This window comes from Arachis ipaensis, chromosome B1 (genome assembly GCF_059453495.1).
Source record: "Arachis ipaensis isolate K30076 ecotype BB chromosome B1, ASM5945349v1, whole genome shotgun sequence".
Lineage (NCBI taxonomy): Eukaryota > Viridiplantae > Streptophyta > Magnoliopsida > Fabales > Fabaceae > Arachis > Arachis ipaensis.
Window position 1 is genome coordinate 131,307,985 of NC_142436.1, and position 72,089 is coordinate 131,380,073.

General features: G+C 36.9%; 4 protein-coding genes and 1 long non-coding RNA gene across 7 annotated transcripts; 1 reads left to right on the forward strand and 4 right to left on the reverse strand.

Annotated features, from left to right (window-relative positions):
* Positions 1–10,003: 10,003 nt before the first annotated feature.
* On the reverse strand, positions 10,004–11,008 carry LOC107611534 (uncharacterized). The gene has a single exon (XM_016313450.2). It carries the CDS (start codon positions 11,006–11,008, stop codon positions 10,004–10,006), a length of 1,005 nt encoding a protein of 334 aa, XP_016168936.2.
* Positions 11,009–11,014: 6 nt separating this feature from the next.
* LOC148578389 (uncharacterized) lies at positions 11,015–12,310 on the reverse strand. Its single transcript, XM_088503033.1, has one exon. The coding sequence runs from the start codon at positions 12,308–12,310 to the stop codon at positions 11,015–11,017; it is 1,296 nt and encodes a 431-aa protein (XP_088359159.1).
* Positions 12,311–30,592: 18,282 nt separating this feature from the next.
* On the forward strand, positions 30,593–60,098 carry HDA05 (histone deacetylase 5). 3 transcript variants are annotated; one of them, XM_016337959.3, is made up of 14 exons: positions 30,597–30,912; positions 32,434–32,632; positions 33,799–33,945; positions 34,061–34,173; positions 34,818–35,029; positions 35,260–35,324; positions 35,657–35,827; positions 36,039–36,122; positions 36,654–36,774; positions 58,375–58,496; positions 58,753–58,946; positions 59,121–59,247; positions 59,367–59,431; positions 59,626–60,098. In XM_016337959.3, the coding sequence occupies exons 1-14, from the start codon at positions 30,737–30,739 to the stop codon at positions 59,795–59,797; spliced, it is 1,968 nt and encodes a 655-aa protein (XP_016193445.1). In that variant the 5' UTR covers positions 30,597–30,736; the 3' UTR covers positions 59,798–60,098. The 3 variants fall into 3 exon arrangements, with proteins under 3 accessions (XP_016193443.1, XP_016193445.1, XP_088357887.1); XM_016337957.3 differs by lacking the exons at positions 58,375–58,496; positions 58,753–58,946; positions 59,121–59,247; positions 59,367–59,431; positions 59,626–60,098 and adding an exon at positions 39,448–46,523 and having other exon boundaries at positions 30,593–30,912; XM_088501761.1 differs by lacking the exons at positions 58,375–58,496; positions 58,753–58,946; positions 59,121–59,247; positions 59,367–59,431; positions 59,626–60,098 and adding an exon at positions 39,448–46,529 and having other exon boundaries at positions 30,612–30,912; positions 34,029–34,173.
* Positions 53,879–56,386, reverse strand: LOC148578390 (uncharacterized). Its single transcript, XR_015902457.1, has 2 exons — positions 56,151–56,386; positions 53,879–54,207 (listed from the first exon to the last, which is right to left on the reverse strand). It is a non-coding gene; the product is annotated as an uncharacterized LOC148578390 (long non-coding RNA).
* A 3,740-nt stretch (positions 60,099–63,838) lies between the features above and the next one.
* Positions 63,839–67,742, reverse strand: LOC107634493 (DNAJ heat shock N-terminal domain-containing protein). Its single transcript, XM_016337967.3, has 3 exons — positions 65,911–67,742; positions 64,328–64,386; positions 63,839–64,183 (listed from the first exon to the last, which is right to left on the reverse strand). Exons 1-3 carry the CDS (start codon positions 67,639–67,641, stop codon positions 64,126–64,128), a joined length of 1,848 nt encoding a protein of 615 aa, XP_016193453.1. The 5' UTR covers positions 67,642–67,742; the 3' UTR covers positions 63,839–64,125.
* Positions 67,743–72,089: the final 4,347 nt, after the last annotated feature.

Here is a 72,089-nt window from a genome sequence, read left to right on the forward strand (position 1 = left end):
AAATTTTAATACATAAATTTAAGTTTTTTTTTTAAAAAAGTCTAAAGGTGTTAAAAATATAATTTTGCATAATATAAATTTATGTGTTTTTAAATTTAAGTTTTTATAAAATTTTTAGTATTTGTTATTCATGTAATTTTTTTAATAATTTTTATTGATGCATATTTTTTATAGATTGCTCATGTAATTTTTTTTAATAATTTTTATCGATGCATATTTTTTATAATTTATATATTAAAAATGATGGAAAATTTTATAAAAAATATACATCGATAAAAATTATTAAAAAATTACATGAATAACAAATACTAAAAATTTTATAAAAATTTTATAAAACTTAAATTTATGTTACTCAAAAACACATAAATTTACAGGGCACACCGGGTTATAGGTAACGCATAAATCATCCCACCCTATAAAGATTCACATGATTTTAAGCTAAAACACAAAGACTTGGCACGATTAATGTGTTAAAGCAAACCCTCTCAAGCTTGGCACGATTCATATATAATAGGGTACTTTTACTTATAATATTTTAATTTAAATTATATCTATTTAAATTTTAATTTAAAAAATAAAAATATACTTTTTTTTAATTTCAATTATTAATTTCATTGAGAAGATTAAATTAAATTAAAAAAATACTAACAAATTTTAATAAAAAGAATACTAAATTTTAATACATAAATTTAAGTTTTTTCTTTAAAAAAAATTGTCAAAAGGTGTTAAAAAATATTAATTTTGCATAATATAAATTTATGTTGCTTTAAGTAACATAAATTTAAGTTTTTATGAAATTTTTAGTATTCGTTGTTTATATAATTTTTTTTAATCATTTTTATTGATACATATTTTTTATAGAATTTTTTTTGTCATTTTTTTATTTGGCTTTTGTATAAATTTTAATTATTTATTTATATTTTTAATTATTAATTCTATTAAAAAAACAAAATTAAATAAAAAAAGAATATTAACAAATTATAATAAAAAGAGTACTAAATTTTAATACATAAATTTAAGTTTTTTTCTTTAAATATCAAAGGATGTTAAAAAATATAATTTTGCATAATATAAATTTATGTGTTTTTGAGTAACATAAATTTAAGTTTTATAAAATTTTTAGTATTTGTTATTCATGTAATTTTTTAATAATTTTTATCGATCTATATTTTTTATAGAATTTTTTCATCATTTTTTAATATATAAATTATAAAAAATATGCATCGATAAAAATTATTAAAAAAAATTACATGAGCAATCTATAAAAAATATGCATCAATAAAAATTATTAAAAAAAATTACATGAATAACAAATACTAAAAAATTTATAAAAACTTAAATTTAAAAACACATAAATTTATATTATGCAAAATTATATTTTTTAACATCTTTAGACTTTTTTAAAAAAAAAAAACTTAAATTTATGTATTAAAATCTAGTACTCTTTTCATTATAATTTGTCAGTATATTTTTTTTATTTAATTTACTTTTTTAATAGAATTAATAATTAAAATTATAAAAAAATAATTAAAATTTATACAAAGTCAAATAAAAAAAATGACAAAAAGAATTCTATAAAAATTATGCATCAATAAAAATAATTAAAAAAATTATATGAACAACGAATACTAAAAATTTTATAAAAACTTAAATTTATGTTACTCAAAACAACATGAATTTATATTATTTAAAATTATATTTTTTAACACCTTTTGATATTTTTTTAAAGAAAAAAATTAAATTTATATATTAAAATTTAGTACTCTTTTTATTATAATTTGTTAGTATTTTTTTAAATTTAATTTAATCTTATTAATAAAATTAATAATTGAAATTATAAAAAGTTTATTTTTATTTTTTAAGTTAAAATTTAAATAGATATAATTTAAATTAAAATATTATAAATAAAAGTACCCTATTATACATAAATCGTGACAGGTTTGAGAGGATTTGCTTTAACACATTAATCGTGCCAAGTCTTTGTGTTTTATCTCAAAATCACGTGAATCTTCGTAGGGTGGGACGATTTATGCGTTACCTATAACCCTGTGTGCCCTGCAACGATTTACTCCTTATTCTCCTAGGTCATTCGTGCATAAATCGTTCTTGGGTGGCATGGTTAATATGTTATATAATCCTCATGCCCTCATGCCCTGGGACAATTTATATAATAGTAGAAAGAATATATTTACGTTTCAAAATTTGATTTAGGGGAATCTAGTAATTTTGGTAGTGGTTTATTTTATTTAAGTAAAAAACCCCAAATTTAAATAAAATTGTTGTTCTTTCTTAGAAATCAACTCGAAAGAATATTATCTATCCATTTGTATTTCTTCTTTTAAAATTAGCTTTAGTTTTTTTTTTTCATAATAACTACACTAATTAAATGAACTTTTTCAACTATAAATATTATCAAGAGCTAATTGTATGAAAGTTGAGTTTTAAATGATTGTTTAACGACATATACAAAAAAAAGACATTTTAATTATATTGTCAAGGTTTTACAATATGAAATATAAAAAATTAAATTTTAAATTATATGTTATTATTTAAATTACTATTTTAGTATTTTAATTTATAATTAGATATTTTGAAATCTAATCATATTTTTTCTCAAAGATAAATATTATTTTATTAATATAAAATAAAAGTGTTTTCATAAGGAAGTACAAAAGAATTGGGTATTCCCATTTATCACCAACTGTGACTGAAAGACTAAGAGCTTAAAGAAGAGTAAAGTAAGAGTAAAGAAAATTAGCAGCATCTATCAGGTATGGCTCACGAGTTCACGCACTAAATTGCTGGCTTCTTTCACTATCTCTAGTGCCGGGCTTATTACCTTCTCAAAAACACACTGATTCCTCGCTTTTCAAGTGCTCCAACACAGCGCCGCTATGAGGAGGGTCTTTTGTCTACCGTCGAATTGAGCCGCTGCCCAGGGTAAGACTCGTTGCCACCAATTGAAAAAGGTCTCTTCTTCTCTCATCCATAGGTCAGAGGTTATTAAGTTTAGACTACATATTATTGAAGACATGGGGCATTGGAACAAAGCATGAGAAATTGATTCAGCCTTCAACATGCATCTTGGACAAGTGGCAGGAGTGGATGCGAACCGGCTGTGAACTTGTTGCAACACCGGAAGCTTTTCATGAAGACTTTTCCATAGAAAAATCTTAATTTTATGTGATAATTTCAACTCCCAAATGCTATTCCAGACTCTGTTGTGTATGTTCTGGGGCCTCAATGAAGTAGGAGAATGAAAGAATCCATAAGCAATTTTGTATCCTGACCCAACTTCATATATACCAGATTTTGTTCAGTACCAATTAACTTCATCCTCCTCCTCTATTGGTTTGATTGAAAAAATTTTATTGCATATATCAACTGAAAAAATCGACTCAATCATATTTTTATTCCAACTTCTATCAGAATTTAGTAACGCACTAACGTAATACACTTGCAGATTTGGCGGGATTGTGAGTGCATTTTGAGGGACATTAAGGTGCACTGGTGGTGGGAGTCAGAGGTCATGGAAGACGCGAACATTAGTGCCAGAGCCTATTTTCCATAACAAGTCTTTCTCGATCACCTTGCGCCCTTCAAGAGAGTGTATAAATAGGAATCCCTCCCCCACCGCTCTCAATAGCGTGTGCCTGCCACCTGACGACAATAGACTTCTTTTCTATCCCATAATCCTCTTCTGAACTTTATCCTTGATAGCTCCAAAGGTTGCCTTCTTTGATTTTTGAACTATAGAGAGCAGTCCCAGGTATTTGTCTTGTGCTCCGATATGTTCAATATTTAGTGTCTGAGCAACTGCTAGTCTTGTATTCTGAGGTGTGTTTTGACTGAAAAAGATAGCCGACTTATTCAAATTGACTTTTTGTCCACTGAAACCCTCATAGATCTCTAGCAATGCAATTCTAAAATACTTTGGCTTGTATTAGATGCGCTCTTGCAAAAAAGGATTGAATCATCAGCAATCAAAAAGTGATTAACTATTTGACATCTCCGATTAACTTGAACTCCTTGAATTAATCTGTTTTGCTCATAACAAAACAGAATAAATAACAAAATAACAAAATAATCACTTGTACATAACAAAATATAATTATAACAACAATTATGCTACATATACATAAAATAATCACTTGTACATAATAAATCTTAAAATATAAATTTTGAAATACAAAATACACATTAAAAATAATTTAAATGATGTATGTATTTATACACAAATTTATAATAGATAATTTGATAGCTAATTTTTTATGTAAACATAATATTTTTATTATAAAAATTATTATCATATTATATATATTTCGCCTTCACTATTAAAATTTTCTGGATCCGTCACTGCTACATGCATGTTGACTCAGATATATTTTGCAGCTCCACATTGTAATATAATACACCATGATAGATTATAACTGCACAACACACAAGGATTATTCATATTAAAAATAATTTTGAACATTTATTTGTTGTATTTATCTTATATTCATATCAATACTACTAATTAATTCTTTAATTATTTCACTAGAAGTGTTGGTTTCTAATTTTATCTTTTTCAAATTAACACTTGCTTCCCTCATTTAATTAATTATTAATTAATTAATTAATAATATTTAGAAAATAAAAAAATAAATTAAAATAGTTTAAATTTATCTTATTTAATATTTATTAATTATTATTACAATTAATAAATATTAAATTAAGTAAGTTTAGGCTTTTTTTCTTTAATATTATCGATTATCTGTTTGAATAATATTACATATCGATGTTTTTTTGTTAATTAAGTTTAATCAAATTAATTTAATATAAAAAAATTAATTATAATTAATATTATTCTAAATTTTATTATTTAACTTGATTAGGTTTGGTTTATGACTTAAATGTGTAATATTTTTTTATTTGTTTGTGTTCCTAATTAATTTTTTTTAACTAATTCTATAATGTGATTGTGCGTATCTGTGATCTTGTCGCCTTGTTACGTTGGACGTGTTATTTACCTCATTCAGGGCATTTTTTGCTTGTTTGTATGCTTCTAATATTGTATTCCCCCACATGTTAGTACGTCACTGCTCATTGGCACATGGGGTGCTACTACAACTCCATTGTACCTTACTCCAAAAAGTGACTATTGAGTATTGATATTTGAAACTAATCACATTTGTCGAATCTCTTCTGAGCTCATCTCTTGCATCTAATAGTGCATATTGGTCTCTTTTTCACTTTCCATAAATGTAGTTACCACAATATCTTCTTTTTTTTCTTTGTTTATCTATAAATTTTATTTACTACTCATCAGACTTTGCCCTAGGAACATGATTGTTTATGTGCTTTTAATTATTTGTATATAAAACTTGACAGATATAGTTGGCTTCGGAAAGTATCACGTTCATCTTTCTTTAAAAAATACTTGCTATTACCGATAATAAATAAATTAGTAACATCTTTACAATCATAATGACCAAATAGTAATAACGGCAATATTATTCATCAATCTTATTTGTATAAAAATATTTTTATATCTCAATAAAAAAGACACATAATAAGTTTTATGATTTTTATATCTTAACAATTATTTTTTGATATTTTATATTTATAAAATTCTTATATCTTGTTCACTATTTAACTTAAATGTTAAAATATCTTTTGTAAATATATTTTATCTATTTTCGGTCATCACAGTATTAAAAAGACTATTAAAAAATTGGGTAAAAAACCCAATTGAGCCAAGGGCTGAGCAAAATTACCCATATCCGCCAAATCAAATATTGATACAACAATCCACCAGAACACATTTTTATATAATTCGAAACAATAGGTTTCAAACTAGATATACACGTAATTCGAATTGAGTGAATTCGAAATACTCCCAAACACTAAAACCATGTAATTCGAATCAATTAGTAACGAATTAAGCGCGAAAAAAATCAACTAATTCGAGTGAACTTAATTCGAATTATGAGAGAGAAGTTCGAATCTTATTAACTCGAATTACCAGGAGAAGGACAAGTAAGAGTAGTTCGAATCTAATTGATTCGAATTATGTGCATTTGGCTACTCTAAGTAATTCGAATTGATTCGTTTCGAATTACAATGAACTCGCCTATATAAGGAGTTCGAACCAAGTTCATTCGAATCACTTTCTCATTCTCATACCCCACCAAATCCCAGAGAAAACGACCAACATTCGGGCCGAGATTCACCGGATCGGCATATTCAGGCGATGGGGGATGATCCGGGGAGGCTTTACCGTCTGGATGGAGTTGCTCATATCGCCGGGGTGATCAACGACGAGGTTAGTGGTCTCTGATGTTGCGCTGTTCATAATGTTTTATGTTATGATAGTGGTTTTATGATAGTGGTTTATGTTATGGTGGGTTTATGATAGTGGTTTTTGTTAACGGTTTAGGATGGTGGTTTATGATGTTGTTAGTGGTTTAGGCTAGTGGTTTAGTGTAATGGTTTAGTAAAGTGGTGTGGGCCAGTGGTTTTTGTTAATGGTTTTTTATAGTGAGTTATGTTAGTGGTAGCGGTTTACGATAGTGGTATAGGCAAGCGGTTTTTGTCACCGGTTTTTGTCACTGGTTTTTGTCACCAGTTTTTGTTTTACCTGTTTTTGTTAGTGGTTTTTTTTAATGGTTTCTGATAGTGGTTTTAGCGTATGTTAGCGGTTTAGGGAAGTGGTTTAGGTTATAGGCATAGGCTAGTGTTTTTTGTTACCTGTTTTTATTGGTTACTGTTTGTTGTTAAGTGTTAACGGATTACGCACCTGGTTTAGACGAATTGTTTGCGCCGAACGTAAACCTTTTTTGTTCTTTATGAAATGAGTTGCATATGTCAGTGGTTTCTGAAAATATTCTAATTATGCGGTTCATCTTCTGTCCAGCCTCGGCGTTGCATATCCAGCGTTAGGCGGCAGCAGGGGATGCGGCTTGATGAGAGGTACGTTCCCTACCTGCAGATGGCCGGCTTGTACCATCTAGCGAGGTTGAACGACAGATGGTTCCGACTAGACGAGCCTTTAGTCAGTGCATTCATCGAGAGGTGGCGTCCTGAGACGCATACCTTCCACATGCCGTTTGGAGAGTGCACCATCACCCTTCAGGACGTCGCATATCAGTTGGAGTTGCTGGTTGACGGTCATTATGTTAGTGGTTGCCTGACAGACTTCCACCTATACATTGAGGGTGGTAGGCCTGCTTGGACGTGGTTCCATGAGTTGCTAGGTGTCCTGCCTCCTGAAAACCAAGTTCAAAAATTCGCAGTCAACTGTACATGGTTTCAGGAGACATTTGGAGAGTGTCCCGTAGGGGCTGACGAGGAGACAGTTAGGCGCTTTGCCCGCGCGTATATCATGATGTTGTTGGGGATGCAGCTGTTTGCCGACAAGTTCGGCAATCGTATACACATCAGATGGCTACCCTTTGTTGCTAGACTCGAGGAGATGGGTGGCTACAGTTGGGGGTCGGCGGCGCTTGCATGGTTGTACCGATGCATGTGCAGAGTCGCCAACAGACATGTTGTGAAGCTAGCTGGGCCGCTACAGTTACTGCAGTCTTGGATCTTTTGGAGGTTTCCTTCCTTTAGGCCCTCTGGGTGTGATGCGTTTAGCTGGCCCCTTGCCTCGAGGTACGTTTAGTTTTTTGTATTATGTATCGTTATGGTATTCACTTTAGTATGACTCATGAATGCACTATAAACCTTTACTTATTACGCAGGTGGTCTGGTTACAATCCTGGGATTAGCAACAAGGGGCCTAGGGTTCAGATGGCTCGCCTGAAGATCGACCTGTTACAGCCTCGGGATGTAAGTTCCATCAGCCGTATGTGTATCTAGTCATTCTTTAAGTTTATATAGTTTAAGAGTGACTTCTAATTGAATGTGTACGGTATTTGCAGTTCATATGGATGCCATATAGCGCACTCGACGTCATCCAGGTTGTCCATCCGGAGGTATTGGAGCCTCGGCATACGATGTTATGGCGGTGTGTGACGTCCTTGATATATTTTGCGGTTGTTGAGTGGCATCAGGTTGATAGAGTGTTGCCGCAGTTTGGCGGCGTACAGCCCCCACCGCGTCCCGCCCTGAACATCGACTTCTTGATGTCGAAGGACGGGAGAGGAGGTGACCGCTGGTTCCCGGCGCAGCTAGCTGATTGGCATCTTCACTGGCAGGAGCGTGCAGAGCACGTTTTACAGTTCGACATTGTGGCCGACCCCGGCCCCTCGCATGAGTTCCTGACATGGTGGCATCAGCATGGAAAGAGATTCCTGTCGCCAGAGATGTTTTTGGGCGATCCACGAGGTATTCCTATTCCGGATGAGGCGACTCAGAGGGGTCCCGGCCGAGTTCCTGAGATGGACCGAGCCCACGATGTTCCTGATAGACGTCGTGTTGAGAGGAGAGCTCGAGTCGGCACACGTCGTAGCCAGCGTGAGCATGCCTGGCTCGATGATGCCATGGATGAGGTTGAGGACGCAGGTAGGGGTCGCGGGAGACGACGTGGAGGCGGAGGTAGGAGGAGGGGGGTTGATGCTAGAGATGATGTCCATCACCCTGTGAGAGATGCAGCTGGACGAAGTGAGGCAGTCGGGGTTGACAGGCACCAACAGGGGGGGCATGATGGTGAGTGGTATGGGACTGGTATGGGAGATCCGTCGACTCACACTGACGCTGGGCTTGGTGGTGGACCTCTTGGAGATTATTTCGTTGGTGTTCCCGGTGATGATCAGACACTTCAGGACAGTACTCCATGGGTGAGTCCGAACTCCATGTTTCCAGACTTCATTGCTAGTGATGGTTTAGTGGCGGAGTTCGGTGGACCACATTCCATTGAGGATATCCGTACCATCATGCAGGAGGACGATGCTTCACGAGGACGGCTACCGACGACAAGGACACAGGCACCTTTAGATGTAGATCTGAACGAGCCTGCCACGGTGCCTCCTGTGCAGACTTTTGCCTTGGGTGGGACGCCGGCATCCGCACATACTCTGGGGTCACATTCAGTTGCCGGCCCGTCCTCATCCAGACCAGTACATGTCCCCCCCAGGACGCCTACAGAGGATGCTCCAGATGACGATACCGACTCGATTGAGGATGAGGAGCCACTGATCCAGAGAGGTCATAGGACACGGGTTCCGCGCCGTTGTTTTACTGGTTCACACCTATTCAGATGATTCTGGGATCTGCGTGTATTTTCAGTTGTCATGTTTTCAGCTTGTGTCTTTTTACTTGGTTATTAGTGTTATGTATGACTTCCTTTATGTATTTGTGCATCCGGCAGTTACTTTCATGTTATTTAGTGTTTTACCAGACACCTAGAGATAAGGTGTAGTTTGGTTATGTGCCGTAACGCCATAATTAGAACCACAACTGAAAAATATATATGGTATGAAACAAAACTTTTATGACATCTAGAATACATAACTTAGTTTCACGTAGTTCATCGGTTGCTAAGTTAGATAACATACATGTTCTGATGGTAATAGAAATAAAAATAGACAAACAAACTTTCTTAATCATTGGATGATCCGTTAAATAACATTCTTCTTGATGATGGTAATAGAAATAAAAACAGACAGACAAACATTCCTAATCATTGGTTGATCGGTTAAATAACATACATGTGATGATGGTAATAGAAACAAAAACAGACAAACCAACATTCCTAGTCATTTCCCTACGTGACTGTGGGTCGTCCGGCCTGCGGACAACTTCGGCGAGTATGTCCTGGTTGCCTGCAGAGGCCACATCTCTTTGGGCGGTTCGGATCTGCATCATCCATGTTGGTGCGTATGCGAGTAGACCTCGGCCGACCCTCCCTCGCACGCCTCATGTTCGGATCCGGTATAACGGTGGGCCCGGCATATGGGGGCCAGAAACCCTCTGGAATGGGAGGTGTGAATCCCATCTGATAGACACCAAAAACAGAGCTAATGCGATAAACTTCGTGGATGTAAGGCTGCCAAGTTAGACGTGAATAAGCACATCATGCCAGTGCGTGAGGACACAGGAAATGAAGTGCCTGGAAGTATCCACAATCACAAGTCTGAGACCCTAGTGAGACCCTGTAGGTACCAAGAGAGAACGAACCTGTAGGAGTCGTTTCAGCCACGGTGTACTCCGAGTTATCCCTGTCATAAACAGTCACCGTGAAGCACCTTGCCGTCTTCAGGTTTGCCTCGATACACTTGACCAGGTACTGGCTAAATTGTTGTCCGGTACCTATCTGAGCTTGGGCCTCCCTACCCTTACGGACAAATAGTTCCGCAAGCCTTCCATATGTGGCCTTCACCAGGGAGCACACGGGGAGGTTCCTTACCCCCTTCAGGATAGAATTCACACACTCAGATATGTTCGTCGTCATGTGCCCGAATCTCCGACCCTCATCACAGTATTGTGTCCACAAGGAGTACTCAATTCTGTTCGCCCAGTCACACATTGCCGGGTTCTCGGACCACAGAATGTCAAACCAGTAATCAAACTCTACCTCGGTCTTCGCATATGTGGCGTTCACAAGAAGCCTCCGGGCATCTTTCCCCTTGAAGGTGAGGGCGAAATCCGCTGCAACGTGTCGAATGCAGAATGCCCGGTATGCAGCTGGAGGTAGCCATCCCCCATCGGGCGCCTCAAGTGCTGTCTTGATGCCGTTATGCCTATCTGAAATAACCAACAATCCCGGCTGAGGTGTCACGTGCTGACGGAGGTGGGTGAGAAAGAAGGACCATGACTCAGCATTCTCACCCTCAACTAGTGCGAATGCCACAGGGAGTATGTTGGAATTCCCGTCCTGCGCAATTGCCACAAGCAACGTTCCCCCATACTTGCCATATAGATGGGTGCCGTCAATACTCACCAACGGCTTGCAATGACGAAATGCCTCGATACAAGGGGGAAAAGTCCAGAACAATCTATGAAAATAAGCCCGAGACTCGTCCTCCTGTCCCCCAACTCTAACAGGGCAAGTCCTGAGGACGGCTATAGTACCAGGCATCGTCAACTAAACTCCTAACACCCACCGAGGGAGCTCGTTGTACGACTCATCCCAGTCCCCATAGATGATTGCAACAGCCTTCTGCTTCGCCATCCACACCCTCCTATACGTAGGCCTGAATCCAAAGTGTGCTGCCGTGGCATTCAGAAGCACCTTGATGTTGACTGATGCGTCAGCCCTAACCATTGGCATAATGAATGTCGCTATGACATGGTAGTCCAAACTCCTATGGTCGTTGGAGATGGAGGTGGCGAGACAGGTGTGCGGTCCGTTGTACCGCTTGACTTCCCAGATGCCCTTACGTTGCCGGAGACTCAACCGAATCAACCATGTGCACCCATTCCCAAACTCTGAACACTTTCTCACGTACCTTCGATAGTCAGACTCAACTACCTTGTACTGTACCCCTCGGCGGATGCTGTACGTCTTCATACTCAACAGCGCCTCATCTTTGTCCTGAAATTGTTGACCAACCTGGAACTCTGTCATACCGGCGGACCCTTCCGTATCCCTGGCGCCAAATCCAGCAAGCTGCCCAGGATAATCATCCTGTCTCATGGCTTCCAGGTCCAAAGATGAAAAATGGGGTGGATACTGCTGTGTGCCAGAACTAGATCCACCAGTAGCCCTTATCGGATCGCCCGCTCCAACATCATCGCCGCTTTCATCGGCGATAAGATCCGGCTCGACATCATCGTCATCTGCATCATCAAACAATCCCTCTCCCACTCCAGCCGGTGTAGGACACCGTACGTCGGTCGGAAGATGTTCCCCATATCCAACCTCGTCTCCAACATTGCCGCTGAGATCAACAGCAAACGATGGGGAGGCGGCAGGCTGGACCGCTGGCTCATACACTGGAATGGAGGAGGAAGCAACCGCAGGTCTCGAGCTTGAACCGGCCACCGTGGCTATAATATTGGCATTGCGGTTCGACCCACCCGAGCTTGATACCACGTCAACCAACTTTGCCAACAGCTCTGGTGTCTTCACCTCGGAAAAATGCCTACGAGAAAGAAACATGACCTGCAAGTCCTCGTCACTCCCGATGGTGAAACAATCATACTTCACCGTATCATGGAGAACCGTGGTTGGAATGCGATAGAAAAACTTCTCAACCCTTTTCACTCCTTCCAGTCCAAGCTTGACAAGCACGGAGCTAACGAGAGCATCGTAGCTGGTCGAGGGACTCACGACAATACATAGAGGATCCTTATCAGTGAACTTCACGCCAGAGCGAGTTTTTCTCTTAATCGATCCTCTATGGTGTACTAGCACTAGAAAACTATCCTCACTAGCCATCACACCTCTTTGTTCACAGCTCCACGAGTTCGCTGCATATATATAGAGCTCCACTCCACACTAAATCGAATCAACTTGATGCGCACCATATATATATAATTCGAATCCAATCAATTCGAATTACCAAGGAGTTATAATTCGAATCAATAACTCTCGAAAAATGTACTTCCACACAATTTCTTACTAATTCGAATTAATGTCATTCGATTTACCATTACCTAGTTCGAATCTTATTGATTCGAATTACGTGAGATTCTGCATGCATAATTCGTTACTAATTGATTCGAATTACATGGTTTTAGTGTTTGGGAGTATTTCGAATTCACTCAATTCGAATTACGTGTATATCTAGTTCGAAACCTATTGTTTCGAATTATATAAAAATGTGTTCTGGTGGAATGTTGTATCAATATTTGATTTGGCAGATATGGGTAATTTTGCTCAGCCCTTGGCTCAATTGGGTTTTTTACCCTAAAAAATTATTTCATCCATATTATAGCTCGAAATCACTATTTTACTTCGGGCTATGTACTCTACAAAAAATATTTTAGACAACAAATCATATCCTTGATGAATTATATTTCAGAGAAATGTTATCAATACTAGAATAATTATAAAAAAAAATGGTTAACAAATTAGCATATTATTCTTCTAAATCTGAACAATTAATATAAAATAAAACAATAAAAAGTTAAAATTTGTTTAATTAACAAAAAATACAACACTCTTTATTTAATAAAAAAAGTTTAAGAATGTACAATAATATTTGCAATTCCCCCTTTTATTGTACAAGATGAAATTCGTTGAAGTTGAGGTTATTTCTTTTTGGTTCAATTTATTTTTCTTTTAAAAAAGAGTAAAATATTATTTTAATTTTATTCTTAACGTTTAAAATGTCATATTTTTATCTGAAATATATTATATTTTCATAAGTATTCTAAACAAAATCCTTTAAATAAAGCATTTAAGCTAAGTCAATTTAATTTTTATTCTGCATTTCGAATGTTATTTTTTATTTTCAATTTTATTTTTTAAAATTTCTTTAAATTTTGTTAACATATGTCTATTAATAGCATAATTGTTTTTATTAATATATTATAAATACATTGAAAAATGTATCAAATATTTTTAGTGTATTTGTTAGTGAGATTTTTTCTTAAAAAAATTAAATAGTATATAGTATGCTTGAGATTTATAAAATTATATTTTCCTTATTTTTAAGTCAGAATTGCACTCAACTCGATTTATGGTTTAATTTTAATTGAATGGTCTAATGAAATATTCTGGCATTAACTAAAATTAACCCAAAATATTATGAAATAAAACGATTAAAAATTGGTAAGTGATACTTTAATTCACATTCTCATTTTCCATAGTCATTTACTATTATTTATTAAAATATGTCAATCATTATTAGAGTTATTTAATCTTTTTTTATACAACAATAATTTGTGGTTGTGATATATTTTCAAGTGAAAATAATTTGTTGAATTTCAAATTAACTCTTTTTAACTATATCAATAATTATGGATGAAAATTTTCATCCTAGTTGTTTATAATTTTAAAATTGGGTATATTACCATAAAATGCACCTGAATTATTTTATCGTTGACAAAAATATTTCTAAATTTTTATTATCGACAAAAATGCCTTCAAATTATTTAAAAACTAACAAAAATGTCCGCTCGTCAACTGAAACATTCTATGCGAAAAAGAGTGATGTGAAAAATGGAGTTTTTTTTATGTAACAAGCGAGACTCTGACATTGACAAGTGAGCTATGGTACAATTTTTTGCTACTGGAGCAGGTCTCTTATTACAGCTGGATAATTTTGACAAATTTTAAAATTATTTAAAAACATTTTTGTTGATAACAGTGTTGAACTCTTTTTCATTATGATCAGGTGAAAAAAGACAAAATTTCTGGTTAAAAATTAGTAGGATGTACAATGCCCAAAAACTTGTTAGGGGATGAAAATTCGTTGCAAGGTTTGAGATAATATAGAGAAACATATAATATACGGAGATCTTTGCTCAACATCCTCAAGTGAGCGTGTTAGCCAGTAAACAACTCCATCAAGTGTAACATAAGTTGGATCTAAATTTTATACATATGATGGACAAGCCAATAGCACAATCCAATTTTTTGTGGAGCCACTACAACATTTTGGGTCTATGGCCACGGTTTTTTTTGTCACGGTAAAAAACCGTGACCATAGACCCTCTATGGTCACGGTTTTTTAGGGTGACAAAAAAAAAGCTATAGTCACGGTTTTTTTGGAAAGGGTGACCATAGAGTACCTATGATCACGATTTTTTAAAAAATGGTGACCTAAAAGGGTTTATGGTCACGGTTTTGAGGGGTGATCTAAAGGGGTCTATGGTCATGGTTTTTTACAGTGACCAAAAGGGGTCTATGGTCACGGTTTTTCAAAAAAGGGTGACCTAAAAGGGTCTATGGTCACGATTTTGGGGGGTGGCTTAAAAGGGTCTATGGTCACGGTTTTGGGGGTGACCTAAAGGGGTCTATGGTCACGGTTTTTTACAATGACCAAAAAGGGGCTATGGTCACGGTTTTACAAAAAAGGGTGACCTAAAAGGGTCTATGGTCACGGTGTTGGGGGGTGACCTTAAGGGGTCTATGGTCACGATTTTGGGGTGGCCTAAAAGTGTCTATGGTCACAGTTTTGGGGGGTGGCCTAGGGGTCTATGGTCACGGTTTTAGGGGGTGGCCTAAAAGGGTCTATGGTCACGGTTTTAGGGGTGACCTAAAGGGGTCTATGGTCACGGTTTTTTACAGTGACAAAAAAGGGGCTATGGTCACGATTTTTCAAAAATGGGTGACCTAAAAGGGTTTATGGTCACGATTTTGGGGGGTGACCTAAAAGGGTCTATGGTCACGGTTTTGGGGGTGGCCTAAAAGGGTCTATGGTCAGGGTTTTGGGGGTAACCTAAAGGTGTCTATGGTCGCGGTTTTTTACAGTGACCAAAAAGGATATATGGTCACGGTTTTTCGGAAGGGTGACCTAAAAGGGTCTATGGTAACGGTTTTGAGGGTGACCTAAAGGGGTTTATGGTCACGATTTTTTACAATGACCAAAAAGTGTCTATGGTCACGGTTTTTCAAAAGGGTGATCTAAAAGGGTCTATGGTCACGGTTTTGGGGGTGACCTAAAGGGGTCTATAGTCACAGTTTTAATCATTTGAGTTTAAATTAATTAAAATTTTTATGTATTTTTTATAATTTTAAATATTTTATCTTTTAAAAATTTTAATAATTAAAAACTAATAATAATTTTATATGATTTATTTTAAATATTAAAATTTTAAATTAAAAAAAGATTTAAAACTTAATAACATAAAAAATGATTTAATAACTTAATAATGATTTAAAAAATGATTTATAATTAGTTACTTTATAGAAATTGAAATTAAAGTTGTGATAGAAAAATAATGAAATGTAATATAATTTAATTTAGGTAATCAATATTTTAGATTTAAAATCGTATTTTATAAAATGTGATTTGTAAGACCCATAATTTTTGAAAAAAAATATTATTTGAGTTAATTTTAATTTATATATTCATTAAATACTTTATTTTTAGAAATTATTTTATTAAAAGTAATTAAATTAAGTTTTGATAATTAAATGAAAAATTTTACTTACTCTTATAATATTGAATAATTTTTTACATTTAAATTATAGAACTTAATAATTTTAAAAGAATAAGAATTTTGTATGATTTAGTTTGAATAATTGAGATTTTAGAAGTTAATATTTTAATTTTTATAGACAAAGAAAATTAATTATAATATCTCCAATTTTTAAATTAGAATATTTGATTTAAAAAATAATAATAAATTGATAATCAAATAACATTTTCAAAGTAATTTTAAAAAAATAAATTAGATTTTTATTTAATACTCTATACCCTAATTTAATTAAAATTACTAAATTTCAATTTACTCAAAAACCCTAATTCCTAAATTAATTTAGAAAACCCTAACCCACTTACCCTTCACCCCAGCGCCGTTTCCCCCTTTCACTCATCAGCTTCATTTTTCCTCACACACAGCAAAGAGAGAGTGAGACCCGAAAGAGAGAGAACGAGCTGAACGGAAGAGAAAGGGAGACCCAGAGGAGGCGCCGCTGGGCCAGAGCTGCCGCTGGGAGGGTCCTCGCCGCTGCCGCCATAGCCACGCAGCCGCTGTCTGGTCGTCATCGTCGTCGCGCTCGCCAGAAACGAGGCAGAGAGCAGCGCCGAGAGGAAGCCCGTCAACCCCATCGCCGCCTTCGTGCTCGCAAGTATGGAGGAAGCCCGTTGCTGCCAGCTTTGTCAGATCTCTGTCATCGAACCCGTCCTTGTCGCCGCCATTGGAGTCGCGAATGGAGGAGGGAGAAGAGGCACGAAAGGGAGCGTCGCAGTGTTGCCGTGGTCGTCGAGTGGCTGGGCTTGCCATCGTCGCGTTTGGGTGGCTATTGCGCCGCCGTTCGTTGCTGCCTTGTCGCCATTGAAGATTCATGTTGCCGCTTTGACCGCCGGTAACCACCGGTGGAACCCCATCTTCTCGGTAAGCGTTTCGTTCTGAAATCTTTGAAAATCGGAATTCTGATATGAGTTATTGAAGGTTCTGAGACATTGGTAACGTAGGGTCGAATTCCGAGTCTTGCATGCTGAATTCAATTGTTGTTGCCTGCGACATCAAGCTGCTGCGTCATCACTGGAGCTGTTAATGTAACATCCCGCATTTTTGAAAATCTAATTATGAATAAATTGTGATTTTATTAGAAATAATTAAGTAGATTCGGAGATAATTTCATTTTAAACCAATTAAGATTCTTAAGTAATTTTATATAATGGAATATTTTGTATAATTTTAGTAATTAAAAAATTAGAAAGAATTGTATAATTTAATTTAAGTAACTTTTATTCTGAAAAGGTTACGATTTATTTTATTGATTTGATATCTTATTTTATAAATTAATCAATTAAGAGTAATTAAATTAGTTTTATTAATATTTTGAGTTAAGTTAATTACAATTCTTGTGTAAATTTTTATAATTGGTTATTTTATATAATTTTAAATTAGAATTCAGTACTGGAAGTGTTATATAATTAAATTTAAGAAATTTCTATTATGAATAAATTATGATTTATTTTATTAGTTTGAGCTTTTAGAGATTAATTTATTAGAAATGATTAAATGGACTTTTATAAATACTTAAAGTTTAAGTAATTTTATTATAATTAGATATTTTGTAAATTGAAATTAAAGTTTCGGTGATAGAAAAATAATAAAAAGTTATATCATTTAATTTGAATAGTTAGTATTGAGTTTAAACTATATTTTATAAAAATGTGATTAATATATTTATTTTATAATTTAAATTAAAAATAATTAGTTGAACTTAACAATATGTTGATAAATAACATTCTTAAATATTTTTAATAGAGTATATTTGATTTTAAAATTTCTCTACCCTCTAATTTTAATGGAGACCAAACGCCGTTAAGCTTCTTGCTGCTGCCTTGGAGTCCGTCGTCAGGTTCGAGTTGAAGAAAGAGGGAGGCATAGATTCAACGTCCCGTAGAGAGGGATTTGTTGTTGTCATTGCGCGCCGTCGTGTGCTGTCGCTGTTGTTCGAGCCGTCGCCATCGCCGTGGGTGAAGTCCGCCGTTGGCGCCAGTTGAGGCCGCTGCTATGGAACAGAGATGAGAGAGAGACGTTGGGAGGAAACTGTGAGCTGCAAGCCGCTGACCGAGAAGAAGCTCTGCCTTTGTCGCCGTGTTAGAGTCGTCGCTGCCAACGCCGCGCACCGCCGTTAGCGCTGCCGTTGAAGGGAACTCGCCGTCACAGTTCAATCATCATTGAGCTTGAAGGGAGGCGTCACTGATATACCCGACAGCAGCTTCCCCTGCGTTTCCAATTCCATTCTTGAAACTGTATCACTCTTGCTCATGCTCTGTTTCCCGAATCTATTCCTCTACCATATTTTGTTCTGATTACAATAGCATATGTTAATGTCTCTGTTTAGTATGATCATCTTTATCCGGAACCACTGATGTCACCGCTACGGAGGTGATTGGGATAGGCGCGATTGTCATTGTTGTTGCTGCCCCAGAAGAAGTGAGGCTGCTACTGCTGTTCCGGCCGCATTGGTTGTTGTAAACTGGAAAAAAGAAGGGCATCATTGTGTTTAAATTTGACGGTTTCGACTAATTGAGGTAGGGGGTTTAAACGATTTCAATTTAAGAATGCCTACAAGGTTTATTGAATAACTGCAAATAGATTTAATAGCTGTGAGTAATTGATTGATTATGTGAATATTGAATTGTGGCTAAAATTGTGATTGGAATGGTTGAGATTGTGATTTGGAATTGTTGATTAGTGATATTGATTGATTATGTGGATTGGAAATTGTTTGATGACTAATTGTTGAGAATTTCTGAATTTTAATGGGTTATGTTGGATTTGTTGCCGTTGAGCTGTTATTTGGTATATTGTAATGTTAATGAACTTGGTTGGTGGTTGATTTGGAATTGGTTTTGAGGGGTATTGAAGGGTTGGATTTTGAATACTAAATGGTTTGCTGAAAATCAGGTTCTCTTGAAATAAAACGGCAACTTTGAAAGTGATTTAGTAACTCTATAGTGACTGAAATTATAAGAATTTAAATGTTAAATAAATTATATTAAGTGTAATTGTGAAAATTCAATTTTTAAGGTTTCATATCAACTAGATAATTAGTTATGATTTTTCAAAGTTGAACTCTAAAATATGATTTTCTGCATAATTTTAAACGAAGTCAGAAACTTTGAAAAGCTATAACTACTTATGTAATTATCGGAATTGTATGAGACCAAACCTGGGTTAAACTTGGGGATATAAGGAACTAAACTGGTAAATTTGAGACTTTTTCATTAAGTTTATGATTTATGGTGAATTTTTGAATTGGAGATGTCAAATCTGGTTTTAGACTTCAGCAGAAAATTACCTAACTTCCAAGCTACGTAACTCCTTCATTAAAAATGGTATAACCCTGGAACTAATTGAGAAAGAAATTTGAATAAGTTATGTTTAACCACATAAATTTTGAAGGTGGTTGGATTTAATTTGGATTTTATATGAAATTTTGAATGTTGTACGCTGCTGCTGTCTTCTGGATTTAAAACACTGCAGAGCAGTCACGGTTTTGCTTATATTCTTGAAGCTAGAGTCAGCAAAAAATTATGATTTTTGGTTTAATAGAAAGCTTAATCCAAGACGGTCGCATGGATATAAAGTTTGCATGATTCCGAATTCATTTGATATTTTAAAAACAAAATGGAAATCAGGCTGCCAAGTTGTGTTGGCAATTATTTTGGATATGGAATTTAAGGAATAGAGTTTCTATACTATTATCAAATATTTTTGAGAATATATATTGTTGTGGCAACTGCTGAAAGAGACTGATAAAATGTTGAGAAAGAAGGAACCCGTAAGGGTGGCTAAGTCCTATTTTTAAAGGAGATTATGTCCAAATTTTTATAAAAATATAAGGACTTAATCAAAATCAATATTTAAGGCTTATTTAATGATAATAACTTCAATGATTCTTTTAAGAAAAGATTATTTGGTATACGAGATTGTTAGCAAGGGCGTGGGTCTTGTCCCGCTTGCGTACTTGCAATTATGAAAGAAAAAGGAAAGAGTAAAGTACTTATTGTATGATTATCTGTTGCTTGAGGCAACCCAAGAGATATTTGTTTATTTGTTTGTTACTTGAAGCAACCCAAGAGATGTTTGTTTGTTGCTTGAGGCAACTCAAGAGATATTGTTTGCTTATTTGTTGCTTAATGCAACCCAAGAGATAATATTTATTTATCTGTTGCTTAAAGCAACCCAAGAGATTGTATTTTGCTGGAAGGGATGTGACAGTTGCTGCTCCGTGTTCTCGGTTAATCGTAAGTCCGGTAAGCTGTCCCTTGTTTCGAACTCTGTTAGTCACTATTTTGTTATATGTTACTAAGATTCCTGCGACGTGAATACCTTAGGATCGAGTTTCGGTTATTGTATGTTACAATTCAAGCTGTTTCGGTTGTTGCGGAAGTGGATAAAGCTGAGGTTACGGTTGCTGCTGTCGCTGGCCGAGGAAAAAGGGGTTTTTGACGCGTTTTGGTTTTGCGAGTTTCGACTTTGAGGTAGGGGCGTTTTTATTAAAACTCATTTTTTTAGGAGTTGTTATAAATTGATATTTAGGCGAGTAAATATTTTTGGTGATTATAGGGTCTTATGAGTTGAGCTGAACTGCTTTGAATAAATGTGATTGCTTACTTGCCTGTGGCTAGTTCTGAATATTTATTTGATATTGAAGTAGTGAATGAAGGATTGATTTAAAATTCTGATTCGAATGTTTATCAAGTATAATTTGAGAATTGGAAAGTGATTGGATGTTAGATTTAGTTTGATTTCGGAAAATGATTTGAGATTTGTGAATGACTTGGGTTTGAAAATGTTGGAAAGTGTTTGAGAATATGTTAGTTGACTTTGTTGGAAATGAATTGGAATTTGGAAATGGTTATAATATTGGAGATGAGCTTGATTTGTAGAAAAATGAATTTAAATTGAAAATAGTTTGAGATATTGAAATTGTTCAGATTTTGAAATTGAGTTGAAAGGAGTTTGAGAAATGATTTTGTTGGGACCCGGAAAGGCTAGATTGCTGATGCATATGAGCATTGTAGTGCTTTCCGGTTGTGTGCTTTGCCAATGATAATTGGCGCTTCGATGAGATTATATTTCTAAAGCCAGTCTATTCTCTTCATCTTTAATATCCTAGGTTTCAATGCATCTTTTTAGGCTATTTTTATTTTCTCTTTTCTGTTTTCCAGAGTTGCTTTTTCTGAAACATCTGACCTCACTTTGATTTAAATTTAGTCAAGTAGCAGATTCCCTTGTTCTCAAATGTGAATCCTTATGGCTAGTTCTCAGTGAAAATTTCTGTGTTTTCAATTTTTCAGTGCAGCAATAAACAACTTGTTTGGTATGCTTGTAGGATGGTTATTTATTGGGACTGTCCGTGAATTTAGGGTTTTTTGAACTAACCTAGGGATTAGTATTTCTTGTTTCTTCTGAAATTGGTAATAGCAAGGTTTTACACTAAACAAAAGGGTGAATATAATGAATTGTAACAGTGATGAATTTAAGCACTAAGAGTAAATTTTTGCATGAAAATTTCTCATTCCAATTTTACCAAAGAAATATATATGGGGACTACTAAATCATTTTGATTTCACTCAATCAAAACACATCACTTTATAAATGTCATGTAGATGATATGATATCACTATTTTTTGTCTTAATGATAGATTAGGAATTTTAATTTTATTTATTTTTCAAAGGTCATGCATCAACTTTATTTATGTGATTAGTGTGTAAAAATCTTAAATTTTTTTGTATCTATTTTCTTTGATTTTTCAAATAGCTCTGTGTTTTCCAAGATATTTTATAATTATTGATATGTAAAATCTTCAATTGCTAAATTGTAAATATTTTCCAGAACATGCTTGATTATGTCTCATTTTAAGACAGGAAGTTTAAAATAAAAATTATTTTATATTTTATATTAATTTAGGATTAAGATTTGTTAATTGATTATTTTGTTTACCTACTCTTGAATGTTCTTTACGAGGAATTTTTTGTTTTATTTTGTATACAGGATAATTTTTTTGGACTCGTAAAGACAAAAGGAGTTGACTAGTTGTTGTGGCACCCTGTATAAGATGGGATGTGTCTTATAATGAGTTTGGTTATCTAAATGTATTATTTTGATGTGTTCTTTACTTTTTGATAAGAGACTTTATCCGATATTATATGTAATGGATAAATTACACTCTATTTTGATTAGTGTTGTAATGAATATCTATTTTTTAATGAAACTTTTATGATTTGGATTTATCAAATTTTTTATTTTTAGATTTATTTTGTGATTATCATCATTTTGGGATGTGATTATGATTTAAAAAAAATTAAATCTCATAACATAAAACAGGCTATGGTCACGGTCAAGGTGGGATGACCATAGAGGCTATGGTCACGGCAAAAAACCGTGACCATAGATAAGGCTATGGTCACGGTTTAAGGAAGGGGTGACCATAGGGGCTATGGTCACAGTTTTGGTGAGGGGTGACCATAGAGGCTATGGTCACGGCCAAAACCGTGACCATAGATAAGGCTATGGTCACGGTTTAATGAGGGGTGGCCATAGGGGCTATGGTCACGGCTAAAATCGTGACCATAGCTAAGGCTATGGCCACGGTTTTTGGTGGGGTGACCATAGAGGCTTTGGTCACGGCCAAAACTGTGACCATAGATAAGGCTATGGTCACGGTTTTGGGAAGGGGTGACCATAGCCGTGACCATAGATAAGGCTATGGTCACGGTTTTATCGCGTGACCATAGATTAACCTATGGTCACGGTAAAAAAACGTGGCCTAAAGTGCCAGAATTTGAACATTACAACCGTGACCACAGAAACCGTGACCATAGATAAAAAAACCGTGACCATAGGTCTATGGCCACGAGAGAATAGGCCACGGCGGAAAAATCGTGACCATAGGTCAAAAATCGTGACCATAGACCTATGGTCACCCTTTTCACTAGCTATGGTCACAGTTTTTCACCGTGACCATAGACCTTTTTTTTGTAGTGAGCTGGTATACATGGTGAATGTGCATGCAGTAATTTCGTCACTCTGTTGGATCACATACATGATAGCATAGTCGAAAGTGTATCGATAGTATAAGAAAGCATACACATAAGTCATTTTAAGTTTAAAAATGTAGATAAGATCCAAAATGATTTTGGACCTCTTGCTAACTGGATCTCAAGTTAGCAAGTAATTTTTTTATTTTCATGGAAGAGGATTTTGTGCACAAGACTCCATTTTCAATACCAATAACTTAGAACCAATCCTCATAAGTTAGCAAAAAGGGAAAGTAAAATGGATTGGTGTACCCAGTCGAAGCATCCATCATCATGACCTAGTCAAGAGAGTTCATGAAAGAGGATGGATAGAAAAAATGTAGTATCAGTGAGCAACTATGATTTCTCCACCTTGCAGCAATATGTGTCACAAACTCATGCCTGCTGAGTTTTGCTCTCCAATAGCGAGACGTCATGCGAGCATTCAAAATGGTTGAAACATCATAATGATGGAATATGTCTAGGAAAATTTCATTAAATAGTTCAAGAAGGAGAATGGAGTGAGGAGGAATATCACTCATTCTTAGTAAAATATGAGAATGCACTATTAAAGGAATCAAGAGTAGTAGAAAGATATGAGAGTTGGGAGTATGAGCTTTTTCAAGTGAGGATATGTGTTGATATGGTATGAGAACTTGTCTTCATTTATAAGAGAATAGCTTATTAATGATTCAGCAGTATTTATACCTCCAACTTAAATAGAAAGAGGCCTAAAGAAATATTATTTGCTCATTTTTTAGCTAATATTTTATGTTTTCCAATAACTCACATTGGAATATATACTAAGTATACCTTCAAGATGCCCTTGTGGTTAGGGGAGTCAAAATTGATTAAGCAAAATGTAATAAGCCAGTGAGCCCATCTATTCCTCAAAATCATTCTATTGCTCAGTAATTGAATAGTATTTTGGCATGTTCCACTTCAACTAAGAAATCTAATTTGAATACAAAGAGAGAGGAAATCACTTTCTACCCTATAAATCTCGAATTATGGGATGGCAAAACGCACGGAGAGGTAGTAAGGGTCACCCATGTGTCATAGCAAGGAAAACATAGGAAGTACTCTCAACACATCTTTTGTTATAATAGAGGCAAGCTTTAAATGAAGCTATAATTGAGCTGAAAAATAATCTCATAGGAGATTCACCATTAATGCTGACATGACCTCAAACCCAGGTATGGCAGAGTATATCCACTCTCTTCTTTTCTTCTAATTGTTCCGTTTGAAAAAATATGTAATTCATTGTTTTACCAAAAGCTAATTATATTTTTTCAACAAAAATATGTAATTCATTTTTCAATACAAGTATAGCAGAGTATATCCACTCTCTCCCTTCGACATCCAGCACATATACTTGGAATAGTTTGACCAAATACCTGAGCTGTTGATCCCTGTGGAACCCATGCCAGACCATCAGCCTCCTAACCCTATGATCGAGCAGATTGGTCCTTTGAATGAGGCCTTCATAACTGCCATGTCTAATGGCTTTTTAATAACCTCATATGAGGAGGATCCGTCTGAGACTAGTCTACCATGAGTTGACCAGATGATTATTGACTTGACTTCCAGTCATTTAAAGGATACTACACCAGGAGGAGTAGTACCTGACCCATAGTCTAGTGTTATTTTTCCTCACCATGTATAGACTTTTGCGAGGATAGGATTTCTTCTGTATATATCTTAGTCAGGTCCCAGACTAGGGTGGCCTTTGTGTGGGCCAGGGCCTGAGAGTCAGCAAAGATGGTCTGTATATATTATTATCTACTAATAGTATGTATCTAAGAAATTCGATGTACTTTTTTTTTGTATGATCTTGTACAAAAACTATGCCCTAGTGGCAATCTATGCGATATATGCTCTTTATGTTTTTTGCTATATGTTACTCTATCTATCTGTTGTATCTATTTTCTTGAATTCAACTAACCTATAAAATCCAAAAGGTGAGGCAGGCTCATACACATATATATAATATAGAGTCTCTAAGGTCAACTGAATGGTAACACCTGGTGACTAGCATTAGTCATGACGTGTTAGAAGTCAAGTCGTTACACATATCAATAAAGTAAGGGACAATTATAGGTCATGATAAATTAGTTAGGGATAAATATATGACATGCTTTTGTGATTGAATTTTTGATTGTGTGACATACTTCTGGTTGCAGACCTAATTCCTGCTATGCAGGAGATGATGCCTAGGGTGCATCACTGATTTTGTATTTGGCATCTTTGAAAATTTTCAATAAACAATGAAAAGACATAGAATTCAGGAGTTTATTATGAGATTGTGCACGTGCCACAACCTATTAAGAGTTTAAGGACAACATAGAAAAGATGAAGCTGTTTAATGAGAATACATGGGTAAACCTGAAAAAATGGCCGAGAGAGGCTTGGACAAGGTCATAGTTCAGTCACAGGCCGAAATTAGATTCTATTTATAACAATGCTTGTGAAGTTTTCAATTAAAGATAAAGAAAGTAAGAGGAAAGCCAATACTCACGTTGCTTGAAGAAGTGAGGATGTTTGTAATAAGGACAATGACTAAGAATAAGGTTAAGCTGGATAACCATGTGGTATACTTTTCCTCAATAATCAAGATTAGACTTGAGAAAGTGAGGAAGGAATCTAAACACTGACACCCCATTTAGGCCGGAGACACTGGTTATGAGAAGTTTGAAGTGCACTGGCATCCTACAAAATATGTAGTTGACTCGAAAAAAAAGATGTTCACTTTCAATTTTGGATGCTAACTGGTGACAATTTTAAATTTATGTCACAAGTATTTTATATTTTGAATTAAATTATTTATTCAATACTTAATAACTTGTACATTATTTCTATATTTTCAGGAATCCCATGTGTCAATGCTTGTGCAGCCCTTGCTAAAGTCAACAGGCATCTAGAGGATTTTTCCCACAATTTGTCAACTATGGAGTCCTACAAAGCCACTTAAAACTACTACATAAACTCACTTCTTGACTAACTTTTATGGGAACAATATGAATACAACATACCTTTGAAAACATTGGTTAAGAAGAAGCCAGACAAGCTCCAAATCAAGAGGAGAAAAGATGCGGATGAAGGAGGTCACTCTAATAAGAAGTCTAAGCCAAGCACCACTTTGAAGAGGCAGCTACGACCATTTACTTGCAAGTATTGTCTACAGAAGGGTCACACCAAGAGAGATATGAAAAAAAGAGAGCTGTCGATACTGCAGAAGCTGTAGCTACTACTGCTGAGGCTGCAAAGGACCCTAAAAATGCTACTACTGCTACATCTACCAATACTACTGCTACTACTACTATTACTACTACTACAATGGCTATTGTTTTAGCCACCACTATTATTACATCAATTGCTACCGCTGCAACTACTGAACATACCCCTCTTGTGGATGTGGATATCCAATATGCTGAGATTGATCTATCTCAGCCATCATATTCTAAACCAAATGACTGTCGGCAAGTATTTCTCATGACTATGAAAAACTATGGAATTGTAAATTTTGAAATATTCTAATTTGTTCATCTGTTTTTTTTTTCATTTGCATTCACTATAGGTTTCTGAAACGAATAACAAGATACCAACAAGACTTGCGAAGCTGGCACTTAGAAGAAGGTCACCTCCTCCAACAACCTCTGCAGCCTTAGATCCAATGAGGGAGTTAATTCAGCCATTGCAGCATGGTTGGAAAGCTTCATAAAATTTTTTCTCGCACTAGAATTCAAACTTCCAAGAAAGAAGTGTGACGTCTGAGCTTAGTATCCATAGAATTATGGTGTCAACTTGCAAGTTAGGGATATTTTGTAAAACAATTATGACAATGCTACATTTCTTTTTATTTGTTGGTGATGATTTCTAAACTTCATGCAACTATGTTATTATATTTAAAATATTGAAAAACTATTCAGACAATGCTAAGTTTCTTTTTGTTTGTTGTTGTCATTTATGCATTATATAGTACTTTAGATGAACTTATGTTGTTTTGGATTATTTAAGGATAATATTTACGTTATCTGTTTTTATTGTTGTTTATCCATATAGAAATTGTGTGTTGAATTAAATTTACATCAACAAAACCAATAAAAATAGCTATCACAGAACACAATCAATTCATACAAAAAAAAATATCTAAGTTATTCCAATTAACATTCGTAATGTGGATTATATTGACATCATGGTTCTTCATTGCAACCATCTTTTCTTCAAATCTTCACTAACAGCATTAATACAAACACAACTACTACCCTAAATCCAGCACTTAGATCATCACTTTCACATTTATAACATCTACTTTTAATTTCTCAATCCTCCATGCAAAGTTCATCTTCATTTCACCCTTCTAATTTCCTTCATCAACTTTCACGGGTACCTTATCTTATACAGAATCTGTCTAAACAAATAATGCGCACCATTTCTTTCCATTAGTATGTAAACATGTATCGAGTTCACTAAACATTTAAAATCAAATCAACGAAACTTAAAAATATAGAGTTAGGACACTCATATTATAATTTGGATACCCAAACAACAACTTATTAGGAAATGTCTCGGTCCCTAACCACTTAAGGATCGGCCGACATTCACAGCCACACCACTCTGAAACCCACTCGTGCCTGCTTCACACAATGTTCCTTGTCAAATTTTTTTTGTCGCAGATGATTGGTTCGAATTTCTTAAAACGTGACTATCACTCTCTATCATGGTGCAATATCAAGAGAAAGAAGAAGAAGAACATAAAGAAGTAGACGAACAGAATCGGAATGAAAGAAAGAAGAATTACTTTTAGAGTTCATAATAAGAGACAAGGACTAATTTGTAGTTCTTCCTACTTCTTCATAGTTTTTCGTTCTATTTTTTTTTTATCAAAATCTTTCAAATTTGTTTCAATCATGAGCAAATTGATTATTTTAATTTTTTTATTATTTTTAGTACTCATTTTCATATTTTAATTTTTATTTTTTATTGTATTTTTTATTTATATGATAAATATATTTATATTATTTGTGTAGTGTTCTGATTTCTCATATTATATTTTTATATAAGTTTTTTTATCATTTACTATACTGTTTTTTAGGGCAATTTACAAAAATAAAATATTTGACATTCCAAAATTATGAAAATACAACTTTTGTAGTTTGGATACGAAAATGTAACTTCTACAAATCTATATAAACCGTGGAAGGAGTCCCATAGATTTGAAATACACGTAAACCGCCGGAGGGATTGCACGGTTTACGTTGATGAAACGTTTGGGAAGAAACCGTAGCAGAGGTTCTATGGTTTTTGTGAAGATACAAAACATGCATAAATATGCAAAACACGCATCAAGTTCTATATATATATATATATACCAACCTAGAGTGTCATTTTTATTTCAATAATTTGTCCTTTTACGCTTAAAAATTGAAAAGATTCTAAAATAATAGTCCAAAATAGGGAGTATATTTGAATTTAGTTAAAAGAAAAAGTTGAGTTCTCACCAAAAAAGAAAAAGTTGAGTATACTAAATGGTTGTTGACATAATCAGATCTTCAAAATGTTTGTCCCTAGTAATATTGTAGACTTACAACTTCTTTTAAGGCTTATTTTTTTTCTTTTATTTTGAATTTATCCTTCTTAAGTCACCAAACAAAATTAGTAGCAAATATATGGAATTATATATCATTCAATAATAAAGTTTAAAATTTTAAAAATTTAAATTATATTTATTTAAATTTTAAATGTTTTGGAGTAAAATATGTTATTTATTAATAAAAATTTGAAAGTATTATTTAAATATATATATATATATATATAAATATACGTATTAAAAATTTAAAATATTATTTGAATATATGTATTAAAAATTTGAATGAGTTACTTAAATTAAAAAATTAAAATTTAATTAGAATATAATTTTATTTAATTCAAATTATATTAGATTAAATCAAAATAATTTAAAAATTAAATTTAAATTAGCACCGTACAAATCAATCATTTGCATAAAATTGAATTAGATTGAAACGTATAAATCAAATCAATATTTTTTAAATCATTTAAAATTATATCATTTTTATAATTTGAATAAATTTAAAATATACTACAAAATATAGTCTTATTTCGTTGACAATACAAATAATAGATGTAAATATATCCCACTCACTCTAAGTTGGTATATATAGTGAAACTCGTATATAAACCGTTGAATTCCTTCCACGATTTATGCATGTTTTGCATTCTCACAGAAACCATGGAACCCCTACCACGTTTTCTTTCCAAATGGTTCATTAACGTAAATTTGCATTTTCGTATTTAAACTGCAAAAGTTGCATTTCCGTAATTTTAAAAGCTAAATATTTTGTTTTCGTAAATTGCCCTATTTTTTATATGTATGTTTTGTATGAATTTTTTTTATTTTTGTTTGGCTTTGTTCATATGATTTTTTATTTATTTTATTGTATTTCTTTTATTCATATGACAAATGTTGTTGAATTTTTTTTTATTTTGTATAGTGCTCTAATTTTTTAAGTATTTTATTTATTTTTATGATATTTTTATTATTTTTTGTTCATATAAATTTTTTTGATCCTTTACTACATTGTATTTATGTTGTGTATGAAATTTTTTTATTTTTTATTTCATTTTATTCATATGAATTTTATTTATTTATTATTGTATTTTTTTCACATGATATATGTTGTTGGTTTTATGAAATTTTTATTATTTCTTATCTGTTTGATTTTTTTTATTTCTTTGATGTACTCTATAAAAAAAGGCAAAATAAATAAAAAATTAATTATAAGTAACAATATAGCCATAAATAATAAAAATTTATAGTTCAAAATAATACTAAATTAAAGAGTACTGACAGTGCTAGAAAAATTATAGAATATTTTCTTTTTGTTTGAAATTATAAAATTTATAGTACTCTCTTTCATATTTTTATTTTTTATTGTATTTATTTTATTTATATGATAAATATATTTTTATATTATTTTTCTTAGTGTTTTGATTTTGCATGCATATAAAAAAATTATTTAAATCGATGTCTCTTTTAGTAATTTTTCATCTAAAAGTGATTTTGAGTACTATAATCCAAACAATATTTATTTTATTATAATCAATTTTGGTATAAACAACCGTGATTTCTGTGTTGCACCCTAATCAGTAACCACATAATCTGCCACTACCTATAGTGGATGATGTTCTTCTGTAAACCGCTGCTGCCAGTAACAATTTTTATAGAAATATAAAAAAATGAATTTGCGTCTTCGTATTTCAAAAGTTGTATTTACGTAAAATTAAAATTCAAACATTTTATTTACGTAAATTGGCCTAAAAATTAAATAATACTATTCATTTAATAATTTTTGTTCATTAAATTTAATTAAATTAGTCTAATATTAACAAAAATTAATTATAAATAATATTATTCTAAATTTTATTATTTTTGGTTGAATTTAGTTAAAAAAAATATAATATACAACTTGAGTAAAAAAATTGGTGCATAAACCCAATATGAGATCTTTTGAGAATTTAGTACTCACTATAAGTTTAGGACCATTTTAATCGTTCAAATTTCAAGGTAACTTGGTGGTGTTCAACTTTTGGACTCCCTTTTACAGAGAGTGAGTGAGAGAGAAATTCCAAGTAAAGCGCGCGATTACTTTGAACTTTGAAGTAGCTGCTCCTTTCGGAAACCATGATGGAGTCAGGGAAAGACAACGGCACCAAACTCACCGGTCAACGGCGCGTGGGTCTACTCTACGACGAGAGGATGTGTAAGCACGAGAACCTTCACGACGGTTACCATCCCGAAACCCCCAACCGTATTAGGTCCATTTGGAACAAGCTTCAATCCACGGGCATTACCCAACGGTACTAACTACTTTACTCCTCTTTAGGGTTTTAAATTTCACCATTTTTTTCTTATTATTATTGTTGTGGGTTACGTTAGCTAGAGATGTTATTTTGATTGCTCTAGTTTTCGCTGAGCTGTGGTTCCTTCTGTAACACTTTCAGACTCGTTTTATTGATGAAATTTAGGTTGCCATCTGACAATGGAACAAGACGAAATACTCACAAGAAGATATAGAAAACAGATATACAAAATTTTGTGCTCTTGAGTAAAATTCAATTTATTCTTATTTTTTTTATTTAAAAAATTTGAGACAAAAAATATAATAATAAAAATTAACAAAAATAATAAAAAAATAAAAAATAAGTTGTGTCTTTGTTAGTGTTTTTAGGCACAATATCTTATGTCTCTGTGTTTCTATCTGTCTTTGTGTTCCTGTCTCATTGTCCTCTGTAAACAAACCCAACCTTAACTAGGTTTTGTGATGAGTAAATGGACTAAAGTACACGTGAAAGGGTTTTGGGTAGATAAAAGTACACCAAAGATTAGTAAATATCAAAATACACATCAAGATTGTTTACGATGGACAATAGTGTCGTGCTGTTAGTAAGGGTTTGATATTTATAAATCTTTTGTGAGTATTTTTGTCCATCGAAAATAATCTCTAGGGTGTACTTTGTTATTTAGGAATATTTGGTGTACATTTTTGTCTCTGCCAAACTCTTACACGTGTACTTTTCTTCATTTACTCGTTTTGTGACTGATATTTAAATTTGTCTTGAAATCTACCTTTTGTTTTTTGAATTTTGTTGATGAAATTAACTATGTGACATGAAATGTAATATAGGCAGTGGTGTAAAGGATGATTGATGGCCACAAGTAAAAGAAAAATGGAGTTTTTAATAATTATTTCTACATATTAATGCTACTACAAAACTATAATTATGGTTTGGAGAAGCTTTAGGTGGTATATTTAGTATTTACACTGCAGATCTTCTGGAGCTTGGGAAAATAATGCGAGATGTGTTTTAATTTCTTTTGACATCTATTCAATGGTTCATTAAATTGTGGTAAAGTTAGAAAAATATGATGGTTTTAAGAATGGTGAAGGCCTAATACGAGTAAGAAACTTTCCAATGCTGAGATGGAGGCATGTGTCCCCGTAGTCTTTGAAGTAGCATAATAATAAAAAAAGGTGCTTTCATTGAGAGACTGATGGTGACATTCGGAGAACTCCATCAGCAGACTGAGCTTGCAGCCTTACAACGGAGCCATGTTGAAATTGCTAGTCTAGTTTCAACCACCAACGAGCGAATGGATGATTGGAGAGCCTGTATCAGTCTCTTTATGTTTACTTAAGGTTTTTCCTATAATTAGACTCCATTGTGATGGTTTAGAGTAAATTGTTCTCTCTTCTGTGAAAGTTGTGCTGTTCAATTTTTAGTTCTGAATTTCTAATACTAGGATGACTTTGCATAAAGTGACAAAATCTTACTTCTCTGTTTTGTGCTTTTAATAAATGTGGTGTAACATCATTCCAGATGTGTGATTTTGGATGCTAAAGAAGCTGAAGACAAACATATACTGTCAGTACATTCCAAAAAACATGTGAATTTTATCAAGAAAATAAGCTCAGAGTCAGATTCACGGAGGCTTAAGACTGCGTCAAAATTTGATTCGATATACTTCAATGAAGGTTCATCAGAAGCTGCTTATCTTGCTGCTGGCTCTGCTATAGAGGTGATATTTACATGGATTATTCACATAGTATAAATATCTGTGATTTTTTATGTGTATTAATGAGATAACTGTGGATCCATTATTACAGCCTTTTCGAAGTCTAGATTTGTCTGTGCCTGCCACTAAAGCAGAGTTTGCCATCTGATCTAAAAAATATACTTTCCTGTTTCTAGTATTCCACTTAATTTTAAGTTACTGACTTTGCTCATATTGGTAGTATTGATTGCATTCAATATCTTAGACAACTTTTTTTTCCTACTAAAAGAAACTGGTACAAAATTTGGGCCATCATGAAGTTTTTCTTGAAGTTGTTTGGGAGCAGCAATGTTTTACAAACATTTTAGCTTTTCAATTTGTATTTCAACTTGGAGGTTCTTTCCATATAATATTTCTCATTTTAATTATCAATTTTTGTAAATATAAAAAAAAATATCAATTTTTGTACTTACAAATAATAAAAAAAAAGGGGAAGTTAAGGCTTAAAAGTAAGGTTGTTGACTTGTAACTTGGAGGTCATATGTTTCTGCACATTGCCACAAATGTTTGGCTACTATTCTCAAAAAATGAGCAAACCTAGTCAAGAGAAACTGATGAGGTTGCAGGGCACACCCAACAGTCACCAAAGATACAAAAAGGTATTCCAAGAAAAAACAGCAAGACGACAATGTAAAAATAGGTGCGACAGTAATTTTGAATCTGTGCCACCCCGCACTCACCTGACACACATTGTGAGAAATATCCATATGTGGCCTTCAAATAAGTATATCAAGGTGGAAAGAGATTGTATTTGAGGAAGGAGTTAAGAAATAAGAACTAGAAATAAGATTTACATCTAAATATACCAAATGAATCAAGAGACCGTAATTGTTATCTGGGTTAAAAGACAATGGAGCAATATCAAGGACTGTTTACAAAATCAAACATAAAAATAATTAAAACTTTCTTTTTGTATCATGTACTTTTATCATAATGCTATAGATTTGGTTGGCTATATTGATACATCATTTTATCATCAAAAGAATTATCATTTAAATTAAAGAACTTTATCATGTATCCATCTGAATTTTTCCAATCTATCAGTGAACACATACATTTATTTAGATTGAAGTAAGGTTTTATGTTAATACTATTCTTTTTAACATAACTGAAGATCCTATGATTAATAGGTTGTTGAAAGAGTGGCAAGCAGGGAATTCAATTCTGCTTTTGCAATTGTTAGGCCTCCAGGTCATCATGCAGAACGTGATGAACCCATGGGTTTTTGTCTATTCAACAATGTGGCGATTGCGGCAACGTATCTCTTAGAGGAACGTGTGGGTAACATGATTTCTACTTTCAATTCTGTATTTACCAAGAGTTTTTGGCAGTTAATCTGTCAGTTGCTTTATTTCCACAGGCACCTCACTGTTGTGTTGCCCTGTTTGACAGCCAGAATTAGGTATTAAAAAAATTTTAATTGTTGATTGGGACATCCATCATGGAAATGGTACACAAAAAATGTTCTGGAATGACTCTCGAGTTTTATTCTTCTCTGTTCACAGGTATTATTATTATTTTCATGTATTTTCTGTCCACTTGAACTGATTTGTCCTGTTGTAATTGTTTCTCTCTACCTCAAAATATGTAAAATTTTGTTTCTATTGGTTTTGAGGCCCTAGACCTGACTGCTAGATTGTTTCCTTTTATACACTGGTGATTTAGGAAAATATATGTTGCTATATATGGGATAGGACATTGCATGAATTTGCGAATCATGTTAAATTTTAAAATTGTAGAACAACATGGCTTGTATATAATTGTACATGTATATTTTAAAGAAAAAAATTCATTTTAATTTTAATGATTTAATTTATTTTTATTTAATAATATATATATAAGCTTTCCTTTTTTTTATTGTTATAAAATATAAATTGATTACAGATTTGAAAAGAATTCACACTATGTGTCTTGTCTTGTTAGAGTAAAAGTGGGGAGGGGAAAAAAAATCACATGCGTACGTGCATCCTTTCTGCGTGGTGTAACATTTGACTCGAACATGTGGACATGACACCCAAATAGTGTGTCTATATTTAATAGTTTAGCATCGGGTCTTAGAGGTGGTTTTCAATCAAGACTTTAAAATGAATGTGAATCTCCATAGGTGGTTTTATCACTTTCATTGTTGATCTCAGATCATCTCATGCAGGCATGAATTTGGGAGCTTTTATCCTGCAAGTGATGATGGCTTTTATACGATGGTTGGAGAAGGAGCAGGTGCTGGATATAATATAAATGTACCATGGGAGAATGGAAGATGTGGTGATGCAGATTACTTTGCAGTGTGGGACCACATTTTGCTACCTGTTGCCAAAGAGTTTAATCCAGACATGATTATTGTTTCTGCTGGCTTTGATGCAGGTCTATTGTAGCATAATTTAAATTTGATGTTTTATAGGGGCGAGTTACTGGTTGTTTATACTCTTTCTCAGGGTTTGTAGCCAGTGTTGTTGGTTTAATTATTATTTTACTTCTTTGTATCTTGAAGGAGTATCACCATTACTTCTGATTTTGTACTAAACTACTAATCAGTTGATCATTAATTTATTATTACTGAAACGTAATAACTTTGATAATTTTTAATGAAACAGCCATTGGTGATCCTCTGGGGGGCTGTCGTGTTTCGCCATTTGGTTATTCTGTCCTGTTGAAAAAGGTTAATTTTAAACATTGACTTTTCATGATTGCGCCTTGCATTTGTTTCTTGTAATGCTAATTTCCTGATAAAACTGTTCAATTAACTGTGAAATTTTTTACTGTGTATATTGCACTTTAGTGTCACTATTTTCATGTTGCTTAAAGATGGGCAGTTATCTTTCTTAAACATATAGTGCTACTGCTTGCTTGAGTATCAAGTTTATATGATCTAACTTTAGCATTATTTTCTAGAATAAAATCTGATATAAGTTTTATATGTGAAGATTTTAACTTGGGTGATCAAATATATGAATGGCTGTTACATATTGTTTTACCTTCTATACATTTCAGTTGATGAATTTCGCTGAAGGTAGGATTGCACTAATTTTAGAAGGAGGATATAACCTTGACTCCATTGCAAAGTCGACGCATGCTTGCGTGGAGGTTTTGCTTGAAGACGAGCCTATTGTTGGTTCATCTGAGGCCTATCCATTTGAGTCCACCTGGCGTGTGATTCAAGCAGTAATAACTCATGACTCTAATATATGCTGTTTTGATCCTTCAAGGGGCAAAAGGGTTTTGTGATTTCATTTCTTATTATTTTTGGTTAGGGGGTGAGCAGTGGGAAATGGAAAATGTATTCTTTTCTTTCCTAAAAGCATCATATGGGCTTTTGTTACCCAAAGGTATTTGACATCTATTTAGTGCTAAATCTTTTGTGTTTGCCTTGCAGGTTCGCCAGGAATTAAGTTGCTTTTGGCCTACACTTGCTAATGAATTGCCACAAAAATTAATTTCTCAGATTGCTCCTCCCCCAGTAATGTTCTTTCGATTACTATTGTTCCTTTTTTACAGTTAATTTTGTTATTTCGCTATCGTATAATTTCTTTTTCATTATTTGTTCTTGCATAATACAAATCAAAAAATATTTTAGCAAATAGTGGTATGGTCTCCCTTATTTTTTTAACCTTTTCTAAATAATCTGTAATTTAATGAGACAATAACTATAACTTAAAATTCTGGTTGATTACCTTATATTCACAATGCAAAAATTGCCATGCTATCTTATAGCTTTTTGCTGCTGGCTCATACATTTTGAAAAGAACCATGACCTTTACATTGCAAAGTCGTAGATTCCACATTTTATTGGTAACTTAATGGATTAAGTTTATGTGCAAGAAGCAACTTATGTTTTAAGGGACATTAATTTTTCATTAGATGATTTACTGCTCGTATTTTATCCTATATGCATTCCAAATACATGCAATTTGGGTTATGAAAAGTTTCGAATAGATTATTTTACGATAATATTCTCATTGGAATTCTTTCTGCAACACTGCATTTGCAGCATACTCTTATCTCAAGCTCCGACTCCGAGACAGAGGATGACAAGGGTCGGCAGAATTCAGATCTTGCAGAGCTTCTACAGGATGTCATAAAACCACTTTCTGAGCTGAAGGTTGATGCAGGTAACTGTCGCTTTTTTACACCAAAGATTGATATAAAATTTGAGAAACATCCTGAAGTTTTAATATCATTCATGGCAAAATTTTAAACCAAATAAATATTTTACGTAGAAGAATTGATCATTGATGTGTGTATACCTTTCGAGAATCACGTCAGTAATTAGAAATTTCAGATGGCAACTTTTGAGCAATATGTGGATAAGAAAACTATCCATCATTTAGTATGATGTTTAGTGGGTTTGGTGAGACCAGCTAATCCACATAATTTGCCATAGTCAAATTCACAAATGTGGGTGTTTTGGTTTGCATGTTGATTTGGATCCAAAATCACCCAAGTAGAATTTTTGGCACATGATTGTAACTCTTAGGATGGCAGAACTTTTTTGGATCAAAATATGTCTTTTACCTTATGCGGGGCCCTTTAAGATGGCTGACCAACTTCCAATCCAACTGAATGTTGGAAGTATTTTGGGAATATGTTTGATATGTCCACACATGAATAGCAAGATGCAAAATGTTAATGTATTGTTCGTTACCCACCGTACAGTAAATTGATGTTCTCTCTGATAAAAAAAAATGTTGCATCTTTGTCAATGTTCGGTTGCTCAGGTAAATGGTAATTTGAACGGGGCTGAGGTTGGAGCAAATGGGGTGAGGTGATAGTTTTGGACTTGTGCGCACGCTTCTTGAAGGGAATGACAGCCTGAATCGTCGATGGGTTGGCGGGTGGGGGCCACCTGCAAGGATACACCAATGCCAAAGTCAGTGTTCATATGATGAGGCAGCTAATTAGGGTTAAAATGTGACGTACTTCTAGGGAGGGGTAGGTCCCTCCCTATTTATACTCTGAACTCGAGTGGGTCCTTTCGCTTGGGCCCATCTGCCTGGAAGCTTCTGCTAGCTGTTCAAGTCTTTTTGGCAGGGGCGTGAGGTGCCGGGTGGGTCACTTGGGTCCGTGTCAAGTGACCCGGCGGGTTGGTGGTCCACAGTCGGACCGGGACAGTTGTTGGGCTGGGCCGGAACGTACCAACCGTGAAGCTAGAAGCTCGTGGTTGATGCGTTCAAGTTACTCGCGCTCGCTCGGGTAGAGTCCTAATCAACCCTGGAACCTGTTGACAAGGTCCACAGCTCCAGTGCGCGTGAGTTGCCCCCAACTGTGGCTTAGGGCGTTGCTTCGGTTTCTGTGCTGAAAGCATTAAATGCTCTTTATGGTTGATTTGAAAGCAGGGGGAAAAATCAATTCTACCTCTGTCTTTTTGCACTTCCCTGACGGTTACCATTTTGCATTCTTTTGCTTTTGTCTTCACCACTTCTTCACTTTTCTCACACATTCCCTTCGTCTTTCTCTGCTTTCTGATCGCTGTGCCTTCGGAATTCTGCATCTTGCTTGCTGCGAATCCCACACCCGCCCTCTCTTCATTCCTTCTACTTTCTTCATTTACTGGTAAGCAATCATTTCCTTCTTCCTTCGTTGATGATTGTTGTGCTTGCCTTTGTTACCACTGTTGCTACATGCATTTTGCATTACTTCTAGTGCATTTGTTTGGTTCTTGTCTTGTCTAGGTTAGATTTGCCAATGTTAGCTAGTTCTTAAAAAGGGGGGGGGTACCATTAGGTGTCTTTTTTCTTGGATCTAGGCCTTTTAGGCCTTAGAATAGTGGTGCAAATTAGAGTAGTGACGTAGTAGAACGTAGTCTTTGTTTCTTCATTTCTTGCGGGTTTCCGATCTCCCGAGTTAACTTAAGTGGTGCCCCCACTGTAGGTATGGCTCAGCAACCTGCGGTGCCGAATCGTGTTGATCATGATATCTGGGTCACATCCGACGAGAAAGATATGGCTTCCCGGGTAACCTGAGAGAAGCTACAAGAGCTTCGCGACTCCGGGCCCTTGTGTGGCGGAGGCCCGGTAGAAGCGAATTACCAAGTTTTCGTCCTGGGTGACCGAGAGTGTATTTGACACCTGAACCTGGTGTCTCCCTGGGTAGTCGACTGGTTGTGGGTGTACAAAGCAATGTTCACCACGCTAGGTGTCCGTCTTCCTTGTTCTCCGTTCATCATCTCTTTGCTAAATCGTTGTGACGTCGCCCTGTAACAGCTTCATCCAAACAGCTGGGCCGCCTTCGTACTTTTGAGATGGTGTGTGAATATTGGGAGCTCCAGACTTCTCTCAACGTGTTTTTTTTTTTTTTACCTTTTCTTACTCACTAACCCTTCCCGAGAAGGCAAGCACAAGAAAGGCTACCTTTCCTTCAAGACTGTACAGAATAGGCAAATTTTTTGGCCTTTTTGAAGATTCTTTTCATGGTTTCAAAAGTAAGTACTTCAAAGTTAGACCGGCTCTGAGTTGCCATACCTTTTGGCTTACCCTCGAGGGTGAAAGGCGGATCCCGACTTATTAGAGCTTTGGTGTTGGCTCTGACTATCTAATAAAAGTGTCTTATGAGGGGTTAAGTCCGGAGGACTGTCAGATCACAGATATCTTGTTAGCTGTTTTTGGCTAAAAAAATCTTAACTCCCATTTACTAATGGGTGACCGGGAGTCCGATCGTGAATGCGTAGGTAAAATTTTGAATTTCTTTGTTGTCTTGATCTCCCGATCTGTTTGTCTATTTTGCTTGCTTTAAAATGTCCCATTCTTCCGACTTCCTAACTTTGCTTTTCTTTCCACTTCTTGTAGTTGCCATGGCTACTGGTAATGCCAAAATGGCTCGCTTGATGGCCCACTTCTTTCCCTCGGAAGACAGTGACGATGACACCACGGCAACTCCTTCGGTGGAGCCTATGCCTGATGCCGTCGGTGAAGGAATTCGCCAGGTCATCGACGAAGGTGACGAACAGCCCCAACCTTCTGCTGAAGCACTGCTTCAGAACCTTGCTGTCGACGAGGCGGGCCAGGGTCAGGGGGTGGGGTTCGAAGACGACCCCGAGCTAACCATTGTAACCAACCCCAAGAAAAGGAAAACAACCCCGGGCTCTAGCAAGACTCTTACTGTCATGGAGAAGAACTTTGACGCGGGATATTTCATTGACTCCCAGCTCCTTCTGGGCACTGAAGAATTCTTCCGGGAAGAAGACCTCGCTGCCCAAGTTAGATGGACTTACCGCAGCCTCCTTCGGGCAGCGGCCATTGTGAGGAAAATGGAACTCGTGTTGGCGCAAAGCCAACTCGCGGAAGGTAAACTTAGGGCTTCCCAGAAGGATATTTCCAAGTTGAAGGCCCAGGAAGAGTTGCTCAAGGCCCGCCTTGCCGAGGAAGAGAAAAAGGCTGAGGAGAGTGCCACCAAGATCAACTATCTGGTGGATCGCGATCTCTCTCTCTCAAGCCAACTTAATAGTGCTCAAGGTCGGGCCACTGTTGCAGAGGCGAAGGTGAAGGAGTTGGAGGAGAAACTTGCCGAGGTCACAAAATCGGCTGAGGCTGCTAAGCAAGAGGCCTTAGCTTTGAAGAAAAAGAATAAGGAAATTGTGAGGGATGCACGGGGAGTAGTCAAGGCTACCGAGGAGAGGATTAAAGCTCAGGTCTTTCTCCTTGCTCCCGACCTGGATACCTCAATGATTGGAGCTTTCAAGATGATTCAGGATGGGAAGATTGTGGATATCCTGAGGCAGTGAGATCTTTGTAAAAAATGTGAATCTTGTACTTTTTTGTACTTTGTTGTATTGGGCCGATCTGATGCCCTTGTCTTGAATGAACAATTTTATCTTTAATAATTAATGTGACCTTGATACCTCGTGCTTTAGATCATTATCGGACCGATGCGATGCCTTTCTTTAAGCTACCATTTTCATCCGTAGTTAGAGCACATTTTTGTTGCTTGTTATTACCTCGCTTGACCGTCAAACTGTTATTCGTAGTAAGTTGGATATCCGTTTCTTGCAATATCGTGGCGCTCGGGGTGATCAATCTTGGGTTGTCGTTTTTATAACTTAATAGTAATAAATCACAGATATGACACTAAGCATGATGTAAATTAACCACGAAAATACAAAAGTCCTTTGCAACAAGTTTAATGAAAGAGAAATGAAGCATCTAACAGAAAAATAACAAATAAAGGACGACAGTAATTTAAATAACAAAGGTGAGGAATGCGAAGTGGTAATCGTTAGGGAGGGAAGTCATCCTTCAAGAGTAAAAACTCTTCAAGTTTGCCATATTCCATGTCTTCGGTACCTTGGTCCCATCAAACTGCTCCAGCTTGTATGCGCCTTTCTCGAGGACTTCTCTTACTCTGTAGGGCCCTTTCTAGTTAGCTGCTAGCTTGCATTGTCCTGGGGTTGGCGTGCCGATATCGTTGCACTGCAACACTAAATCTCCTTTCTCCAAACTCTTGTTCAGCACCTTGCGATTGCAACATAAAGCTATCTTTTGTTTTAGCGCAGCTTCCGACAAATGAGCTATCTTCCTTGGAATGACTGTATCAACACCATATGTAAGCTGGAAGGGTGTCTCTCCGATAGAAGATTGTGGTGTTGTTTTGTAAGACCACAACACGAAAGCTAGCTTGTCTGCCCAAGAGCCTTTTCGCTAATCAAGACACTTTAACCCATTAAGGATAATTTTGTTCGTTGCCTCGGCTTGACCGTTGCTCTGGGGTGTTCCACCGAGAAAAACTTCTGCTTGATCCTCAAACCAGCTAAGAATTTCCCAAATTTTTTATCAGAAAGTTGCGTTCCATTGTCCGAGACCACGATCTTTGGAATCCCAAACCTGGCGATTACTTATTTCCAAAGGAACTTCTAGCAATTTGCTGACAATATGCTGGCTAACGGCTCTGCCTCCACCCATTTGGTGTAATAATCAATGGCCACAATGAGGTACTTAACTTGCCCTGGGGCTACCGGAAACGGGCCCAAAAGGTCGACTCCCCATTAGGAGAAAGGTCGGGAGGCCAACATGGAACTTAGCTATCCCGCTGGGGCTTTGTAAAAATTCACATTCTCCTGACGTTTTCTGCACTTCCTTACCAACTCCAAGGTGTCCCACATCATAGAGGGCCAATAATATCCTGCTTTGATGAGCTTACTGGCTAAGGCTTTCCCTGCAATGTGATGGCAACAACACCCCTCATGGACTTTGCTTAGAACGTAGTCCGTCTGGTCAGGGCGAATGCACCTCAACAGGGTCTGATTGAGTCCTAGTTTGTACAGTTGCCCTTGTATTATTACGTACTTAGCGACTTCTCTTTTTACCACTTTGGTCTCCTTTTCATCTCCAGGGAGCGTCCTGTCTTCGAGGAAGCGTTGGATCGAATTGATCCAAGAGGGATGGTCTGGGGCTTGGGTCAGGCAGAGGGCCACCGATGGCTCTTTTACCAAACCCCGGATAAGGGATCGGTTTTCCGCCCCAGGTTTGGTGCTCGCCAACTTCGTCAAGAGGTCGGCCCTAGCGTTTCTCTCTCTGGGAACATGTTGCGCCACTACCTATTCAAAACCCTTGCATAGTCTTTTTGTTCTCTCCAAATACTTTTGCAACAAAGGGCCCTTGGCTTGGTAAGTTCCATTCATCTGAGTGGTCACGACCTGGGAGTTGCTGTTGACTTAGAGTTTCGTCGCTCCGACCGCTCTGGCTAGAGTTAAGCCGACTATTAAGGCCTCATACTCTGACTGGTTGTTCAAGACCAGGAAGTCGAATTTGGTCGATTGTTCATAGGTCATCCTTTCCGAGCTCTCTAGGATGATTCCGGCCCCTCCGAATGCTTGGTTGGACGCTCCGTCAATGTGAAGCTTCCACCGTGTGTTCGGATTCTCGGGAGCATCGCCGGTTACTTCTACCAAAAAATCTACCATAGCTTATGCCTTGATATCTTGTCGAGGTTCGTACCGGATTTCATATTGGGACAATTCTATTGCCCAAGTCATCATACGACTCGCCAGGTCGGGTTTCTGCAAGATTTCTCGGATGGCCTGGTCAGTCCTCAATGTGATTGTGTGCTCCTGAAAATACTGTCTTAATCTCTAAGAGGAGATTAACAAAGCATAAGCTAACATTTCCAATTTGGTGTACCTCAGCTCCGCTCCTTGGAGCACCTTGCTAATGAAGTATACCAGTTGTTGGAGTTTGTCTTCCTCCTGAATCAAAACGGCTGCCATAGCCTCCTCCGTCACGGCTAGATAAAGGTATAGGGCCTCTCGTTCTTTTGGCTTTCCGAGCACTGGTGGTTCCGATAGGATCTTCTTAAAGTGGTTGAAGGCTTCCTCGCACGCTAGAGTCTATTCGAAGGTCATTCCTTTCTTAATTAGATTGAAGAAGGAAAGGGTCTTTGTTGCCGATGTCCCGAGAAAACGAGACAAAGCCGTGAGTCTACCAGCCAGTCTTTGAACGTTTTTTACACCCCCTGGGCTTGTCATTTGAAGGATGGTTTTGTATTTGTCTAGGTTGGCTTCAACCCCTTTTTGCGTGATCATAAAGCCCAAGAGCTTTCCTGCTTCCATAGCAAATGCACATTTCAGAGGGTTCAGCCTCATATTGTGCTTTCGGAGCGACCCGAAGACAGCTTCCAGGTCGGCAACCAAGTTTCCGGCTCGGCTGTCTTTACCAATATATCATCAACGTATACCTCCACCGACTTGTCGATAAGTTTCCTGAAGACTTTGCTCATTAATCTTTGATATGTGGCTTCTGCATTCTTTAATCCAAACGGCATGGCCCTGTAACAGTAGGTCTCTGCTGGTGTTATAAATGCCGTTTTTTCCTCATCAGGGCGGTGCATCGGGATTTGGTTGTACCCAAGTACGCGTCCATGAAGCTCAGAAATCAGTATCTCGCAGCCGCATCTACTAGGGCATTAATGTTAGGGAGTGGAAATGAATCTTTTGGACATGCCTTGTTAAGATCTGAATAGTCGACGCACATCCTCCACTTCTCGTTGGCTTTCTTAATAAGGACCACGTTTGAGAGCAACGTCGAGTACTCCAACTCTCTTATGAAACTGGCTTCTAACAAGCTGGCCATCTACTTGGCCACCTTGTTAGCCCTATCTGGCGCATCTTTCTTCGCCGTTGTGCCACTGGCTTGGCGTCTGGTTTCATGGCCAGATGATGTAACATAAAATCGGGGTCCACTCTTGGCATGTCAGCCGGGGTCCAGGTGAACAAATCGCAGTTTGCTCTGATGGCCTCGATGAGGAGCTCCTTTAACTTGTGGGGGACGTTTTGGTTTATGAAGGTAAACTTCTCCGTGTCTTCCACCCGGAACTTCTCCAGGTCTCCCTGAAGTTCTGGCCTCGGCTTGTCGTCAACCCTCGCATCCAAATCCGCCAGGAACACCCCAGCTGCTTATTTTGACTTCTTCCTTAGCGAGAGACTGGTGTTGTCATAAGCGACTGCCGTTTCCAGGTCTCCTCGAATAGATCATACAACTCCACTATCCGTTACAAACTTCATCGTGAAAAGCTTTGTGCAAATGATAGCCGACAGCTTGTTGATGGTTCTCCTTCCCAAGATCACATTGTATGCTGTGGAATCCCATAGGACCACAACCCCATGTTGATGGCTTTTGAGGTCTCCTTCTTTGAGCCCTAAGGCATCAAACACGTTCCTACACATGATATTTGAGTTTGTTTCAGTGTCCACTAGGATTCACTTGACAAGATATGTCACGATTCTTGCCGTGATCACCATTGGCGGGTCCTTGGGAAGGTCGTGGCATCAGCGATCTCCCGGGCCGAAAGATATTTTAGGGAGCTCTCCAGATTGTGCACTGAGGTTTCCCGAGGTCATGGCTAGGATATTCGCATCTTTTTTTGTTGCTGATTTTGACTTTGGTAGAATGTCTTTTCCAACAACAACATTGATCACTACTGTTGGGGCGTTTTTCGTATTGTCAGGTGGCCCCTGCCTTGGCGTTGCGGTCCTCCTTGGACCGTTCTCGCTCTCCTCCTCGGTTCTCGAATGAATCGCAAAAACTCAGTCAGCTTGCCTTCCCGAATGTCCTGATCCAAAGCGTCTTTCAAATCGAAACAGTTTTGGGTTTTGTGTCCAAAACCCTTATGGTAGTCACAATACAAACTTTTGTTTTTCCTTGTTCTATCTTTGAGTTGCCGAGGTTTGGACAGTATGCCCTTATCTGCAATTTGCTGATAGACTTCCGCAATAGGTGCTGTGAGAGGGTATAATTAGTAAACTTGCCCACCTAGGGAAACGGTTTGAATGGCTTCTCGGACGTTCCTTTCTTTGGCACCTCCCTTGGCTTTTCTGTGTACCTGGCCTGACGGGCTGATGGGTTGGGAGGCTGCCGCTTATTGGCGGCCACCACTTGACTAACTTCTTCATTGTTGATATACTCTCTCGTCACATTTTGAATTTCTTGCATGGTCAAAACAGGCTTTGTAGTGAGATGTTTCCCGAAGTCCTCATTCAACATGTCAAGCATAGACTTGTCATCGAGTCCGTCAAGCCATTAATCTCTAGACATTCATCGTTGAACCGTTCGAGGAACTTCCTCGTCGGCTCGCTAGCGCGTTACGTTACATCTAGCAAGTTGATCGGGTGCTTGGCTTTGGCTATCCGTGTGGTGAATTGCGAGTTGAAACCTATTTTGGCCCCTGAAATTTTTGACCGGCCTCAATTTCGACCTCCAAATTTATAGTTACTCAATTAACACCCCCAAATATTAGATTGTGCCCCACGCTTGCTCCTGTAGTTATCTCTGTTAACGGGGATCTGATGTAGCACGTTAAGTTGATAGAGTGTGTGTGGTACCTAACTTGCTAGAATGAATGTGTGATGAGTGAATGATGTGGCAAAAGTTGAATGAAATCAATTTGCAGCCCTCTTTTCCTAATATGTTTTAGACTTTGCTGGAGAAATTGAGTTCATTCAACTTTTGCCATGTCATTCACTCATTACACATTCATTCTGCCAAGCTGGGTTCCACGTGGATACACACTCTGTCAACTTAACGTGTGTAACACCCTACCATACAGAGTCTTATGCTTAAGTCATAATTCAGAGATGGCAAGGTATTACGACCTCTAAAACAAAAATTTAGTACGTATAGTAGTATGAATGATTGATTATAACTAGGAGCCTTGTAGAAAAAAGGGGTAAACAAAAACCGCAACTCGAAAGCGCAACACTCCGATCACTAACACAACGAGCAAAGGATAAGCTAACGCAAGATCATATATATAAAGAGTATCAAAAACAGGAATATCAAGACTCAAAATCCGGCTGCGAAGGTAACCGGTTCGAGCATAGCAATATATACATATAATAAAATAAGGAAAACCCCAAGGAAAACCCAAAGGGACACAAATACCGAAAACCTAATCTCCAAAATTCCCTCTAGAAGGAGTCATCACAGTTTGTATTATTTAATGGAGATAAAAGTATCTAAACAAGATATATAAATCAAGATAGAGTCCCGAGAACAAGAATCTTCGCTAATCCAGAAGTCCCCAGCATGCCTCAACGAGAAGCCTCGTGTCCTGCATCTGAAAACCACAAAATCCGCATGGGTGAGAACCAGAGGTCCCCAGTACGGTAACAGCTTCCACATATATAATACATAATAATAGAGGAAAGCCGAAGGCAATCCTAGAACTTCCTCCAGAAAATATCAAAGCTTATAAACAAGCTAAACCGTAAGCGGCAACTAACTAAAGATCCTTCAGTCTAACTAATACTTCCCTTTCTACTTCCTTCAGACCTCCCAACAACCAGCAGGAGTATAATATAGCAAACACAGTTATATCAGACAAGAGATTTACAAATAGGAACAAATAAGGCATTTAGGCAATTAGCAAGTAATATGCAGTCAAATAGGCAATCTCAAACAATTCATGTAGTATGCTTATGATGCATGCCTGTCCCTAGTGGCTGATGATATCATCTGTCGGTTATAGAGCCAACCCGACAAGTCCTGGTAGCTAGCCATTGGACTGTCCCTCTGTCGTGCATCCCCAACTCGAGTTATACTCATCATAAACTTGATCATAATCATGATCCATATCCATCACCCTCACTGGTGAATATTTATCCATCACCATCACTGGTGAATATTTATGGGGGCGAGCTCATCCGGGCCTTTCACAGTGCCCGGCCACACTTACGACATATGGTCAAAAGAGCTTCGAGTCTCAACCTGGAGCACATGGTGGCTAGCCATTGCTACTACCCAGGGAAACCCTCATCTCCAATGGTGGAAGTGCAAACCTTCACAATTCAATCAACATCATATATGCATTTATACTTGGCCATAAACATGGCTCCGCCGTAACACGGCAATAATCTAGCCATCCGGCTCACGGTTAAATCCATAACCAGCCAATTCATTAACAATTACGGCCCTTCGGCCCATGGCACAACAAGCACTTCCACCGCCATTCTCCGCATCTCACATAATCATCTTTGATCCTCAATGATCATTCATTTTTCCCTTGCTTCACTCGCAAGTTACCACATTCACTAGCCCTTTTTCTCATGCTAGGCATATCATAATGATTTAAGACATAAGTGGTGAGATCGGAGGCTTAGGAGTATGAAATTTGGCTTTTAAAACTCAAAAATCAACTTTGGGATGAAAACAGGTCCACGCGTACGCGCACGCATGGATGGCGCTTTCTCGAAGAACGGCGCGTACGCACCAAGTGCGCCTACGCGCGAGGGGTCATTCTGCTAAAAATTTTCTAAGTTAAAAGCTGCAGAATTTACAGATTCAAACCCCAATCTTCCGACGGACATAACTTCCTCATTTTAAATCGTTTTTCACCCGTTCTTCGAACGGCATGGACATCCCGGATCCAATTTCATTTCTAAACAGATTTGGCACAAATCAGAGATCCGTAGTCCAAGTTATGTCCCGTCAAAGTATGCCCAAAAACCATGTTTTCATACAAAACCACAAGGTGCCATTTTCAAAACAAGCCACTTTCAACTCTTTTCAAAATCAATCAAACATGCCAATTTCAACCCTTCTCTTTGAAATCATTCAAAATGTACCAAAATCAACAACAAGCCATCCTCAACTCACACATTGACACTTTACCAAGGTTTCCAAAACCACATCCAACCATTTTAACACTTCTCAATCAAATGGCTAAAGGACAAACACAATATCATGTCATACATCCTTCCTCATCCCAATTTCCAATAATACCATTTCCAATTAACCATCATTATACATAATCAATATCATACTCACCATCAACATGGTACCACCCATCAATTCAACCTCAATCATCCATCAAGCATATATCACAACATGCATTTCTCATATTTCACACAATCAAGGCATCAATATTCATAATCACATATATGAACACATCATATATTTCAACCATTCAACAACACCAACAATTCAATGCCTATCTTAGGGCCTCTAGCCTAAGTATTTCCTACCACATTACATATTAGATACGGGAAACCAAAACCATACCTTAGCCGATTCCCCAAGCTCAACCGGAGCACTTCCAAACCACTTGTCCACAAGCTCTCAAGGTATCAACACCTCCAAGAACAGATTTTATCACACAAAACCCTCTTCCAAGCTTTCCAAAATCACCAATCAAGCTCCAATATTCACATATACACAACCTAAGCCACAATCATCATACCCATACACAACATCTCAATACCCAAACATCATAGAACAACAAATTATACTAGGGTTGAGAATCTTACCACACCCAAGGTCCAAGGAGACAAGATTAACCTTCTCCTTCAAGAGAGTTGGGTCCTATAACATCAAAGAACCCAAAATCTCAACATTTTTGCTCATGAAACTCGAAATCAAGGGCTGGAATTTCGAACAGTAAAACGTAGATTACCTCAAGATTGATTGTATGGGTTTTGTAGAGCTCTCCGTGGTGAACGCGTGGCCGCAAACGGAGCGGCAATCGGAGCTCTAGATCAAAAGTTATGGTGGTTTGAAGATCAAGTGAGAGAAGGAAGTTGAGAGAGTGTTCTTCCCCCTTCCATCTCAATTTTCAGCGTGTTTTGGTGTTGTGTGAGGAGAGAGAGTGCTGAAAACTAGGGTTTTGGTTTAGTTATGTTGGGCCAAGGGCCCACTTTGGGTCCGGTTGGTCCGGTTTGGCCCATTCGATCCAATCTTGGTCCGATTTCTATAAAATTGGTACCGAAATTCTCGTCTCAATTTCCTCTATCACATTTAGCTATAAAAATAACATTTTTGGCTTTCTAGAATAAATTCTCATTTATGGGTTAATTAACCATTAATTAACCGGGTCTTACATTCTACCCACCTAATTGGGAATTTTGCCCACAAAATTCAAATTCAATTACCTGAGAATAAGTGCGGATAATCCGTTCGTATCTCCGACTCAAGTTCCCAAGTGTGTTCTTCAACACCGCCTCGACTCCAAGCCACTTTGACTAATGAAACCTCTTTTCCACGCAATCGTTTGATACTAGTATCGTCAATTCTAACTGGAGCCACTGGAAGCGTCAAATCTTCTCTTAACTGAACTGATTCAGGTTCTAACACATGGCTAGCATCAGGAGTGTACTTCCGAAGCTGTGACACGTGAAACACATCGTGCAGGTTCGAAAGATGAGGTGGTAGAGCCATCCGATACGCCACCGGCCCAATCCTCTCCAGGATCTGAAATGGACCAATGTATCGAGGATTCAACTTCTTTGCTTTAATCGCTCTACCTACTCCTGTGGTCGGAGTAACCTTCAGGAAAACATGATCTCCTTCCTCAAATTCCAAGGGCTTCCGCCTCTGATCGGCGTAACTCTTTTGGCGACTCTGCGCCGTAAGCATCCTGTCTCGGATTTTCTTGACTTGTTCAGTGGTTTCAGCTATCATTTCTGGCCCCAACAAGCCTTTCTCTCCAGCTTCATACCAACATAGTGGAGATTGACATTTCCTCCCATACAATGCCTCATACGGAGCCATTCCGATGCTCGCATGGTAACTATTATTGTATGCAAACTCCACTAACGGCATATACCGATCCCAATTCGTCGGTTGGTCCAAAACACAAGCTCTCAACATATCCTCTAGTGTTTGGATCGTCCTCTCAGATTGACCATCTGTTTGAGGATGGTAAGCTGTACTCAAGCTTAATCGGGTTCCAAAAGCTTTCTGAAATGCACCCCAGAACCTCGAAGTGAAACGAGGATCTCTATCAGAGATTATAGTAGCAGGTACACCATGGAGTCTCACAATCTCCTTTATGTATAACCGAGCTAGCTCCTCAAGGGTGTAAGTCATCCGAATGGGCAAAAAGTGAGCTGACTTCGTCAGTCGGTCCACAATCACCCAGATAGCATCAAAACCAGTCCTAGTCCTTGGCAATCCCGACACAAAGTCCATTGCAATACTTTCCCACTTCCATTGCGGAACCTCTAAAGGTTGCAACATCCCGGAAGGTCTTTGATGTTCAATCTTTACCTTTTGACAAGTTAAGCACTTTGAAACATATTCCGCCACATCATTCTTCATACCCGGCCACCAAAACATCGCCTTTAAATCATGGTACATCTTAGTACTTCCCGGGTGAATGGAGAATCCGCTTTTGTGTGCCTCCCTTAAGATATCTTGTCTCAAAGTACCAACATCCGGCACAATGATCCTACCCTTGAATCTCCATAACCCATCTTTTTCTTCCGACACTCTCCACTGTTTTCCTTGCTCGATAGCCGGTAACACCTTCCATAATGCTTCATCATTTTCATGAGCCTTTAGGAGTTTGGACTTAAAGTCACTTGAGATTTCTAATCGGCTCAAACACAAGTTTCCAGATACTTCTCGAGCACCAATTTTTAGACTCTCGAATCCCTTGAGCAACTTCTCCTCTTGAAGCATCATCCAAGACGCATATAACGACTTCCGACTTAACGCATCCGCCACTATATTCGCTTTTCCCGGATGGTAATTCAACTCAAAGTCGTAGTCCTTCAATAATTCCATCCACCTCCTTTGCCTCATATTAAGCTCTTTCTGATCAAAGAGGTATTTCAAACTCTTGTGATCGGAAAAGACTTGGAACTTAACCCCATAGAGATAATGCCTCCACACCTTCAAGGCAAATACGACCGCAGCGAGTTCCAGATCGTGCGTAGGGTAACTAACTTCATGAGGTCTCAACTGTCGTGAGGCATACGCCACCACATTATGATGCTGCATCAGCACGCACCCTAGACCCTTCAACGATGCATCACAGTACACCTCAAAAGGCTCGTTCGGCTCAGGTAACACTAACACAGGTGCAGTGGTCAACTTTTTCTTCAATGCCTGAAAGCTCTCCTCGCACTCAGGAGTCCAAACAAACAGAGTGTCTTTGCGAGTTAACTTTGTCAACGGCAAAGCTAATTGCGAAAAGCCTTTGATGAACCTTCGGTAATAGCCAGCTAAACCCAGAAAACTCCTTATCTCAGTTACTGTGGTTGGTTGCTTCCATTCCATTACAGCCTCCACCTTAGTTGGATCTACGGCTATTCCCCTCTTACTCACCACGTGACCCAAAAACTTTACCTCATCCTTCCAAAACTCACACTTAGACAATTTCGCATAGAGTTTCTTCTCCTTTAAAATTTGCAACACGGTCCGCAAGTGTTCCGCATGCTCTTCTTTGGTCTTGGAGTAAATTAGTATGTCGTCAATGAAGACAACAACGAATTTATCCAGAAACGGACGGAACACTCTATTCATGTAATCCATAAACACCGCAGGAGCGTTCGTCAACCCAAAAGACATTACAGTATACTCATAATGACCATAACGAGTCCTGAAAGCAGTCTTAGGGATATCCTCACCCCTCACCCTTATCTGGTGATAACCGGATCGCAAATCGATCTTGGAGAAAACCCCAGCTCCTTGTAATTGATCCATGAGATCATCAATCCTCGGCAATGGGTATTTATTCTTTATGGTGACCTTGTTCAGCTGCCTGTAATCCACACAGAGCCGCATACTTCCATCTTTCTTCTTTACCAGTAATACTGGAGCACCCCACGGGGAAACACTTGGTCGGATAAAGTTCTTACCCAACAATTCCTCTAACTGAGACTTTAGCTCGGCCATCTCTAACGGTGACATCCTATAAGGAGCACTTGAGATTGGTCCCGCCCCAGGCACCAACTCAATAGCAAACTCGACCTCTCGGTTAGGTGGAAATTCCTCAATATCATCGGGAAACACTTCCGGAAACTCACACACTACCGGAATCTGATCCAACCTTTGATCATCACCCGAAACACCCGCGGTTAACAATAGGATACCCTGACATTCGATTCCAGAACAGTTCACCATCATTGAATTCAAGTAATAATTATTCACCACAACCGGCCCTTCTGTATCCTCCGGCATAAAGTACACCGACTTGGTAGAACAATCAAGCAGGACATGGTTTTCGGATAACCAGTCCAATCCCAAGATAAGATCAAGACCGATCATCGGTAAGCAGATTAGATTATGGACAAAATCACGCTGCTTGAACCTAAACGAAACTTTCGGGCATCCTAGTCTAGTTACCATAGCTTCATGGGTAGCATTATACACTTTTAAGTCATAACCTAAGGTTACGATCTTCAACCCTAACTCATGGGCTTTCTCAAATGCAATAAATGAATGCGATGCTCCCGAATCAAATAAAGCATTTAAAGTTTGACCAGCCATTTCACAATTACCTCGAATGAGTGTCTCAGATCCTTCTGCACCCACAGCTGAGGTGGTGAACACCCGACCAGTCTGTTGTGCTTTCCCAGCACCTTGCTTTTGCTTCTCTGGACAACTTGCGGCTTTATGTCCCGCCTTTCCACAATTGTAGCACAAACCCCATCCGGCCTTGCATGGTACTCCCGGATGGTGACTCCCACACCTAGTACAAGCTTGATCATTCTGAGGCTGCTTCCCAAACCTTTTCCCTTGGGAGTAGTTGTTGTTGGGCCTCCTAAAAGAACCTCCCCTCTTGAAAGACAGACCTCTAGGTGCAAAGCTCTTCCCTCGGTTCTGTGGAAATGATCCTTTGTGACTTCCTTTCTCAGCGGCTGCCTTCTTCACACACTCTTCAGCAACCCTACACTTGTTCACCAATTCGGAGAAAGTCCTAATCTCCATTGGCCCCACCGAACCGAAAATATCACTCCGGAGTCCTCCCTCGTACTTAACACACTTCCATTCCTCATATTCCACCGGAGTCCCTTGACACATACGAGAGAATCTGAACAACTCCTCAAACTTGTCAGTATACTCAGATACGGACATAGTACCCTGCTTCAGCTGCAACAATTCAAGCTCCTTGGCCGTCCTAGCAGAAGTCGGAAAGTACTTCTTATAGAACTCCTCTTGGAAGACATCCCAGGTGATATAATCATCACCGTGCTGCAGAAGACGACGGATACCTTGCCACCAATGCGACGCTTCACCTGTGAGCATATAGGTAGCGAACTCGACACGCTGTCCTTCAGGTACCACTTGTGCTTGCAGTGCTCGCTCTATAGCCTGAAACCATGTATCGGCCTCAGTCGGGCTAGTAGTTCCCTTGAACTTAGGTGGATTAACCTTCAAAAAGTTTGCCAAGGTCATCGGACCCTGAACTCCACCTCCATCATTACCATGGTTGTTCATCTGTTGACCAAGAGCCTCAGCAGTGGCTTGCATAGCAGCAGCCATGTTCTCCAACGCAGCCATAAAGTTCACCGGGTCATTAGGATTAGTCTCCGGCGCACGAGCAGTCGTATGTCCTCTCCCACGGCCTCTACCGCGTCCACGAGGCGCCATCTGGTTCCTATACACACCAAACAATCGATATTAAGTTGATCAGTCTCAATATCGGAAGTTTAGTGCTTCAAAGTCCCAAATGCATGCTCATGAACGTTTATGCCAATTATATCAAGTAGATATACTAACAGCACATAACACACACACAGAGAATGCATAGAAGCATAGTCAGTCCATTCCTCAGGCTCTACAGGAACGAACTGCTCTGATACCATAATGTAACACCCTACCATACAGAGTCTTATGCTTAAGTCATAATTCAGAGATGGCAAGGTATTACGACCTCTAAAACAAAAATTTAGTACGTATAGTAGTATGAATGATTGATTATAACTAGGAGCCTTGTAGAAAAAAGGGGTAAACAAAAACCGCAACTCGAAAGCGCAACACTCCGATCACTAACACAACGAGCAAAGGATAAGCTAACGCAAGATCATATATATAAAGAGTATCAAAAACAGGAATATCAAGACTCAAAATCCGGCTGCGAAGGTAACCGGTTCGAGCATAGCAATATATACATATAATAAAATAAGGAAAACCCCAAGGAAAACCCAAAGGGACACAAATACCGAAAACCTAATCTCCAAAATCCCCTCTAGAAGGAGTCATCACAGTTTGTATTATTTAATGGAGATAAAAGTATCTAAACAAGATATATAAATCAAGATAGAGTCCCGAGAACAAGAATCTTCGCTAATCCAGAAGTCCCCAGCATGCCTCAACGAGAAGCCTCGTGTCCTGCATCTGAAAACCACAAAATCCGCATGGGTGAGAACCAGAGGTCCCCAGTACGGTAACAGCTTCCACATATATAATACATAATAATAGAGGAAAGCCGAAGGCAATCCTAGAACTTCCTCCAGAAAATATCAAAGCTTATAAACAAGCTAAACCGTAAGCGGCAACTAACTAAAGATCCTTCAGTCTAACTAATACTTCCCTTTCTACTTCCTTCAGACCTCCCAACAACCAGCAGGAGTATAATATAGCAAACACAGTTATATCAGACAAGAGATTTACAAATAGGAACAAATAAGGCATTTAGGCAATTAGCAAGTAATATGCAGTCAAATAGGCAATCTCAAACAATTCATGTAGTATGCTTATGATGCATGCCTGTCCCTAGTGGCTGATGATATCATCTGTCGGTTATAGAGCCAACCCGACAAGTCCTGGTAGCTAGCCATTGGACTGTCCCTCTGTCGTGCATCCCCAACTCGAGTTATACTCATCATAAACTTGATCATAATCATGATCCATATCCATCACCCTCACTGGTGAATATTTATCCATCACCATCACTGGTGAATATTTATGGGGGCGAGCTCATCCGGGCCTTTCACAGTGCCCGGCCACACTTACGACATAGGGTCAAAAGAGCTTCGAGTCTCAACCTGGAGCACATGGTGGCTAGCCATTGCTACTACCCAGGGAAACCCTCATCTCCAATGGTGGAAGTGCAAACCTTCACAATTCAATCAACATCATATATGCATTTATACTTGGCCATAAACATGGCTCCGCCGTAACACGGCAATAATCTAGCCATCCGGCTCACGGTTAAATCCATAACCAGCCAATTCATTAACAATTACGGCCCTTCGGCCCATGGCACAACAAGCACTTCCACCGCCATTCTCCGCATCTCACATAATCATCTTTGATCCTCAATGATCATTCATTTTTCCCTTGCTTCACTCGCAAGTTACCACATTCACTAGCCCTTTTTCTCATGCTAGGCATATCATAATGATTTAAGACATAAGTGGTGAGATCGGAGGCTTAGGAGTATGAAATTTGGCTTTTAAAACTCAAAAATCAACTTTGGGATGAAAACAGGTCCACGCGTACGCGCACGCATGGATGGCGCTTTCTCGAAGAACGGCGCGTACGCACCAAGTGCGCCTACGCGCGAGGGGTCATTCTGCTAAAAATTTTCTAAGTTAAAAGCTGCAGAATTTACAGATTCAAACCCCAATCTTCCGACGGACATAACTTCCTCATTTTAAATCGTTTTTCACCCGTTCTTCGAACGGCATGGACATCCCGGATCCAATTTCATTTCTAAACAGATTTGGCACAAATCAGAGATCCGTAGTCCAAGTTATGTCCCGTCAAAGTATGCCCAAAAACCATGTTTTCATACAAAACCACAAGGTGCCATTTTCAAAACAAGCCACTTTCAACTCTTTTCAAAATCAATCAAACATGCCAATTTCAACCCTTCTCTTTGAAATCATTCAAAATGTACCAAAATCAACAACAAGCCATCCTCAACTCACACATTGACACTTTACCAAGGTTTCCAAAACCACATCCAACCATTTTAACACTTCTCAATCAAATGGCTAAAGGACAAACACAATATCATGTCATACATCCTTCCTCATCCCAATTTCCAATAATACCATTTCCAATTAACCATCATTATACATAATCAATATCATACTCACCATCAACATGGTACCACCCATCAATTCAACCTCAATCATCCATCAAGCATATATCACAACATGCATTTCTCATATTTCACACAATCAAGGCATCAATATTCATAATCACATATATGAACACATCATATATTTCAACCATTCAACAACACCAACAATTCAATGCCTATCTTAGGGCCTCTAGCCTAAGTATTTCCTACCACATTACATATTAGATACGGGAAACCAAAACCATACCTTAGCCGATTCCCCAAGCTCAACCGGAGCACTTCCAAACCACTTGTCCACAAGCTCTCAAGGTATCAACACCTCCAAGAACAGATTTTATCACACAAAACCCTCTTCCAAGCTTTCCAAAATCACCAATCAAGCTCCAATATTCACATATACACAACCTAAGCCACAATCATCATACCCATACACAACATCTCAATACCCAAACATCATAGAACAACAAATTATACTAGGGTTGAGAATCTTACCACACCCAAGGTCCAAGGAGACAAGATTAACCTTCTCCTTCAAGAGAGTTGGGTCCTATAACATCAAAGAACCCAAAATCTCAACATTTTTGCTCATGAAACTCGAAATCAAGGGCTGGAATTTCGAACAGTAAAACGTAGATTACCTCAAGATTGATTGTATGGGTTTTGTAGAGCTCTCCGTGGTGAACGCGTGGCCGCAAACGGAGCGGCAATCGGAGCTCTAGATCAAAAGTTATGGTGGTTTGAAGATCAAGTGAGAGAAGGAAGTTGAGAGAGTGTTCTTCCCCCTTCCATCTCAATTTTCAGCGTGTTTTGGTGTTGTGTGAGGAGAGAGAGTGCTGAAAACTAGGGTTTTGGTTTAGTTATGTTGGGCCAAGGGCCCACTTTGGGTCCGGTTGGTCCGGTTTGGCCCATTCGATCCAATCTTGGTCCGATTTCTATAAAATTGGTACCGAAATTCTCGTCTCAATTTCCTCTATCACATTTAGCTATAAAAATAACATTTTTGGCTTTCTAGAATAAATTCTCATTTATGGGTTAATTAACCATTAATTAACCGGGTCTTACAACGTGTCACATCAGATTTTCATTAACGGAAATAGCTACAGGGGCAAACGTGGGACACAATCTAATATTTGAGGGTGTTAATTGAGTAACTATAAATTTGGGGGTCGAAAATTTCAGGGGCCAAAATGGGTTTCAACTCGGTGAATTGCGCTAAGAATCTCTGTGCGATATCCGCGAAGGCCGTAATGGACTCTTGTAGGCCATAATCTCATGTCCGTGGACTTGTCGAAGTTTTTCGACAGTCGGACCTTGAAGATAGAGGGGTGGAAAGGGGTTGCGCCCATAATAATGGGGTGCTGTCGCTTCTTCCCTTTGTTTCTTCTTGTCTCCCACAGTCTTCTGATCTACTGCGGGTGTAGGTGTGAGACCGAGAGTCGGCTCGTCCATGTTCGTTGTCCCTCCTGGGGCTCTGCGGTCCTCCGGTCCCCTAGTCGGTGACCAGGTACAGGACAGGCTCGGACGGGAGTCTCTGCTGTGTTCGGGACGGTAACGGTCCCTCGCGGCCAGGTCCCTCTCCAAGTTTTGCACTCGGTGCCGGAATTCTTGCATGATCTTTGAGTTGTCATCACCTGTGCTGCCAAATGGGCGTGTCTCGGGAGATTGAGAGGGGGGTCATCCCGACGGGACAGCGATCTCGAGCGTTCTTGAGAAGAGGCTGCGGAGCTTACCCTGCTTCTCAAGCGGGCTCCCCCTTCTTCACGTATCTCCTCTCTACGAGGGAAAAGATCCATGTTCGCACTAGATCCCCACAAACGGCACCAATGTTCGGTTGCTCGGGTAAATGGTAGTCCGGACGAGGGTGAGGTGATAGTTCTAGATTTGTGCGCGAGCTTCTCTAAGGGAATGACAACTTGAATTGTCGATGGGTTGGCAGGTGAGGGCCACCTGCAAGGACACTCTGATGCCAAAATCAGGCGGCTAATTAGGGTTAAAAGGTGACGTAATGCTGGGGAGGGATAGGTCCCTCTTTATTTATACTCTGAACTCACGTGGGCCCCTTAGCTTGGGTGCATCTGTCTGGAAGCTTCTGCTAGTTGTCCAAGTCTTCTCAGCAGGGCGTGAGGTGCCGGGTGGGTCACCTTTGGGTTCAGGTCTAGTGAGCCGGCGGGTTGGCGGTCCACAGTCGGACCGGGACCCTTATTGAGCTGGGCTGGAACAGTCAACAAATGTTGTGCATTACCTTCAGTGACTAAGTCAACAATGCATGGTTGTCAATGGACCATTAAAAGAAAGACTTCTAAGGAAAAGGATAAGCCAAATGTTGTTGAACCTTGTAAAATGAAAAGAAAAACTACCACAACTCTTGGACGGAAAAAGGCATGTTATCATCAATGGTCAGAAAATTAATCATATATACTTTTTTCACTTATTTATTCTTGATCATTTGACGTCGTCTATAATTAATGCAGATCATCAGATTGATGATATGAATTCCTGGCGAACAGAATTTTCAAATATTTACATATGGTATGCCTCATATGGATCAAATATGTGGAATTCAAGATTTTTGTGCTATGTAGCAGGTGGACAGGTAATGCTATTGCAATGTCTCAGTAAGTTTATATATGTTAGCACTGCTATAAGCTGTCAAATTGTTGTTAAGTGAATGATATGCCAGACCTGAAATTTCTTGTTTCTTCAATTGTCATCCATGATTATTTGCTTGCTTAAACAAGAGTTTGCAACCTCAGTTTCATTCATTGTTTATGGTGTGGATTTTGGTTGGGTGGGAGGAGGGGGGTTATTTTCTTTCCTTTTTATGTAGTTTTTGTGCGGTTTATGTTCAGGTGGAAGGCATGAAAAACACCTGTTCTGGTTCACTGGATAAAGCTTTGCCGAAGGCAATAGTATGGAAGACTTTTCCTTGCCATACATTTTTTGGCCGTGAAGCTTCACATACGTGGGGTCCTGGAGGGGTTGCATTGCTTAATCCAGTAGAAACATCTCAGTACAAGACACACATGTGTCTGTACAAAATTTCGTAAGCAAATCCTTGAATTTGTGAAATTATACTTCTGTTTACATAGGATCCTTTCTTCATTTCAGTGATATGCAGTTATAGCACAAGTGTGGAGTTTTCGTCCGTTTTATTTTTAAATTGCTTACATACTCTACGGAAGTTCTGTAGTTAACTTCTTGTCCCCGTTTGTTACAGGATGGAGCAATTCAATGATATTTTATTTCAGGAAAATGGATTAAGCATTGATACTGGCTCTCCTTTACTTGATATAGCAACCCTGAATGCTATCTCTGAGAAGGAATTCAATTCTCAGGAGGTTAAGGTATTACCCGATCCCCTTGTTTTTCTGAATTTGATTACTGAATTTAGTTCGTTCTTTTTCTTTTTTTCCCTAACAATCTCCTCATTTAGTTTGTTCCCCTCTCTCTAATAATGTTGCAGGATGGTTGGTATGGTAATGTTGTTTACTTGGGGAAGGAGCAGGACATCCCCATAGTTACCATGACGTGAGTGACATATTGCCCTTTCTATGAGGAACATGTTCTTAGAGCACATTTAGTGCGTGCTTTAGAAACATGTACAACCATTAACATGTTCGAATGTTATGTGTCCGAGGACACAAGTATTTCTCCTCTAGTTGCCATGTCAATTTATTTCCTAGTTATAATATAATCATGTTGTGTTACCTTAATCAAACCAGGTGTTCGCTCGCTGATATTGAAGGCTTCAAATCTGGGAAGCTACCATTACGAGCCCCTAATGAGGCATATACCAAAACCTTAATTAAAGGATTGGTAGAGGGCAAACAACTTTCTGAGGGGGAAGCCATTGCTTACATTGAAGCTGCTTCTAAATCCTTAATTTGCAGCTAGACATGTGCCTTTTGAATCGGGGTGTAAATCTTATTTAACAGTTTACATATATTTCTATTCCCAGCTTCGCATACACCTCGCTTGTGGGCTGACCATTTATTATTGCTAGGGCATTCGTCATGTGATTGCATGCATATATATATATATATATATATATATATATATATATATATATATATATATATATATATATATATATATTACTTTCGTGTATAGTATTTGAAGTTCCTTGAATGTTGTTGACAGGAACTTACTCCAGATTGAATTGCTAATATATAGTTGGACAGAACCTTCTTTCTCCCTTTTACAGCTGAATACGTAGTTATCCCGTTCTGAATCATTTGCTTTTTTCATACAATGTTATTAGAACCAAATAACTATATAATTAGAATTAGACTAAACTACCAAAGGTACCTATGAAAGATGTAGTCGTTGACAAGAGTACTCATGAATTTAGAAAACAACCCGAATATCCACAATTATATAGTTCAGTTTGTCAAATGTAACCAAAAACGTTAGAAGGCTTTGTTTACATGTCCTACTTGTCTATTTCCTTTCTAACGAGGCAAGAGAGTTTTTTTAGGTGAATCATTTTTTTTTTTTTTTGGATGTGTATTGTATTTACTTAAATAATAAAAAATTAGTAACTCCTTCAAATTCCATTTAAACACAGAATAGAGTATAAAACTCAACCATGCCTTAATAGAGCAGTTTTTGATCTTTTCCTTTAGCCAAACACAATCTTCTTTGAACCCATTCCTGTGAATCCATTCCCGTGATGCCATTCATCTCCAAGTTCGCCTTCAAAGTTTAGGATGGGGAGGTTGTAGTTGCTTCAAGGAACTTTGTACAGGAGTGGTCTCATAGTCGAAGTCATTGAAGAGGTAATCCTTTCACAACCAAAATTGGTGAATCCTTGTAACCTCCAATTTGTTAGAGTTCTTCGTCGCATGTCAAAGATTGAATCATTACTGTTAGTGAATTTTTGGTAGGTTTAGTTTTTTAATAACTGAATCTTATTTTGGTCCTTTTATTTAAGCTGAATATTGTTTTGTGGTTGGAATACTGTTGTGTTTATTGTGTCTGAAACCATAAACATGGTGAATTTAGAGAGATAGTGAGTCAGGGTTTCACTAGTTCGTAGTTTGTGATGGCCACTAATGGTAGATTTTTTTTTTGTTACAGAGATAGCTACAATGCATATTATTTTAGAGATATATCATGGAGGAAAATTTGAGAGAACAAAGGATGGAAAAATCGTGTATGAAGGTGGTGAGAAATCTGAAATTCCAAGGGTTAACACTTTGAATGGATTTTTTATTAATGGTCTCCTTAGAGATATTGGATACACTTTGGTCGGTAAACGCTACTGGTTAGTGTCTGGGATGGAGGTTGATGGTGGTCTCAAGCTATTGAAAACTGATAAGGACATAATAGAGTTGTATGAAGTTGCATTGAGCAATGGAAATAGGGTATGTGTGTACACTGAGCACCCAATCAACTTACCAGAAGTTGTTGAAGAGGATGATCAAGCTTCAAAATAGGCACCTATAAGTAAAGAAGGTGGTATTGTGATTCCCTCAAAGGTGAGGCTAAAGAGCTATGCAAGGAGGACTCCAACTCCTAAAAAAATGAAGGTTATGAAACAAGCCAGCACATCTGATCAGCCCAATACCCAACCCATTATACACCTTAGTAGCAGGTCCAATAAGCAGTCCATGAACTAGTCCAATACACAACCAAAAAGATCATTACCACAGTACACATATTTTCTTAGCCAACCCCATCATGAGCCCAAGAATCCTAGAAAGCAATATACCCAGAAGAGGCAACATTCACAGCCAAATACAACCAAAAAAGCAGCAAACTCCAATTATCCCTGTCCAAACTCAGCAGACACACTAAGCCACAAATAGTTCAAAACACAATTCCAATTTTGAGCCTTTTCATGTTGTAACAGCCAATACACCAGAAATTTTAACACAATATATACCTCAGTCTTATAATGAATCCCAAAGTGATCCCAACCATGTAGAAGAGTTTGAGTCTCTCACTCAGCCCCAACCACCATCAGCAAGTCAAAATATAGAACAAGAGCAGGATCCATCCGAGTAGGGAATAAGACAAGTGCCTAAAAAATAAAATAGGAAGAGCACAACCAGACCTGAACCTACTGGACAATCCTTCATTCAGAACTCAGATCCTAACAAGGCTTCAAGAATTTTTGTGCCAATAGATGATGTTGAAGACTATTCAGGTGAGGATCCCGGGTTACATTGTCATGAGTTTGAGGAGCTTCACAACTGTGCAGATTCTGATGAAGAGCAACCAGATGTGTTTCCACAAGATAATGTTGATGCACCAGTTTCAGAAGTTAGGCTTGAAGTGGGAATGGAGTTTGAAACTTAAGAAAATTTAAAAAGGCTGTGAGGAAGTTCAACATTAACTTAGGCAGGAGTATATTTTTTCCTAGAGTTGATAGTATAGGGGTGAAGGTGCTTTGTTGAGATGAGAACTGTCCTTGGTAGATATTTTGTGCTAAGAGGAGTTACCCCATGAACTATCAAGTGAAAACATTTGTGAATGAGCACACATGTTGTAGAGTTGTGCATGACAGGTCTGCTGATGGTAAGTGAGCAGTTGATGAGTTGGAACAGCAAATTAGGGTGCATCCAGCAATGACTATAAAGGAAGCTGAAGATTATTTTAAGAGTATGATGTACTGCTGAATGACAGAAAAATTTATAGATCCATGACAAAGGCAAAAGATAGAATTGAAAGAAGTGAGAGAGCACAATATGCAAGACTTCGAGATTATGGCATGAAAATCTTGAAAATCAATCCGGGATCTATAGTAGATAAATGCACTAGACAAATGCCAGACTCGACTTTGTTGTTCAGAAGAATTTGTATTTTTCTGGATGTTTGTAATAAGGGATTCTTAGCTGGATGCAGACCATTTATTAACTTGGATAAGACCTTCTTGACATTCATGCTCATTGAGTCATCTGATTAAAGCCCTTGACAAACCTTGTCATCCACCCTCAATTTCATCAACCCATACAAAGTAATTACAGTCTTCATTATATAGAAACCAAAAAAAAAAAAAAATTAGAGTTAGAGAAGAACCCTAAACCCTAACTATGAAACTCGTAACTCAAGGATCATACATTTCAGAACGGGCATCGAATGAACCATCTTCCTGAATTCGCAACCGTTGAAGACTCCAACAGCACAGCATTCCCACCACAGTAACATCTTCCATCCAGGATTTTTGCATTTTTCGTCTTGGAATTCGACGTTCCAGAAAAGTTGCAACTTTCGCTCCAAGTCATTTTTCTTCTTGACATAGCTAAAGTTGCTCTAGCTATCATCTTGTTTAGCGGGGGTGAAGGGAACGATGGATGGAGTGTTGGGGATGGATGGAGTATTTGGGAAGGATTTTACTTTTCTAACGTTGGGGTCCAACGAAGAATAAAGAACTAGGGTTCATAGTGTTGCCAATTCAAGCTCAATACACGTCAAATCGACAACATGATACTGTGAAAGAAAAATGTCCACATAGGACACTCAGTTAAAGTTGAATCAAATTTTGTTAGTTTTGTATACGGGATTGATTTTCTGTGGGTATTTAGGTTGTTCTCTAAATTTATGAGTATCTCTTGTCAACAAATACATCTTTCATAGGCACTTTTGGAGTTTTGGTAGTTTAGTCTTAGAATTTTTACTTGTGCCCAACAAATAAAGATGCATAATTAGTATTTATAAAAAAAATGATTATGTTAATGATAAAATAAAATTGATATTCTTTTTGTAACGACAGGTTTTAGTTACGATTATAAATTATAATGTGAAAAATAAATGTTCTAGTAACTGATTGTTGAAAAAATTTTAAATTTACATGGACACACAAATACCGAATACGTAACTTAATGTAATCATTAATTTTGCGGGGGAAAACTAAACAAATAATGGTACTCCTTCAAAAAAATATTTATTTGCGGTAGATGATAACATTATTAATATGTTGTAGACTTCCAATTTTCATTACTATAATCAACCGATAATAACTCATTTATATTTTCTGTTAGATGATAATAAGTTTACAATGTAATCACTAGTTTTCCTTTTTAACAAGGATGGCAAAATGGTGAACTTTGGCAAAATTACAGAATGCCTTCAGTTCTGCCGAAGGCTTAATTCAAGTTATCAGAAATGTAAGAATTAAAGAATGGACCACCAATAACTGATGCTAATAAATAGCTGGAATCCTGGAGCCCTAACAACACTACTCGAGGGAAGGCTTGAATTCAATAATTTCCTACTCCCTATCTACCTTTTATTTTTGCATGCCCAGAATCGCCAAGATGTTTATGTAATTTATTCCTGAGAAAAAGAAAATACAGAAAGTTACATGGCTGTCCCTCTTTTTGACAAGAAAAATTTCGCCTGATAATATATACAACGGTAACAACAGCAAAGCTTATCCAACTAGATAACAAATAATGATAAATATGAGACATAAATTACCTTGACTCAAACTCCTCTCCACAGGTCTCGCAAGTATTGCCATGATTCTTTGACGCACCCTTACAGAAGAAACACAATCAGAAATCAGAACTTGGAGTCATGGAGTACAAAATAATCTAAATTGTAACTTGTATAGCTGTACAATATCATGGACTCAAATATGAAACTTTGACAGAACCAGAGACGGATTTACTTACAAGGATATGGGGGCAATTGCCCCCATTAAATTTTTATAAACAAATAATAAGTATATACATAAATATAAAATGCCCCCTTTAAAATAATAAGTTTGCCCCCATATTTAATTTTTTTAAATATGTGTGAAAAATCTAGATTATTAAATAACAACACAATAATAAAAATTATCGAATCATATAAATTTAATCTATTTATATTAGAAAAATAAATATGCTTGATTAAAAAATAATAATAATTTAATTAGTTAATTATCCAAAATCAAATTTAGTTTTTCAAATAAAAATGAGACGGTTAGTATTTAATAGTTTTTTAATTTAATTGAGATAATATATATTATATATGGTTTATTTATTTTTACTATTTATTTAATTTAGTTTTGGTATTAGATATAATAATTATTTTCATCAAAAAAATTTTTACCATGAATATTATAGAGTGTCAACTGTGCAATTAAATAGTAAAAAATATTTGAATAATTACTTGATAGAAAAAAAGACATTATTTATATTTATATATAAAAAAATATAATTATTTGAGTTAAATTTTTATTTTTTCGTAATTATTTTTGTGTTTCTTTTTTTAATCTTATACATTTTTTATAGATTTTTTAATTATTGAGCTATAATTTTTGTATTATATAAAAAATAATCATTAAAATGTGAGTTGATGGATATAGAGGATATTTGACAAAAAAATACTTTTAAATTAATATACTTTTTATGTGTTAATTAAAGATTTAATTATTCTGTTGGTCCTATATATAATTTTGCAAAATTTTCAATTAGATTCTTATACTTTTTTTCCTTTTAATTGGGTCCCTGCACCAATTTGTTTTTTCAATTAGGTCCCTATTAACAGTAATTAGCTTAATCTTATAGGAATCCAATTAAAAGAAAAAAAATTGGTGAAGGGACCCAAATAAAAAGAAAAAAAAGTATAGGGACCCAATTAAAAAAAATTTAGTGCAAGGACTCAATTAAAAGGAAAAAAAGTATAGGAATCTAATTAAAAATTTCGTGAAACTATAGGAACCAATAGAATAATTAAACCTTAATTAAATTATTTAAAGTTTGACTAATATATTTTAAATTTTTCAATATCTAAATATATTTATGTTAAATTTTTATTATTTTTATATATTATTTTTGCCCCCACTGCTAAAATTTTCTGGACAGAACCACACAAATGGAAATCAAACACGTTATGACTGCTACCCCTTTTCTTATATCATCCTAGCTACTACATTTAGGAAAAGCAAAAATTATCCAAGGCGAATTGCGGGTCTCAAGTTAGCAAGCTACCTAAGCAAAAGACAGCATATAAACATCTCGCCAGTCGCCACAAATGATCAGATAATGGAAACAAGCTTAGTCACAAGTTCTTACCTTGGCTTTTCTTCCTTTTGATGAAGTTTTAGCTTTGGATTTTGTGTCCTTTGCATCTCCTCTCTTATCAGCTGGTTTATTTGAAGTCTTATCTCTACCATCATGCCCGTTCTCTTTACCATTAATCACATTCTCCACGTTAAATTGGAAGGAAGACTCCTCTGCATGAGAATTGCCATTCCCATCATCGTTGTTGTTATTATGCTCTTCATCGCCATTGACGGCTGCTGTGCGGGATTCTTCTGGATTTTTCCTACCCTTTTCTTTCTTGGATCCGCGTTTCTTTCTTGCGCCCTTCCGGTTTTTGTATTCCATAGGGCCAACCCCATCATCCTCATTCTCAATTTGAGTTGGAGGCACTGGGGCATTGGGCTTGCGTGTTGAAGCATGTGGCTTTCTGCTCTTGTGACCTGCAATCATTGCTTCAAGAGCACCAATTTCATCATCATCATCATCACCATCTACAGACACACTAACCACATTGCCTTCCTTTTCATGTGAAGCATCATAAAATTCTTCCTCGTCATCATCATCAGGCTCGACTCCATTTCTAGTGCTCTCCTCTGCAACATTAAGACTATCTCTAATCCTCTCCTCCAAATCCTCAACCACGTGATCAGCATCCTCCTCACTCTCCAACCCTTCCTTCTCTTCTCTTCCTTCCACCTCAATCTCACTCTCCAAATCGTCCATAGCAACCTCCTCATCCTCATCCTCAATCGAATCCCTAAACTCAGCAACCTTCTCCTTATGCTTCTTGGACTGCTCATGGTTCTTCCACTGCTTCTCACTCTTGAACTTCTTCCCACACAACACACAATAAAACTCCTTCTCACCACCCTTCTTCCCCCCCTCCTCTGCCTCCTCAAACCACAAATCATCCTCCCCGTCCTCGCCCTCATCCACCTTCGCCCACTCTGGCTCCTCGTATGCCATTGCCCTCTCCCTCCTCTCCTTTTCCAACCTTTTCTTCTTCTCCTTCTGCTCCTCCTTCCGCTTCAACTCCTCCTTCTCCTTCTTCATCTTCATATCAATCACCCTCTTATCCCTCTTCTTCACAAACTCAGCCAATCTCCTCACAGTATCATTGTACTCCCTCCTCGCCTTCTTCCTTACCTTGTTATTTTCTTCCTCCATAAGCCGCCGCGACCGCCGGTTCGGACCGGCCGAAACATCATACTCATCAACCCAGCAAAAATCCATAACAGTCGAAAACCCTAACCAATAACCATAAAACGCAGTAACCTGCTCGTAAGGGCTATCTAAATTACCCATAACAGGAGCTTGTCTAATGGAATCAACACCTAACCCTAAATTCTTTACGAAATTGATCTCATTAGCGTGAATCTTATCGAAAACATCAGAATACACCTTGTAGAAGCCTCTACCGGAATCGGAGTAGCCGGAGAAGACGGTATTGGAGAAAAACGAGAAGAGGTCGGGGACGGAGGAGTTGCGGAGGGTGTCGGGATCGGAGAAGAGGATCTGAGAGCGGTGAGAGTCGTACCAGGAGCGTTCTTTGGGATCAGAGAGGACCTCGTAGGCGTGCTGAAGCTCCTGAAACTGCGCAGTGGCTTCCGATTGGGAGATACCTGATTGGACCAGCTTGTCGGGGTGGCGCTGCAGGGCTAGGCGGCGGTAGGCGGAGCGGATCTCCTCCGGAGTGCAGTCACGGGGGAGGCCGAGAACCTCATAGTGGCATCGCTTCGCTGACGCCGATGACGACGCCATTGACGGTGGTGGCTATGGCGTCGAATTAGGGTTTTTTTTTTTTTTTTTTTTCAGTGTAGCTGTTACCCTCTATTTATGAAACAGAGCAAGAAGACGAAGGCAATTTAAACTTCACCTTTTTATATAAATAATTAAAAAAAAAAAAAGTAAAACACTCAATAGTCAATAGTCAATAGTCAATACTCAATACATACTAATTAAATTATTTTTTGAATTTAAAAATATGATTTTTGTTATTTTTTAATATTTTTTTAAAATTAAATAATTTATTTAAATTTTCATTTATTACTCAACTTATTAACTTTTAACTTATATACTTTTGTTAGTTGTGCTTTATCTAAAATCTTAAGAATTTATTTGGGTGAAATTTTAAAAAAATATTTTTTTTGAATTATTTTTTGTTAAAAGATTTTATAGAAAAATAAAAATAATTTTATATTTGAATATTTGATATAAAAAGATATTTTTATTTATCAATTATGTTCAAATATAATAATATAAAAATAATTTTTCATTTATTTATTAAATAATATTTTTTTAAAAAAATCTTTTAAAAAAAATATAAATTATAACTTTTTAAAAAAATATTTTTTTTAATACTTTTATTTTTATTATTAAAAATTTATCAAATATGCTAAAAAATAAAATAATATATTTTTTTTGAAAAATTTTTTTTATTATTAACTTAAGGACAGTCAAACAAACACTTACACCTTTTTTTATCCATGTTAGATAAAAATCATTATTATATAAAGAAATAGTTATATATTGATGTCTCAGTACACTTATAATGTTTATTATTTGGTAATTTAGTTGTTTTAGTTATTTATGATGTTTTCAATTAACATCAAGCAAAAAGTACAAAAATAATTAAACGATTCAAATTAGCTAAAAATGATGTATGAATTGTATATGTCATATAATATAGAAAGTTTATAAAGAGGTCTTAGATTAACATTATAAAAAAGTTCAATTCTTTTGAAAAATATTTAAGAAATTCAAAATATTCTCAGTCATTTGACATCACATAGTAAAAATTAGGAATCTTAAATAATTTTTTTGAAATTCAAATGCTTGTAATTTATTTTTTTTTTAATTTTTATTAATACAATTTCTCTATTTTTACGTGTTCTTCTCTTTTACGTTTATCTTTTATTTTTCATCCTTTCTTTAATTTTTTATTTATTTTAATTTCTGCAATTTACTTTGCTTTCGGTACCTCACATTTCTCTGTTTATTTACTAATTTTATTCTTTTTAATTTCTGTTAACGTTATAATTGCGATATTGAAATACCCATTTTTTTCTTTAAATACATAACAAAATTTGAATAAAACCATCCTATTTTTTTCCCTTAGCATATATATGGTATTAAATTTAAAGTTTAGGCGTTTGTTATAGTGTAGATTAATAAAAATATTTACACATATAGAAATTGACTAAATCCCATAGTGGTTTCTGAGATTGATGTTGTACACCAAAATCGTCCTTGAGATTTTAATTGCATCAATTATGTTCTTGAGATTGAAAAAATTGCACCATATTAATCCCTGATCCGTTTTCCATTAACGACGCGCTGACATGGCTAGATGACATGGACCTTTGGTGACACGTGTCACCTCATGGTTTGGTCACGTGTAGTAGTATGATGACGTGTCAGTTAGTGAAACATGGCATGCTGACGTGGATAATTATGTCACGTGTTACAATGCTATTTTGTCACGTGTCGGGTTATGTCACGTGTCACAATATTATTTATCCACGTGTCATCTAGGGGTGGGCAAAAAAATCCATATTTTGGATTTTAAACCAAATCCAAACCAAACCATTTTAAAAAAACCAGTTTTAAACCAAAAAAAATCCAAACCAAATTACATTTATTTTATAATTTGGTTTTTGATCCAATCCATTTAAATGGTTTTAAATCCGGATCCAGATCCAGATCCAAATTAAGATCCGGATCTAAAAAAACCCTAATTGAGTCTTCTCCTCTTCGACAAATCCATTCAACAAAACCAAATCCACTCTTCGCCACCGTCAATATTTCTTCCTCTCTGCCTCTCGTCGGAGCTCGCCGGTGGTTCGTCGGCCTCTACCTCTTCGAGTCTATAGTCTTCACTTTGATTCGAGACTCTGTCTCTCTGCCTCAACCTCCCATTCGCGACTCTGTCTTCTCTCTTTTTCGGTTCTCTTCTTCTTTCGTTGGTGGCTCGCCGGAGCTCATGCTCATCAATTGAGGTAAGCCTCCTCCTTGCCCTTGGTTCTGAGTTCTGAGTTTTATTTGGGTTTTTTCTATTTTGTTGATTTGTTCTGTTTTGTTCCTTCATGAGTATACTGATTTGTTCTGTTTTGTTGAATCCTTGATGAACTGATTTCCATGCTCATTTATTATTTTTTTGGTTCATGCATGTACCATAATATATACAGTATATATGTAGCGCTAGTTGTTTATATACGGTGTATGAATTTTCAAATTGAACCCCCCTAAAACTTGATTTCATAAAAAATCTACTTGCTGATTTAAGCCAATATGTAAGTGTTCTATATGTATTGTGCTACTTGGTTATATATATATATATAACCAACAACCAATCTCCTAATCTCTTATAGGAATTAGAATTAGATAGACTAGTAGTTGAAGTTGCAGGGATGAATGATGAATTTGAACAATGCTGCATAAGAAATAGACTAGTAGTTGAAGTTGCAGGGATGAATGATGAATTTGAACAATGCTGCATAAGAGGGATAGTAAGAACACTTCAAATGGTGACATTGATTCAAGAACTTTAGTAAGAAGTGTATTAACTGTGGTTCAATTAGCAATCATATGAAAAATCATTATTTAGTTGAAGAAAACTAACTTATCTTATACATGTTTCCGGCTTTGTTGTTCTGATTTTTGTTGTAAATAGAATTTTGTTCTGAAAAATCATTAACTGTGTTCTGCCTTGGCCTTCTTTTTCTTATCATTATTTACTGCCTTGAATATCTCGCTCTAGCAAGTAGCAACTATAATATAGGCAATGGAAACAACTCAAGATCTTAGGACTTAGGAGTGCTTGCTTTCACTAGTCCCCACCTTAATTTTGTTGATATGAAACACTGCTGCTGTCTTGTTCTGCTGCTATCTTGTTCTGCTGCTGTCTTGTTCTGCTCCTAATTGTTTAGCAGCTGCCACACTAAAAGGTCTAATTTTGAAACTATCTGTATTTATAGTCATTCACATAGTAGATGATACATGGACAAATAAAATTGTGACACATAGCATAATCTGACACATGACAAAATAATATTGTGACACGTGATATAATCATCCACATCAGCATGCCACGTGTCGCTAACTGTCACGTCATCATACTGTTACACGTGACCAACCATGAGGTGATATGTGTCACTAAAAATTCACGTCATCAAACCACGTCAGTATCGTTAACGAAAAATAAGTCAGAGATTAATATGGTGCAATTTTTTCAATTTTAAAAATGTAATTGGTGCAATTAAAATCTCAAAGACAATTTTAATATACTACACCAATTTTAAAAACCACTTTAGAAATTTACTCAGTAGAAATGCCTTAGTAAAAGAAAATAACAAGTGGTCACATAGAGGTGACAACTTCTACGCAAATATAGAAAAATTTTGCTCTCTGAGAAAAGGCTTTTACAAGTTCTCCAGATTTTTAATTATGATTAATTAATTTTGTTGATAAAATAGGTCTTTTTGTTTTCGTCCTCGATTTGGTGGGTTTCTCTGTATTTTCACTATTTTGGGCTGAAAGCTATTATTTGTTTGAATATCCAATATTTACTATGTCAAACATTAGGTCCAAGAAAAATATTTTATTTTAAAACGATTCAATAGTATTATATTTTTAAAAATTAAATAATTGGTTAAGTGAGAAACAAGTTTAATTTGAAATTTTCTTTTTGAATTAGAGTGGTAAATTAAATCTTTATATGATTATATAAAAAAAGCTATGGCATATTAATCATTAATTTGAGATATTTAATGTATAATTTGTTTTTTTTTAATTCTATTATATGTAATTATAAAAAATATTACTTGTAACATATGAATTTAAAACTTTAGTTTAATATAATATACTTATTATTTTGGTTGTAAATTTATTATTATTACATATATTTAATTTATAAAATAATAGATAAATAAGAACAAAACTAATATTAATACTGGAGTAATCAAAGACATAAATATTCTAATAAATATTTGAGATATTAGGTTTTGTTTTTTTAATTTTCCGAACCTGAAATCTAAATTAATTTAAATTGGCTCTGTTAGAGAATTATTAGAATCAATTTAGATCAATTAGTATCGTCTAGTATATCTGTATATTAATTGTAGGATTCTATGCCTTTATTGCTCTGATTCATTTAGCACCTATAAATACCCATTGTATATTGTACCTTAAAATAAAACTCAATAATACAC

Coding starts and splice junctions, on each gene's coding strand:
- LOC107611534 (XM_016313450.2), bottom strand. CDS start 11,008: ATGCCTGGTACTATAGCCGTCCTCAGGACTTGCCCTGTTAGAGTTGGG.
- LOC148578389 (XM_088503033.1), bottom strand. CDS start 12,310: ATGGCTAGTGAGGATAGTTTTCTAGTGCTAGTACACCATAGAGGATCG.
- HDA05 (XM_016337957.3), top strand. CDS start 30,737: ATGATGGAGTCAGGGAAAGACAACGGCACCAAACTCACCGGTCAACGG. Junction 33,946..34,060: donor CGTATCTCTTAGAGGAACGT/GTGGGTAACATG, acceptor CCTGTTTGACAG/CCAGAATTAGGTATTAAAAA. Junction 35,325..35,656: donor ATTCTGTCCTGTTGAAAAAG/GTTAATTTTAAA, acceptor TATACATTTCAG/TTGATGAATTTCGCTGAAGG.
- LOC107634493 (XM_016337967.3), bottom strand. CDS start 67,641: ATGGCGTCGTCATCGGCGTCAGCGAAGCGATGCCACTATGAGGTTCTC. Junction 64,387..65,910: donor CAAAAGGAAGAAAAGCCAAG/GTAAGAACTTGT, acceptor TTCTTCTGTAAG/GGTGCGTCAAAGAATCATGG. Junction 64,184..64,327: donor GGAGAGGAGTTTGAGTCAAG/GTAATTTATGTC, acceptor TCTTTTTCTCAG/GAATAAATTACATAAACATC.